Genomic DNA, 57,405 nt, shown 5'->3' with positions numbered 1-57,405 from the left:
ATGCTCCACACTTCACTGTTTCCAGTCTCTGTTCTAGGGGCTGGGGCTCCATGGGGATCTCACAGTGTGGTGTGCTGCCCAATAGTGCAGGCAAGCACAGGAGAAAACCATTCAGACAAGGACAAGACAAAGAGGACTGGGAAGGTCAAGGCCAAAGAGGTTCAGGAAGGAAATGGGAACTGAGTGAGATCTGGTCACAAACTTAGACCTCAAACAAGTAGAAAGAGCAGAAGGTCCTGGAAAAGAATCAGCAGAGGCAGGTGAGGCAGAAGCACATCTGTATTACAGAGAGGCTGGGCTTCCTCTTATGGTCTTCCAGAAGCCAGAGTAGGAAAAGTAACCAGGTTTCAAAGTGTTTGGACACAAGACCGGGGAGGGGAGTGTGCCTGTTGTGCTGAAGTCCAACATCACACTCACAGATGCAGTGCCTGCAGAACAAGGGTGAGGAAAATCAGCGAAGAGAAGAGATATGCAAAGAAGAAGAAGATAGTCGGGAGCAGGTGTCCAGCCTAGTAATTAAGACACATCATTCCATATCAGAATGCCCAGCTTCAATCCCCAGCTCTTCTGACTCCAGCTTTCTGCCAATGCAGACTAAAGTTGGCAATAGCAATGACTCAAGGAATTGGGTTCCTGTCTCCCACATGGGAGACCTAGATTGAGTTCCTGTCTCTCAAATAAAGGAAGCAGAGGCTCCAGTTGTATCAAGATGTGGTGAGAAATCAACAATCTAAAACGTTTCCATTCAGCACTGCAAAGTCTTTTTAAAACCAACAGAAAGATTTTTATAACTTTATGATTAAAATTATTTATTGCATAATCATTATATTTTTATAATTGTAATAAAGTGTAGTCAAAAGCTATGACAACTCCTCAACTAAATGATTTTAATCACAGGTTAAAAAATTTCATTTCCGGGCCCGGCGGCGTGGCCTAGCGGCTAAAGTCCTCGCCCTGAACGCGCCGGGATCCCATATGGGCGCCGGTTCTAATCCCGGCAGCTCCACTTCCCATCCAGCTCCCTGCTTGTGGCCTGGGAAAGCAGTTGAGGACGGCCCAATGCATTGGGACCCTGCACCCGCGTGGGAGACCTGAAAGAGGTTCCAGGTTCCCGGCATCGGATCGGCGCGCATCGGCCCGTTGCGGCTCACTTGGGGAGTGAAACATCGGAGGGAAGATCTTCCTCTCTGTCTCTCCTCCGCTGTGTATATCTGGCTGTAATAAAAATGAATAAATCTTTAAAAAAAAAAAATTTCATTTCCAATTCTTTTTTTAAGTATCTAGTTATGACTGATGAAAGGAATTGTAAACAGACCTTTAGGAAAAACGATGTAATGATAGCAACATCCAATCATGTGTTTTCCAATGTTCTTTTTTTAACATGGATTTGATTGCTCAAAGATGATTTTTTAGAAATTTTTTATTTATTGGGCCCAGCAAGGAGGCCTAGTGGCCAAAGTCCTCGCCTTGAACGCACAGGGATCCCATATGGGCACCGGTTCTAATCCCAGCGGCCCCGCTTCCCATCCAGCTCCCTGCCTGTGGCCTGGGAAAACAATCGAGGACGGCCCAAAGCCTTGGGACCCTGCACCCACGTGGGAGACCTGGAAGAAGTTTCTGGACCCTGGCTTTGGATTGACATAGCACTGACCATTGCAGTCACTTGGGGAGTGAATCATCGGACGGAAGACCTTTCTGTCTCTTCTATATATATGACTTTGCAGTAAAAATAAATAAATCTTAAAAAAAATTTTTTTCACTTATTTATTTGAGACGTTAGAGACAGACCGAGTTCCCATACTCTGGCCCATTTCTCTGATGTCTGAAAAAATTGGGACTGGACTGCAGCTGGGAGCTCAATCCAGGTTTCTCTTGAATGGATAGCAGAAACCCAGTTCTTTTATTGCTTTTATCTTGAAGGGGCAGATTTTAAGAGCATATTAAGAAGTTGGACAGTTATTAAGCATCATGAAGAAGGGTAATCAAAATGAGAAAAAAAGTTTAGTAATGGTCTTAAGTGCTTATCATAGACATCCCATAAACCTCTGTGTGAATTAAAAGCTCTTCCTCATTAATCCATCTGCCACTGTGAAGTATTATAAAGACCCAATGACATTTTAATCACTCTTTTATAGTTAAATTACTTACATCATAGCATTTTTGTGCATGTCTCGCTGTAACATCTTTGCCACCCAACAATTGAAGATCAAGTGTGATTTTGTAACCACACCAGATCATACCTTTATTTTTATTTGTTTGTTTGTTTAAAAGGGAGAGCAATAGAGAGAGTGAGTGAGAGAAAGAATCATCCAACCACTGGCTCACTTCCCAAATAGCCACAACAGCCTGGCCAAAGCTAGGACCCAGGAACTCCATTTGGGTCTCCCATGTAGGTGGCAGGGGCCCAAACACATGAGTCATCTTCTGCTTCCTTCCCAAGCATATTAGCAGGGAGCTGGATTGGGAGACAAGTAGCAAGGACTCAAATTGAGTGGTCTTCACCTCTCCATCTACAGCACTGGTACCCCATATGTGTGTCAACTTGAGTCCCGGCTGCTCTTCTTCCCATCCAGCTTCCTGTTTAAGGACCAGGAAAGCAGCAGAAAATGGTACAAGTTCTTGGGCTCCTCTACCCATGTAGCAGGCCCAAAAGAACCTCCTTGCTTCGGACCAGCTCAGCTCAGGCTGTTGTGCCATTTGGGGAGTGAACCCACAGATGGAAGTCCTCTCTCTCTGTCTCTAATTCTCTAGGTAAATGCCTTTCAAATAGAGATAAAAAGAATGCTTTAAAAAAGAGTGTGACATGGAATACATTGTGTCCCTTTGCCACAATGCCAACCTCCAGATCCCTCTTTTTATTCCAGTCAATGTGTTTCCCCTAAAGCATTTTTATTGAGAACATTATTTATTCTTTCCACACACACCTTTCTTTCAGTGTTTCAAAAATTGCCCTTTCCTAGAGATCTCTACTGTTTCAACAAAATCTAGCAAATGTTTGAAATACCTACATTTTTAATCAAATAAAGGGGGTAACAAAGGGGGTACTACAAATAGTTCACAGAAAATGGAATTTAAAGATAAGCTTATTTTGGTGTGAAAAAGTATGGAATCCATATGTCTGAAGGGTTTCCAGAAAGTTATAAAGAAACTCTGCATGGATTCTAAATTTTTTGTACCAAAATAAACTTATCTTTTAATTTCATTTTCCATGAAATTCCTGATGTAGCCTTATACATTTTTCCTAATATTTTTATGTTTCCTAATGTTCATTCTTTAAGCTTTCATTTTATTTTTCCTAATGTTCATTAGGAAGTGTGTATGGAAGTGTTTGTTATGCATCTTTCAATAATGCCTCCTGATGAAAGACTGTAGCTTTGAATTGTCATTTTGCTTTTCATGTATTATTGCAGCCATTTTTCATGACAGAAAAAAGTAAATGTTTCCCTGAGGGTATGTTGTTCTTTGTGTTTTGCAATTATCAAGAAACACCAAAAGGTTTTCGTATATGGTTATTGTTACATTCAATGAAATATTGTGAAATACTGGATTAAGCATGATAATGACCTTAAACATGAATGAAAAAATTGAGAAAGTTTATTTTTGTGGTCTGGATGCTTAATTTTTAAAATATCTTACTAATTGGGAAACTTTCTGCGATCACTAGTTGATGTCACAAGGCAAAAATTCTTAGGACAACCTTTATTAACAACAAGTACAATCATAGTTGAGGAAATTATTTTGAGGATACTGAGTTTTAGGGTGAGGGGGTAAGCTTCCTTTACATCCAATAAGATTGTTATGGCTTTTGCCTTATATATAAGGTGGGTAATAAAGAGTTTATAAAGCTAATAATGGGGGCCAACATTGTGGCAAAGCAAACAAAGTCACTGCCTGTGACAACAGCATTCCATATGGGCACTGGTTCCAGTCCTGGCTGCTCCACTTCTGATCCAGCTCCTTATTAATGGCCTGGGAAAGCAGAAGAAAACAGCCCAAATATCTGACCCCTTCTCACCCACATGGGTGACCTGGAAGAAGCTCCTGGGTCCTGGCCTTGGCCTCACCCATCCCCGGTCATTGTGCCCATCTAGGGAGTGAACCAGCAGACAGAACATCTTTCTCTGTCTCTCCCCCGTCTCTCTAATTCTGACTTTCAAATAAAGGATTAAATAGATCTTTTGTGAAAAGCTTGTAATGCTTGCATTATTATCCCAATTCAGATTTCTTTGCAGGAATCTTTTAAAGGCATTTGTTATTCTGTAACTTTTAATAGAAGTTTTATTTATTTTTTATTTGAAAAGCTGAGTGACAGAGAGAGAGGGATAGACAGAGAAAGATCTTCCAGCAGCTGTTTAATTCCCCAAATGGCCATAACAGCAAAGACTGGGTCAGGGCAAAACCAAAAGCTTAGAACTCCATCTGGATCTCCCACTTGGGTGACATAATCCATCTTCTGTTGCTTTCCCAAGCACATAGCTGGGATGTGGATCAGAAGCAGAGGAGCTGGGACTCGAACCATTATTCCCATATGGGATGTTGGCATAACAGGTGCCTGTTTAATCTTGTGCAGTGGTCTTTTATGAGATACTAAGAATGAAGTCAGTTGAATCTGTTAGAGGTTACCATCACCACCTCCTCCCTACAAGGCCTTAAGATCTTAGAGATCCCAAAGGCCCAAGAACACAACCTACAGAGCCTTTCATGAAGAGCACCTTTAAGCTCTCAATGGATTGAAACTGGAAACCCTGTTTCTGGGTGTGGAAAAAGTCAAGTTCTTAATTCCTAGGGCCTTCTCAGCCAAGAAGCATTTTCATGACAGCCAAGTTCTGTCTTGGGAGGAATTAAAACAATCCCTGGGACTTTACTCTTCACTTCTCCAAGAGTGATAAATGCAGATGAAGCAGCAAGGGAGAGCTTGGCCTTGTCTGAGCTCTGTGCCCAGGCCTGCAGCGAGCGAGCTCTACTATCCAGAGTCATACTGCAGCTCCCTTCCTTGCTAAATGCGGGTCTGACCCAAAGCCTGGCCAGCTTCTGACATCAGAGTGCCTGAGCCCTGAGTGAGGCCAGGACAGGCCAGGCCAGACGGGGCTGAGGCTATAGTCAGAGCAAGGGACACTGTTGAGAATTGCTAAGATGTGTTGTGGTGGAGATGCAACCACCCTGGTTCACCCAAATCAGGCTATGTCTTTTCACCTAATGAGAAGCCTAGAGGAATGTGGTCCAGGGATGTTGTCAGGATGGTCACAAAGGACTTCAGAGCCGTCTAGTTTCTGCCACCCCAAAAGGATGGACATCCAGTCAGGGTGGGAGCCTGTTTCCTTGCCAGGCCCTTCTCCCTCCATGTAGGATGAAGGACAGGATGGAGCAAGTACAACCTCCCATTGGGCCTTCACCTTCTTATTTGGGATCCTTCCAGGAGGCTACTGGTACCCAGTGGCCAGAGCTGTGTACATCTGCAGCAAGCTGGACCAGTCAGAAATTTCAGTGGATCACAGGATGACCCCAGAGAAAGACGGTGTCCATTTAATAGGGCCCTAAGAAAGGATTCTGGGATAAATGAGGAATGCCAAACTTATCTTAGGAATGAGCCACCTGTGGTTTCACAGAATAAACTGACCCTGATTTCTTTGCTGTTCTCACATCAAAATCCTTTTCACCATGCTTTGGACCATCATGCAAAAGCCCAGCACTGGCAGAAAGTCTGGTGTCCCAGTCATGACCCTGGGCTGGCTCACAATTTGCTCCAGCCTAGTTTTGATGCAGGTGGCCAGGGTAGGAATTCCAGGGGGATTGTGGGGAACAGGAGAAGAGATGCATCTATGTCCTTGACCTACCTTTTGGGTACTTGGGAGGATAGCTGGGATCCATTAATAACCAGAACTGTGAGTGAGAGGCCATGCAGAGGCTGAGCTGCACAGCAATCCCACAGTCCCCACCACACCTCTTCAGCTGATTTCAGGCAGCCTGTGGCCCAGCAGCACAGAGGTCTCAGTTTATAGTCTGTGAAGTGTGAAGGTTTGAGCAAATGCTCTTCTAAAGAGTTTTCTCAGCTTAGGGACTTGACAGAGCTGTCTGCTCTTCTGGTTCTCCCTCTTTCTAGTTATGTAACTGCAGGTGCATCCCTCAGCCTCTTGGAGCCTTGAATTTTCCAGCCTAGCTGGTCAAGCACACAGGAAATGTGTGTTGAATGAATGAGGAAAGAGGGGATCACACCACCTGTCCTGGCGCCCTCCGCAGATAATGTCAGACGAACTAAGATGATCCTGTACACTGGCTGACTGTGGTTCTAATGCTTCCACGACTGGAGTGAGCTAGCCTCCCAGCCTCATGCCAGGTTATCTGCCAGGGCTGGTCTCTCTGCTACAAAATGATCCTAACACCCTTCTCCCTGAGCAGCTTTCAGATTCCATCTTCACTGGCCAAAACCCTCCAGGACAGGAAGAGACAGGGGAATTGCTAAACAAGTCCTTCCCTGAACGGAGTTTCAGGCAGTGTCCTCCACCCTCAGCTGACTCCTTGCAAGGGTACCAGGGACTTCAGCCATCATTTTACCTTCAGGAGAGAGGAAGCTGAGGCCATTTGAGGAGTTCCTCGATTCCCATTGGCCCAGAGCTCTACCTGTGCTGGTAAGTTCAGCTGTCCCGGCACTCAATCTCCATGGCAACCCTTGCTTCTGAGACACTGAATGGAAACTGCTGGTGTGGAGAGGCCAGTAGCAGAATACTGATTTGCTCGGGTGTCTGTAACAACGGCTGCATCTCAATACCTTTCCAGATAGCCAAAGAGCTAAAAATACACCCAGCTCTGTCTAGGGCTCCCCAGCCAGGCTAAGCATCTTCAAGTACATCTGTGCTGACTCGGACCTGGCTAATATTAGTATCTTGGGTGCCTTGGGCTGGCAGACATAGAATGGGGTATTACATGCAACAGAGCAAAACCCATATCTGAGGGGAGGTGGAAAGGCAAGGAAGACCTCCTGAGAGGAAATGGAGGGTTCCTGGGGGACAGCCATCAGAAACCATGGTCAATGCTAACTCTCTGCACAGCTCCAACGAACTTGTTAGAACAACTTAGATCATTCGGGAATTGGCTTGTTAGATGTGTGTATATTTATTAAGCACCTACCTTGTTCCAGGCTCAGTGCCAGATAATGGAATTCCAGGTATGAATGAGGAAGCACTACATGAATGAATGCGTTTCCTGCTTCTGCCAAAGCATTCAGAATGCTGGAGGTTTGGCTTATCCCTGACAATTCAGAAATTAATTCGCTTCTTCACATGGAAGATTATTTTACTTGTAACTATGGTATTTTCTCCAGCTTGGGAAAAACAGCATTGGGATGGGTTGGAATGGCATTTCTGCTGCAGCTGTAATCTGTGCTGTCCTAGCACTGTGGGCCTCTGTGGGCCTCTGTGGGCCTCCTGGTGATTCTGGCAGGCTCTGTTAAGTACATATTCAGGCTATGAGGTTCTGTAGTCAGGCTAGACGAGGTGGCCGCTCTGCTGACACCTGTTAAGGGAGCTCAGGAAAAAGTGACAGGTTGATTTAATTCCCAGTCTCCTTGGCAGGATCTAGAGACGGTCCTCCCTGTACCGATCTCCTCCTTCCCGTAATTGCTGCACATGTCATTCAATTAATTCTGCATTTCCCAGAGCAGCAAGCTATACAGAGTTTAGAGCTAGAAACCCATGCCAGGGCTGCTCTCAAAAAGCAGGTGTCACATACGCAGCCCCATCTCTGCGCCAGCTCTAGCCTCCTCCACAGGCAGATAAGCCACAGATGGGGAAGTGGAACACGAGACCATGACTATTTGGGAATGTTCTGGGGGCATGCCGTAGGTGCTAGGCAGGTGCAAATAGTGTACCACATCATATGAGGATGCCACAATAAGTTTTAAGAGGTCAGATTCTGCGGCTGGCTGGCTGGTTGGTTTGGAGCTGAGGGAAGGGGCTGGGTTCCTGGATGCACCCCAAAGCAGTCTTGGTATGGCTGAGCATGGGGATGGTTCCATGCAGCCTAATCCTCCTTTCTGGCAGGACGGCTCCTGAGATGCCTGCGGGGGATGTCTCCAGCAGAGCTGCTGCCGAGTGCCTCCTGGAACTCTGTGGACAAAACAGCAACAGCCCTTTCCCTTCTCTTCTGCTCTATTTCCTCCTTCATGTGAGCTAGTCACAGGTTTTTGGTGCATTGCCTTGCCCTTCCTGCTGGAGGAAGGGGTCTGGGGCTACTGGGATTGGTCACTGACCAATTCTTTCCTGGTGACTTCCTGCATGGCCATGGGGTGGCTCAGGGACCCTGTAGACCCCCAGACTCTCAGATGAGGCCTTCTCTTGATCAGGACCTCAGCCTGGCCAGGTGTTAGATTCCTCCAGGGGCTGCCATTGAGATGATTATATTGTGCCCACTCTCAGACATAAGCTGCTCTCAGAGCCAGGCTGATGACTGCAGGACCCTGGTCATAGCTCTGTAGAGGAAATCAGTGGAGACAATCCACTGACTGAGATGGATTTAGGCAATAGTTGATTATATGTCTGTGGTTGGCACACAGAAAGAGCTTTAGACTCAGGATCATAAGGTCTGCTCTCCCTCTAACCAGCTGGTTACCTTAACCCTAGTCCTGAGAACCCATATCTCCACCTCCCAAGAGTCCTGGGAGGACTCATCAAAACAGTGGGCACTCAAAGGCTTTGAACAGCAGCATGAAGATGTGCAGAATTTACCCACTACTTCCTGCCACTGCCAGTGTAGGCCTAAGTAAACTCACTCCAGCTACCAGCCTTGTGGGGCTCCAGGTTCCCTGACTGTGAGTGGAGTGGGAGAAGTGGGCTGCATAGGAGCAGGGTAACTCAGCTTGTGTATACCTTAGTTTCTTCTTGCCAGTCTGCAGAAGAGATACCAGGAGTAGTTAAGTAAATTACCACCATGAGCTTACTACTTTCAAAGTCCTTCCATGCAGAACCCAGGGCAGTCAGGGCAAGCAGCCAGATGAGCAAGGACCCTGGAGCAAGGCTGGAAACATTGGGATCAAATCCCATCTCCTTTATTGATGAACTGAGTGGCCAACAAGGGCCATAACCTTTTGGTTGCTGCTCTGCTTCTCGCGCAGGATTCATGAGGGAATGATTTGAGTTAATGTTTTCAGCCTAACACTTTACAAATAATCCTGAATGACCAAATCATTTAAGTGCCTCCTTCTGTCTCTCTCAGGCAAATAATCCCAAATCCTCACCTAAGCAAATTCTAATTCTATCTCTTCTTCCTATGTATTTTGTGTTCCTGCCTATTTAAGCTCTCTAAATGGACTCTAGGCCAAGTTGGAGTAGTGTATATTGGCAGGGAATGACTTCTTGGTCAGGGACCTCTTTGCCTGCAGGCATTCCCCTGCTGTGCTCTGGGTATGAGTAGCTGCCACAGGGGATGCCTGGCTGTTGCCATCTGGGTGCCTACTGCCCCACTACCCCTCCCTGTCTGCTCCATGGCCCTCTCTCTGTCCCTGTCCTGTATCAGAGGCCGCAGCATTGGCTGAGCTAGTAGAAGGTAAAGTCAGGGTTTGTCCAGGTCCATAGCTTCAGAAGCAGCTAGTACCTGCATCCCTGTCCAAGGTGCTGGGTTAAGCCTCCCCTGTGCTGCTCTTCTGATCTCCCAGAGAAGCCCTCTTGTTGACAGACATTCCAAGTAGAATGACCCTGCCCAGAGGGAGTCTGTTTTCCCCCTGCTGGTTGTCTCACTTTTAGCAAAAGCCCCTTGTATGGGGGAGAGGGCTCAAAAACCAGCAAGCCCCTTAGGATTTGGTTTTCTTGAGGACTGGAGCCTCTGCCCAACTTCAAGGGCATATGTCTCCAAGAGGATAATTCCATCACTTCTCCCAGAAGTTTCCAATCAATGCAGGGATGCCAGATGTGCTAGGTATGTGATTCTAAGCAGGTCAACAGACTGACCTTTCATAAACAGGAGAGGAAGCTCATTCTGGTTTTCTTTCTTTATGCTGGTCCTCCTTGCTGTCATCGATTCATTGATTCGAACTGTGGCAATGCATCAGACATGGTTGGGTGCCAATCTTACCAGCAGAGTGATGTGAACTGCACTCTCAGGAAGCTTGCCAACAGGAGACAGTATGTAATGCAAGGCAACAAGATGCAGGTGGGCCACCAGCTGGAGGCCCAGAAGTCCCAGGGAGCACAGGATAGGAGGTATTCCTGGAGGTACAGCTAGGTTTCTGGGTGGAGATGAAGTTGAGCTGCGTAGGCATCAGCCAGATGAGGGAGGACCTGGTGATGTGGGAGAAGTGGTGGGGAAAGGCTGGAGACCATCTGGTGGACAGCATTTCATTTGCATGAGAAAAGGGGGCATGCAGACTCATCCCAGTTGTTAGCAAGGAACTCCTGCTAAGGTGTTAATTGTTAATTCTCTCTCCCCCTCCCTTTTAACATTTACTTATTTATTCAAAAGGCAGAGAGAGAGAGAGAGAGAGAGAGAGAGAGAAAGAGAATGCGAGAGATTGAAAGAGAGAGGAGAGAGGAGAGAGAGAGAGAAAAAAAGAGAGAGACATCTTCTAACTACAATATCCAGGTCCTGATTTCTTACAGAGTTGGCAGGTACCCAATACTTTGGTCATCTTCTGCTGCTTTTCCAGGTGCAGGAGCAGGGAGCTGGATAAGTAGTACAGTAGCTAGGACTGAAACCAGCACTCCCTATATAGGATACCAGTGTAGAGAGCAGAAGCTTAATCCATTGTGCCACGCCACCAGCCCCCCAGGTGTTATTAAGGCAGGAAAAGTGTTGGATGCTAAAAGCTTCAGGGAGGGCATGGCTTTGGAATCAAGCAGAGCTGAGTTCTAAACCTGACTGCTAATCACGACCTACAACCTTGAGCCAGGCACTTAGTTTTTGAACCCTCTATTCGTTACAAAGAGGAGAACAATTATCTCCATCACATAGGGCGGTTGTGTGGATTATGTGGGTGTAGCATATGGAAAGGGCTTGTCTCAGAACGGCACCAAGAGGTGCTCAAACCTGCTGCTTTTCCATTACAAAATCACACAGATAATCAGTGTGGGTCCAACAAACTCCCCCTATGGGTATGTACTCAGAGAAGCATGCACCCATGTCTGTTTAAAGCTTTATTTTTCATCAGAAAAGCATTTTTACAGAGAGAAGGAGAGACAGAGCAAGATCTTCCATCTGTTGATTTACTCCAAAAATGGCCTGAACAACTGGAGCTGATGCGATTTGAAGCCAGGATCCATGAGCTTCATCCAGGTCTCTCGCATGAGTGTAGAGTTCCAAGACTTTGGGCCATCCTCTGCTGCTTTCTCAGGCCATAAGCAGATTAGCCAGTTGTGCTATTGCACGCATGTTTGTGGCAACATTATTCACAAGAGCCCAAAGGAAGAAATAATCCAAGTCCATCAACAGGTGAATTGGAAAACATCATAGATAGATGCAGGTGTGTGAGGCATGATACATACATACAACATAGAGATATAGGACCAGATGGAATATTCTAATATGACAAAAAATAATTCAGTCTGCAAAAGAAAGCAAATTCTGACACAGAACCTTGAGGATGCTAAGTGAAGTAAGCCAATCACAAAAGGGGCAAATCCTGGATGACTATAGTCACTTGAGGTACCTGGAATGTGGGTTGCCCAAGGCTTGGGGAGAGGTGGATGAAGTTATTTAGTAGAGACAGATTCAGTGGTAGTGACTGCCTGCCACCATGTGAATGCAATGTCACTGCGTTGTATACTGGGAAATGGTTGCAGAGCAAATAAGATGCCATATATATAACTACAAATTTTAAAAGATTTACTCACTTATTTGAATGGTGTTGCAGGGTGTGAGCAAGATCTCTCCAGACAAGTCTAGGGTTTAAGGAGTCTTTATTAGCCAAGCTTGGTGATAACAGGACCCACTGGTTCTGTCTTGGCCACACCCTGGACATTGTAGCCATTTGAGGACTGAGCTAGCAGAAGAAAGATCTTTCTGGTTTGTCTCTGTCTCAGTTACTTTGTCTTTCAAGTAAATTAAAAAGAAGGAAGGAAGGAAAGAAAGAAAGAAAGAAAGAAAGAAAGAAAGAAAGAAAGAAAGAAAGAAAGAAAGAAAGAAAGAAAGAAAGAAAGAAAGAAAGAGAAAGAAGCAGAAAAAATATAGCAGGAAGTTAAACTTAGACACTCTGAGGTGGGATTCAGGTATCTTAAGCCCCCGCCAAATGCCCATTCTCTTTGCTTGTCATACTTTCTTTTTTTAACTTTTTCAATTTTTTTTATTGTATTTTTGACAATCTACATAGTTAACTAGGGTAAAAGGTTCAAGGGCTACAGGAAAGTGGGTAAGACTATTATTTCCACATTGTTTGCTTCATGAATCTGAGGTAAAGGGGGATTTTAAGGGAGAAACCCCACCCAATCTCCCACCCACCCCAGGTCCCTGATGTGGGGCATGCTCCAAGGGTCTTGCTCAAGTGATTTTGATAGTTCAACAGTTATAAATTGCTGCCAATCTCACCACTCTAAGCACGGTGAGGTCGTTGAAGAATCCACTGATTGACATGGTCCATCTTAGAGTCTCTGCCCAGTTTTTCACTGCCAATATATGGCTCAGGTGTTGATTGACTTGTTGTGTCCTCTGTCTTTTCAGGGTTAGGGCATTTCAATTGCGGAGATCCCCAAAGAAACTTTGTCTGAGGTGTTCCCAGACCAGATTCTTGTATGTACTAGCAAGTACAGGGCCCAGCACAGTCCATTGCCCTAATCAGCTGGTGGTTGCAATTGCTGGGTCGGTTCTGTTTTCAACCCCGACTTCCATTGGAACCAATGGGTGTTGCAGTCCAGCCTGATTCTGCCCAGCATACACTCGGCCCTCACATAAATCAGTGGGAGCTGCAACCTAGTCTGGGCGACCTACAATAACCCCTACCAGGCCCGCCCCCTAACCTGGTTTGCCAGTATGTGCAGCAGACTAGTTCAGTCTGTCCCACATCCCATTCAGCTCTCATATATGTCAATGGGTATTAAAGCTTTGTTCCATCTAACCAGCTCCACTTTCCAGCCCACACAGATGTTGTTGGGTGCCTTTCTGTCTAGCCACCCCAACCCCTGTCCTGGTTTTTGTGCCCTCCAGTGGGAGTGGTAACCCAAGAGGGAGGAGCCCACTATATCCCTTCTAGGCTACTCCCACTCCAGGATTATGCACTCTGGTTCTGTGGTTTGGCTTGACAGAATTAGCCCCCAGTGCCAGCTTCTGCCAGCTGATGCTGCGGATAAACCCAACCAACCCTCACCCACTCTAATTTTTGTTTGCACCAGTAGAAACAATCAGCCCAGCCTGGCTTTTCCCTGATCTAGTCCACATGAGGCCCACAGGTGTTGTAGCCCTGCCTAGTCTGGTCTGCATCCATCCCAGCTCACGCTTTCCAGTGGGATAGCTGTACAGCGGGGGGGCACCCCCATATTCCCCTTGCCAGCTCCGCCCCCTCCCTTCCTGGTTCTCACATGTGCTAGTTGGGCCCTGTGGTCACATCCGGTACAGGTAACTTCACCTTGGCATTCCGTATTGTGCACTGGTTTTTTGTCACGACCAAACCTGGCTCGACCCACACTCTGTCCTGGTGCTCGGATTTGCCAGTGGATGACATGAACTGATTCAGCCTGGTCTGCCCCCGACCCATGCTAAATGTATGCCAGTGGGAAACTTCTCATGGCCTGTTCTGGGCTGTTTCCTATCATGCTGCTTGTGCTTACCTGCAGGGACTGTGTCCTGCCAGAGGAGTTGCCCAGGCTCCTCCATCAGAGCCTCTCCCAATGCCAGATTTCGCACATACCAGCGGGTCCATGAGACAGCCCTATTCAGTTCACCTCCTGTCCTAGCAGGAACAGTGGCTTTTCCTGACTGGCCTTCAACCCAATCTGGTTCTTGCTGTTGGATGTTTCAGCCCATCCTCGGCTCATCCATACCCAAATACAGCTCACACATGGCTCAGTAGGGGCTGAGACCTAGCCTAGTCAGTCCCACATCTACCCTGGTCCTCCAGAGCACCAGATGGTGTTGGAGTCTGGCCCGACTTGGTGCATCCAGTTCCTGTCCACACTAGTGCCACGTGAGGCTACAACCGTATCCTGATCAGAACGCAGTCCCCATTCCAGCCCCATGCTCCTTAGTGGGAACCTCAACTCAGCTAGGCTATCCTCTTAGCTCCCCAGCTGGGCCTGTTCCAGCCATAGATCTCGTGCATGCCAGTGGTTGCTCTGACTCAGCTTGGCACGGCCTCTCACCTGTCCCAACCTCCGCCTGAGACACTGTGGGTTAGCGTTCCTGGCTCACACAGACCAGTAGGTGCAAGAGCCTAGCTCGGACCTGTGTTCCGTCCTGATTTATAATTTTGCTTGTGGGCTAAGGTTTGGCCAGTCCTGCCTGGTCCAGCCCGTTCCATTGCCAATCCACACATTAGCCAGCCATTGGAGCTACTTTGCCCAGCTTATCCAACCCCCAGGTCTGGACCATATGTTCACCAGTGGGAGCTATGACCCACCAGGGGAGTTTCCCAAGTTCCTCCACTTGATCCCCTCCCAGACCCAGTTCTCATACATGCCATTGGGTTTTAGGCCAGTGTACGGCATAGTCTGGCCTTCCATTTGTATGAGCTGGTGAACGTTGCAGCCCGGCCCACCCCATACCCTATGCAGGATGCACATTTGGGTACTGCTGGCTTGACCAGTTCAGGCTGTAGTGGGTTCCTTTACCCGTGAGTGATGGCAGGCTCCTTGGTCACACCTAGCTTAGTCCATCACCACCGTGACTCTTGAACTAACCAGTGGAGCTAGCATTTCCATGGGGTTTGGCCCAAACATTCCTCACAGAATCTACCCCCGGATATGGTTCTCTCGTGTGCTAGTTAATGTCATGGCCCTGCTTAATGTGACCAGTCTCCTGATCCATCATCATATCAGGTAATAGGATATGATTCTGCTGGACAAGCCCCGAGCCTTAGCTTTTGCATGGACTGGTGTTTGGTGCTCAGCATTGTTCAGTGATTACAAGTACTACACAGGATTTAAAAGAGTTTGGTATATCAGTCTTATCCATAAATATCATCTGGTCCCTCTCCTCCAACATACTAGGTCTCATTACCCTCCCTTACCTTCAAAGGAAAGGTTATCTGTCGTAGGGAGTCTTTAGGAATGACTGACATCCCAGAAGTACAGTGGGCTTAACATGGAGATACCTAAGCAGCAATTCAAAGCACCCAAACCCCAGAGCTGGCTGCCGGGTGGCCGACAGGCAGAACCTGGCACCGAGTGGTGCAGGGACGGGTCACCTCGTGGACACAGTGGCTGGAATCAGGGCTCCAAGCATGGAGACGATCCCGGCCTGGCACCCACCAGCAGCTAACAGGCTGCTGGAAGTTTAAATTCCCAGGTCCCAAGTTCGCCTTGCTTGTCATAGTTTCAAAGACAAGTTGCTCTTATTCTCCTTCCCTAGAAGCAAAGCTTCTACCAATCTCTCTCTCCTGTCTCTCTTTAAATATATGAATGGTGGCTCTGAAGCTGGGCAATCCAAGACCAAGGCGCTGACAGGGCAGATGTCTAGTCGGGACTTCTCTCTGTTGCTGCATCTTCTGGAGAAGAGAACTGGGCTTTCTTCCTTTTTTTCTTCCTTTCTTTCTTTCTTTTTAAGAATTTTTGGAGATATTTATGTATTTATTTCTAAGTCAAAGTTACAGAGAAGGAGAGACAGAGGTCTGACAACCACTGGTTCACTCTCCAGATGGTTGCCAACAGTAAGACCTGTATTAAGATGAAGCCAGGATCCAGGAGCATCTTCCATGGCTCCCAAGTGACTGCAGAGATCCAAGGACTTGGGCTATCTTTTGATGCTTTCCCAGATGCATTAGCAAGGAGCTGGATCAGCAGTGGAGCAGCTAGGACATGAATAGATGCCTATAGGAGATGCCAGCATTGCAAGGGGCAGCTTTACCCATACACCACAACACCAGGCCCAGAGTTTCAGAAATTTTAATTAATATGTAGTGGCTGTACATGTTTAAGGAATACAGGGCAGTAATACATGTATACAGTTGTGTGATGATCAAATCAACATACTTGGTATTTCCATCTCCTTATCATTGCTTTACATGTGGAGCCTTCAAGCTCCTCTCTTCCAGTTCTTCTCAAATCTATAATAGGCTAACTGCAATTACCCACTGTGTTACAGAACACTAGAAGGGACCCCTCCCATCTAACTGTCTTACTCAGATCTTCTAGCCTCTCCTTCTTTTTTTTCAAAGAAAGTGGACAAAGACTCTTGCTGTGACACTTCTAATAGGTCGCCAACCCTGAGCTTGATGCCTAACTAGCAGCTGATCCTGCCCACACTCCCTGCGGGGAGAATTGATTAATCAATGTGCTATCCAGGCCAAGGAGTCTATACATCACACTCTGGTGCTAGAGGTGGGCAGCAGGAAGGACAGGCAGATTAACATTCACTGAATATCCACAGGAAGTCAGGCAGTATGCTAGCCAACTGCCAAACATATAAATGAGAAGCTTCTGCCCTCAAGGAATTTGCAATCATCTTCTACCCTCAACTGCCCCTTGGGAAACAGCCAGCAGGGTAAAGGGGGAGACACCTAATTTTGTAGTTATGTACAGGCTTCCAAGATCCAGAGAGATTTTTTTCCCCTCTCCTCCCACCCAAGATCCCCAGAAGACCCAGTCTGTGAGGCCAGCGTTACTACTGAGCTCTCACAACAGAGGTGCCCTGCAAGTCCAACTTTGAAAAGCATTGGGGTTATCTGTCAGAATCCACACAGTACTCAAGTTAGCAAGAGTACAGGCTGTGGGACCAGAGTGACAGGAAACCTATCTGGGACTCCTGCTTCCAAAAGGATTTTCTCGGGCCAGCATCTCCTTGGGACCACAGGTTCCAAGAAATCAAGAACCACTTAGGAGATTTTTTTAAAAAGGTTTATTTATTTATATTTGAAAGGCAAAGTTACAGAGAGGGAAATAGAGAAGACAGAGAAATGTTCCATTTGCTTGTCACTCCCCAAGTGGTTACAACAGCCAAAGATGGGCCAGCCCAAATCCAGGAGCCAGGCACTGCTTCCAGGTCTACCATGTGAGTTCAGGGTACCAAGGATTTGGGCTATTCTCCATTGCATTAGCAGGGAGCTGGATGGAAAGTGGAGCAGCTGGGACACAATTCGGTGCTCATTTGGGATGCTGGTGCTGCTGGGAAAGGCTTAACTTGCTCCATCACTGCACCAACCCCAGGAACCACTTCAATAGTTCAGGATCCTAAAAAGAGAACCTCATCTTTCCCATGTCTGCCACCCTCCAGACATGTGACTGATAGGGATCCCAATATACAACACTCAGCTCTCAGTTCAAGCAAGTGCATTTTATTCATTCAATAAACATTTATGGAGCCCCTACCTATAATAGGCATGCTAATAATTCAGTCTTGGCTCTCAAACTGGACGGGAGACAGATCTGTCAAAATATCATTTCCAAGACATTAAAAACATTCTTGAACAGATACAGGATGTGCATGTGTCCAAGATTTTCTTAGGCTCATTAATTAACAAGAGAACCAATAAGATGAGAAAGCTGGTTCAAGAGTACTTCAGGAGCTGGAATTTAAGGGGCAATGCCAAAATAGAATTTTAAAGTTAAAGACAAATATGGTTAATGTCCTTCAGAGCAATAAAAACAGGGTTAATGTCCCCATTGGACAAAAATCATTGAATTCCTGCCAGATTCTCACCACCAAAATCTACAACATTTGACTTCTAGTTGAGCCCACAAGTCATAGAATACCGTTCGCTAGAAAGCTCCTTCCAATAGAGCTATGCACACAAAAGCTACACTTGGGTGATTTACATGCTTCTAAAGCCATATTAAAACATAAAAACAAATAACAGAAATTGACATTAAGAATATTTTTTGTTGAACCCAACATGTCCAAAATATTATCATTCTGACACCTGGCACTTGGTCACACTTCAAGTGCTCAGTAGCCATCTGTAGATGGCACAGGCCCAGAGAATCAAGTAGTTTCCGTGTGGATATGTTCAGCAAAGCATGGAGAATGGTTCCAGCCCCTCCCTCGGTCTTCAACGCATTGTGGGTCATTTTTTCTAATGCGTATGCATGGATTTCTGTGACCTAGTTGACCAACCCCCAGGGAGTTGACCTAGCACTGTGGCCCTTAGGGACTCTGAGCAAGGCAGTTGTGTCAGTGTCTCATACTACACATGCTGTATCAGGGCTGCAGGACACACCTGCTACTGATGGGGGAGTGAGTGTGTCAGAAAAGACTTCACCAGGGGCAAATAGGCTCCCAAATGGAAAAGTTTTAGGAGGAGGGGCTCTCCAAGTGAAGAGAAGAATGGGACCCAAAGCAGGTTCAGACTCCAGCTGTGTGTCTGTGGCTGGAGAGCAGGGCACTGGGAAGGAGAAGTGACAGACTGGGACCACGTAGTCAAAGCTCAGGGGAGGTCCCATTTCACCTGTATCCACAAGAGGACAGTCTTTATTTTTTTTAATTTATTTTTTTTAATTATTATCATTTTATGATACAGTTCCATAGGCTCCTGGTATTTCCCTTATCCCAGAGCCAATTCCCCCCCCCCCCCCCCGCCACCTAGTTCCTCTATATCATTACTAAAATATAGTTCTTCATACACAGTCAAATGTCTATCATTGCGGGCATCGACAATGACAGAGAGTCCAGCATCCTATTGGCAAGATATAGTAAACAGTTTCATTGTAAGTCCATCTTTGTCTGGAAGTAGAAATGCATACTACATTGTATCCTCACATCTGGATATGTTAGTTTCCATTTCACAGCTACTGTACATCCCCTCAAATGAAGTCATAATACAAAATCAACACTAAAAAGAAAAATAGAAATTTACAATGCTATGAAGTTAAATAACATTTTACTAGATATGACAGTCTCCATTACAGAGCTACTAAACATCCCCTTAAATGAAAAGTCACAAAACAAAATCAATATCAGGGATAAAAAAGAAATTAACAACACCATGAAGTTAAATAACATGCTACTGAATGACTAACATGTAGCTGAAGAAATGAAAATCAAGAACCTTCTTGAAGAAAATGATGCTACTCTATGATCTATGAGTCATTGAAGAATTTAATCAGAAGAAAGTGTTTTGAAGAGATAAAACTAACAGAAAACATCGAAACCCATGCGATATAGTTTCTGCCGATTTTTGTTAGTGAAATATGTCTCTTCTAGACAACAAATAGATGGGTTTTGTTTTTTAATACAGTCTACTAATGTATGATGTTTAATTGAGCTTAAGCCATTTACATTAAGGGTTAATATGTATGGGTGGTGCTTCGGTCCTGTCATTTTAGGAATGGGTTGTTCATTGATTTAGTCTTTTATTGTCATTTAATTGGAATGTTGTTCCCATTTGCCTTTGGTTTTGTTGGGTGCTATTCGTCTTCTCTGTCAAGAGAACATCTGGAAGTATCATTTGTAGGGCAGGTTTGGAAGAGACATTCTTTAACTTTTCTTTACTGTGGAAGAATTTTATTTCATTTTCAAAGACAAAAGAAAGCTTTGCTGGATATGTTATCCTAGGCCGACAATTTTTTTCTTTTAGAATCTGGAATATGTCGCTCCAGTCTCTTCTTGCCTGTAGAGTTTCCTGTGAGAGATCTCCTGTGAGTTTAATTGGCATTCCTTTATATGCCAATTGATTTTTTTCATGTGTACATTTAAGGATCTTTTCTTTATGTTCAATTGAAGAGAGCTTGATGATCATGTGTCTTGGTGAAGATCGCTTTTGATCAGGCCTGTTGGGAGTTCTGTGCCCCTCCTGGATCTTGTTTCACAATTCTTTCTCCAGATTAGGGAAATTTTCCTTTATTATTTCATTAAATACATTTGCAAACTCAGCTTCTCTTTCTGCACCTTCTGGGACTCCCATAACTCTTATATTGGGCCTCTTAATAGTGTCTTTCAATTCTTAAATACTTTTTTGGCCTGATCCAGCTCTACTTCCTGCTTTTTGTTTGCCTCCCCTAATGACAGGAAATATCTTCCAATTCTGAGATTCTTTCTTTTGCTTGCTTCATTCTATTTTGGAGACTCTCCACTGTACTTTTAATTTGCTCTACTGTGTTCTTAATTTCTGATATATCAGCCTTGATTTGCTTTATTGCTGCTCTTTCCTGTTTAATGTATTCCTTAAATTCTTTGAACTCTTGTATGTGGTTCTCATTGTTGATCAGAAGCTTTAAAATGAGTTTTCTGAATTCTGTGTCCCCCATTTTCTCGATGTCTTCCTCAGTTAACTCTGAGGTTGGCATAGGGTTTTGCTCCTTTGCAGGGGAGTTTTCAGTAATATTCTTTGTGCCTTTATCTCTTGTTTTGCTCTTGGTCATTGTACTTGTGGTTAGCAGAGTCTTCTCATTGGGGCAGGTTTCTAAGCTGTGTCTACAGTTTGATTTCACTTATTGCAGTTGGTACACAATTCTTTGCTTGCAGCCAATTGTGCCACTCCCTCCAGCGAGTTCCAGGTCTGGGTTCTCATGCTAGATTTCCACAAAGAACTCCGTAGCCCCAACTCCTGGCTCACCAATATCCACCTCCTGTGATACCGTGCTGAGGCTGGGCTGTTGTTTGTACAACCTTTCTCTCACTTTCAGTTGTAGCAGGTTCCAGGATTAGAGAGACACCAGGTGTCCTATATAGCTAGGCTATTGGTGGTGCTGATCTTGCTGGAACCTGTTGGATGTTAGGTCTGGGTACCACATGGGCTTCTTTTGACCCATACGAAGCCACAGTCGGTATTATTTTCCTGTGGGACCAGTGCAATCCACGGAACTCAGTGAGTTCTCACGAGCTCAGCACATGCGCAGTTCACTGTTGTCCCCTGCAGTCCTAAAGCTTTTGCCACAGTGTACAAAATGGTGCCTGATATACCACTACTAGAGTTCTTGATCTGCTGGCTGTCAGGTCTGAGGGCTACCCAGACCTGTCTTGGGTGGAACCTGTAGAATGCCACGTTGATGCAGTTCACTGAGTCAGAAATGAGTTCACTCCCAGCTCAGGGTATGTTCAGTCCTTTCCCTTGCCTTTGCTTCCTTAGGCAAAATGGCGCCCAATTTGGATCTAGGAGGCTGACTGGGCTGTGAAATCCACGCTATTCTTGCATTGCCTGTCTGTGATCTGCTGCTCTGTCTCTGCTCCTGGTCAAATCAAATGGACCAGCAGGATGAACAACAGTTCTTTGTCTGGGTTCACCTCCCAAGCTCCCAGTGAAAGTCCCTTCCCACCTGGTTGCTGGTGGAGTTCCGACTGCTAGTGGAATTCAGATCGCCGTTAGCTGAATGCTGCAGGAGTATCAGTCACTGCAACACCACACCATTGTGTCCACTGCTTTCATGTGTCTGCCAGTGTCCAGGTAGCCCTCTGCTGTTGTCCTGTCCTCCCCTATTTCCTGGAATGTGTCCTCTCTGCTTCATCCTGATTAAATGTTTATCCATCCTTTTAAAGGTGTCCTTACCCTATTCTGCCATCTTTATTCTTCAACAGTTTTTATTTTTTTTTAACTTGGGTTTTTCAGTGTTTGTTTATTTTATTTATCTTGTTTGGAAGACTTAGAGATGGGACAAAAAAAGATCCTCCATCCACTGGTCACTGTACTGCCAAGGCAGGGCTAGATTAAAGCCAGGAGCCCAGAACTCAACCCAGGTCTCCCACATGGATGGCAGGGACCAAGTGCTTGAACCATCACTCAGTGCCTCGTAGGGTGCACATCAGTGAGAAGTTGGAGATGGAAGTGTAGCCAGGCACTCAGCAACGGGATATGGGGACCCCAGGTGGTGTCTTTACTTCCTTACTCTCCTTTCAGCAAATTCCCTCTTAGTTCAGTGGCTGGTAAAATCTTCTCCCATTTGCTACTTCTCATCACCCCTTTGTGAATGGGAGAGAAGTGTGTGTCATGGTTGCTGCCTATAAATACCTTGTGGGCATCAGGTGACAGATGTGATACCCAATCTATGATGAGGCCAGCATTGGTAAAGGGACCAGCATGGCTTCTGAGGCCAGGATCCAGTTACAGCTCTTTCTGAAGTCCAAGGAAGGTTACAGGCTGGTTTTCATGGACTGATGATTTGGTGTATGATCGCCTGGTAGCCTTTGGGGCCAAGTTGCTGTGAAGTAAGAGAAGATCCAGCCTGGTATGAACTCAGCCACTGGGTACAGCAAGGCATCAGCTCAGGCTGTTTTTATTGCCATTACTTGGACAGAGATGAGAGCTAACTTTGATTTCTCTTGCCCTTTATAAAGTCCAAGAAGCCTGGAACACTTTATAAGCATTCCTTGAGATGTTGATCTCTAACTCCTGCAAGAAGCGGGTCACACAAGGGCAGGAAAAGCTGGTTGAGGCCCAGAAGAGTACAAAGAACCAAGAACTCAGTTCTCTGAATCATCCTCCTTGGTTCCCAGCCCATCCATCCATCACTGTCAGTAAGAAGAAACTCACTCGTTTTACTTCTACTTCTAGCTGAAGACAGACCACATTCATAGAATGAGCTTCTTTAGGATGAGAGCCTGTGGCTGGCAGGAAGGAAAGAAGTAGAGGAAAGCCTTCAAGATGCACTTCAGTGTAGCGTGCTTGGGAATAGACCAAGGGGCCATGAATCATGGATCCAGGCTTGTCCAGCTCCCATTCCCAGATTTGGAATGAACCCCGCAAAATGTCAAACATTTAATTCAAGCCAAAATGCAGTCTGATACTCAGCTATTCTAGCTGCCAGAGAAGGGTCCAATGCTTCTCCATGCTAGCCACTAGTCCTTATCCTGAGACCCTTCAATCATAAGGATCCCCAAATCTTCCATTCAAATCTTGTGTGGGCCAAGCCTCTGATCCCAGTCCTCGGGGAGGCTGTGGGGTGACCTCTGTCTTTTCCCTAATTTAGGATTCCTCAAAGGTCCTGCAGTGAAGCAAAGCTCTGGAAAGGGCCTTGGAGCTCATTAGAGGAAGGAAAGAGGAAGGAAGGAAGGAAGGAAGGAAGGAAGGAAGGAAGGAAGGAAGGAAGGAAGGAAGGGACATTAAGTCTGGTTGAAGTGTTGGTTTCTGGGCTCAGTAGCAGGAGAAAGAGCAAGAGCCCTCTGACCTGATACATAGAGCCCTGTTCTGACCACGTTGGAGGCAAGACAGCCATTTCTTCCTGAGATCATTGCCCCTGTTTTGTTGGTTCACATACCTGTTCAACAGATGCTCAAATGGCACTGAGCTCATCTCAGGCTGGGGAGGGACCACTAGGAGGGAGCAACCCTGTCCCCAGGCTCACAGTCAAGCAAGCTGCCAGCAACCGCACAGCCAACAAAGCAGCAGGACAACACCTCGTGCACCCCCACACACAGCAGCTCTCAACTGATGGCAAGAAAGCCCAGAGCAAGGAGGTCTGAGGTTAGGCCTAGGGGAAGCCTGGAGTTAGCGACCTAGGGCCACCTGGTTCGTGCTGTCTTCCCAAGGCCCAACTTCCAGACACCTAAATGCTTTGATCTTCATGGTCTCGGAAGGTGGGAGCACAAGCTCCTCAGAGAACCTGAGACTCCAATGAAGCCCCCCACGGCTTCAGAATTGCCCACCCAGGCTGAGATCTGAGGGGCTCGGGGACAGATTTTACTGGGAGCCCAGGAGTCCTAGGTAGGGGGAGTGAGAAAGCAGTAAGTAGAGATACAAAGGCTTCTGGGAAGGCAAGAGAAGACAACCTTTCTCCTGGGGCTGCTGGGGACCAGGGCAGGAGCTGACAGTGGCCTGGGTCCTCCCAGAGTGAAGCTTGTGTCATGTGAGGGCATAGAGTGGCTGGGAGGGGCAGGGGTGGGGAGGGCAGAAGGAGGCCTTCCTGAACTGGGGTTTGTTCTAACCAGGGAAGTGCTTTCCCTTACATAGCTCACATTCCTAAATCTCCTTTGGAAAGTAGATTGCAGCCTCTCTCTTGCAGCCAGTGGCATCCACAGCACAAATTTAAAAACAAACAAAAAACAAACCCAGAGTGGTCTTGGGCTCCTAGCAGCCCAAACCTTCCAACTGCCAAGGACAGGGACAGGGTGGTGGCAGGCTTGCCCCGCCCCTGAGTCCGCCAGTTAAAAATAAGGATTACGTAAAGAAAACAGCCCCAGAAAAAGAGCTTGGGCTAACGTGTGCAGCCTGAAACACACACCTCCTGTTCCGTGCCCTTCGGAGGCCGACTGGCCCCTGTTCCTCACACATGGTCCCATCTGTCCATCCAGCGCTTGCTGGCATCCACCCAGACAGCATGCCTGGCCTTACCTAGCCCTCTGCTGCAGCCTGCCCCTTCTCTTGGGCCCCTCCCCCTGCCTACACCTGCCTGTTTCTCCCCCACCTTCTTCTGCTCCTCTCTTCTCTCCTCTTCCCTGCTCCTGTTCCGTTTTCTACCCGCCTTCCCCTCCTCCTTCCTCTCTTTCACTTCTTCCTCTGGGATTCTCCCCGGTCCCCCATCCCTGCTGCTTCCTGTCTGTCCTGAGCTTCCTTTCACCCCCTTGTCTCTCAGTGGTTTATAGATGTTGGGTGGGAGGAGGGGGGAAGGCAACTCCTGACCTGGGGAAGTTAGGGAAGAGAGGAGGAACAGCAGATGAACCAAGGGGTCCCCAGGCACCAGGTTAGCCTGGGAGCAGCAGCTTCATGGGTTTCCCCTGCCCTGAATCCTATTTCCAGAAGCAGACAAAGTGGTTACCAGGAGGAAATGGCCAGTCCAGTGAGTGGTCCCAGGAATACTCCTGTCCTCAAGCCAGGCTCATCTGCATCCCTCATCCCACTGTAAAGATTCTAGTAAGGAATGTGTGGAAGGGGGTTTCTGGTGTCTTCCACTGGGGAAGTCATGCCTGCCAGCCGCTATCCCCATGACTGGTTCTCTGAGTGCAAATGAGGAGGGACAGATCCTGAGCATGGCTCGCCTGCTCAGCCCTGGCTCACTTCTCCCCATCTGCCACCTCTGTTGACAGAAGAGCATATAAGGGTGTGTGATGATCACCCCTCCACCGAGGTGGGCCTCAGACTCAGAGAGGTTAAGTGATGGACCCAAGCACACAGATCCTACAGGCAGCAAAGCCAGCAGCAGCAGCCAGCAGCACCCAGAATGAATGGTGCTGGTACCCAGGCTAGTCACCACCTCTGGCTAAACCTGGCTGCAAAGATTCAAAGCCCAGATGTCAGAGCCAGCCTAAATGGGCCAAGATCAAGGTCAGCCATGAGCTCTACCACTAAAGACATCTCAGTCAAATTACTCTTGAGTTTTCCTTATCTTGAAAATACAGGTGATAAAAAGGGCCCTCAGCCTCTGAGGTTGCTCCAGGGACTCATCATCATGGTTATCTTGTCTTGGGCATGCAATAGGTGTTAGCCATGAGCTCATGCTGCCTGAGACTAGAGCAATAGCACAATCCATGAGAAAAGGACAAGAATGATAATTTGTCATCTCACAGGTGCCTCAGGGCTCCCTGGTTGGAATGCATTTGTCTGCTCCAAAAAGCTGTTGAAATTTGGTTATCATTGAGATTATGGGGGTGGGGAGAGTGATTATGTTGCTAAGGAGAGGTAATGCCTATCTTGTAGTACTGAGCAACTTCCATGACTGTCTTAGCTCTCAGGAAGCTGGGCTGGAATGAAGTGAAACTGACCCTCCTGCTGCATGAGCCTGCTTGCCCTCTGTTCTACCACTGTGGAGGTGCAGTACAAAGCTGTGGCCAGATGCAACCACCCAATCTTGAAGTTGGAGCCTGCAGACCCCCAAACAATTCTGTTACAGCAAGGGGAAACAGATTAGGAAAAAGTTGTCCAGAGGACCCATCCATCCACTTTCTTGTTTAATCTTCGTGACATCCTTGCATGAAGGCAGGGGAAGTTTCATTCCTGTCTCACAGATGTAGCCCCTGAAGCTGTCAACATCATGGGACTGACTTGGACTCCTTGGGAAGTGACCCAAGTCTGGTCTCTGTCTGTGGCCCATGTATGCAGCAGGAATTGTGACCCCGAGGATAACTCTGAGCACCAGGCGAACAGTCCGAGCTGAGGCAGGCTCACAGAGGAATATACTGAATGCAGATTGACAAGGGAAAGGATCAGGAAGGGAATGGCCTGGGACACACATCCCTGACCCTTCCACAGGGATTCTCGGGCCCATTTGTAACCACTAGCACCGGAAGAAAAGGTGCCTGGAGCCTGGGCAGCTGCAGGAATTTGGGCAGGAGACATGGATGGGAGAACTGGTGATGGGGTGGCGAGTGGGAGCCCTGCTAGCACAGAGGAATGCAATAGTTGAGTGAGAGGCCCAGCAACCCATGGAATCAATTTTGGACAAATACTAAGACCCAGAGAGGGGCTGGAATGACAGTGATGACCAGCAGAAGATGCCAGAAGTCAGCAGTGAAAAGCTAACTCCTTCATTTCCTCTGCATTTCCTTCACGCAGCAGGGCAACTGAAAGGCAGTGCACAAACAGAAGGCCTTTTGTGAGCAAGCAAGCCTTCAGGTTGTCACTGTGGGAAGGGCACGCATGGTGTTGGGAGATGGATTCCGCCCAGAGGAACCAGGGAGGATGCAAAAAACAATGACGGGTGGGTGGACCTAGACTGATGAGGCAGGCAGGGGATCAATACCAGAACGTGATGGGGGAGGCAAAAAGAAGAGACAGGAAGAAGCAAATCCAGTTGCTGATCACTTCTGGATTCCTGTTTGGGCTGTTTTATTAATCACAGCCAGGCCAGAATTTCTTGCAGAGCCTTGTCCCCTAAAGTTGACACACACGAGAAAAATCCTGCTTTATTTTCCCCTGCATTAAAACTAATTATCTACCCTGCTTGTGACTCTCAGGTGGTAGAGCAGAGATGTGGCAACTCTGTGTCCTGAGAAGTTAAACACCCATGGGCCCTACTTCAGATTGGAATGTAGATGACTGATATGGGATATTTTCTTGGAGTAGGCATTTAGTGCTGAAGTTAAAACACCACTTGAGAAACTTGCAGCCTATATTGGAGTGTCTGGTTTGAGGTTTAGTTTCAGTATTGTATTGTATTGTATTGTATTTCATTTCATTTCATTTTATTCCACCCTCTGGCTCTCTCTCCAAGTGGCCACATGACTAGGGGTGAGCCAGACCAAAGCTAGGAGCCAGAAACTCCATCCAAGTCTCCCACGTGGATTCTGGGTCTCAAGCACTTGGGCCATCTTCTGTTGCTTTCTCAGGTGCATTAGCAGGAAACTGGATTAGAATTAGAGAAGCCAGGACTCAAATCGGCACGCATATGGAATGCCAGCTCTGCAGGCGGTGGTTTAACTCACTACACCACAATGCCAAACTCAGTTCCAGCTGTTTTTTGCTTCTTGCTGATGTTTGTCTTAGGAGGCAGCAGGCTATGGCTTAAGTATTTGAATCCCTGTCACCCAGTGGATTGAATTCCAGCCCCCTGGCTTTGGTCTGGCTTAACCTGGGCTGTTATGGGCAGTTGAAAATAAACCAGAGGATGGAAGATCTCTCTCTCTCACTCTCTCTTCCTTTCAAACAAAATGGGAAAAAAAGCATTTTTGTGAAAGATTTTATCATGTATAAAGAGCGAGTTTAGAGAGCAGAAGAGCCCTAGAAGCACACGTGTGTGTGTGTGTGTATGTGTGTGTGTGTGTTTGGGGTGGGGAGGGAAGAGTCAGTGGTAATAAGAAAGCCAACACCTGGGTGGAAAAGAACCCAGGAAGAGAGGTGAGGAGTACCAGAGACCGACTCTCCAGGGAGCAGGAGCCTGCCACCACACAGCAGGAGGCCCACGGGAAAAATGGCAACACCAAGGCCTCCTGCCCTCTCCTGCCCTCATCCTCCTGCCCCAGGCTCCCTGGGAACCGGTTGCCACCTCTAGTATGATCCTGGGAGAAATGAGGTCCCTAGTTGATTTGCCAGGAATATAAACAGTGTTGTCCCCTCGAGGGAGGAGCAGGTCCCGGCCCACATGGCTGTATGCAGCTGGAGTGTTAGTAAGAGGCTCTTTCAGGCTTGTCCCAGCATACTGAGCATTGCCAGCTAGAGGCTCAACAAAGATGAAGGGTCCCTGGGCAGCTTTGTCATGGGAGCAGCCACCGTATGGTGGTGGTGGTGGCAACAGTGACACAACTTTTCTCCATGGTGACTAGGAGCTGGCACCCCAGGAAGTGCCACCATGGCAACAGCTCCTGGGGGAACAGCTCTTCTGCGCCTCCCCCTGCCTCCTGGGCTCACCCCTGGCCTTTCCAAGGGGCAGGTGGCCCAGCCTGGGCTGTGCGGAGGGAGTGGGGCATCTTCCTCTTGGAATCCAATCTCTGGGGCCTGGAAGTTGAAGGCATGGAGGGAGTTCTGTGTGTTTTGCTCTTTGCTTGCTCTGATATGAAGTTGATAGGCCCATGGGCCTGAACACGACTAACTGAGGGTGGAGGTGCTGCAGAATCTTGAGGAATGTTGGAGCTAGAGCTAGGCTAAGGAATCAGGCTTTGGTCCCTGCAGAAATTTCCTCTGAAAGTCACATGCTGTGGCTGAGGATGGTGAGCTGAGGGTTCAGGATGCTTCTGGAGCTGCCATCCTGTTCTGAGTGCTGGGCAGGCCCAGGGGACTCCAAAATCAGGAATGCACAGAAGACACCATGAGGGTGCTGGTTTGGAATGGGACTGGGCCAGGGGACTGCTGGCTCAGGGTTCCCTTTCCACCTCCCACTCTGAGCCACCTTCTCTGTTTCTCTTCCATCTCCATCATTTTCTCCTTCCCCCTTTCTTCCCTTTGCTTCCTTCTCTTTTTTTTTCACCCTTCCTTCTTATCCATCCATTTCTCACCATTTTTTCATTCACTGAACTATTTCTTTCATTGAGCACTTACTGTGTAGGAAGCACAGGACTAGGCCCTGAAGGGGAGCCAGAATGAAGCAACACACCTGAGCAGCTGGGTTGACAAGTAGCAATAAGTTTCAGGTAGGGGCTGGAGCTGTGGCATAGAAAGTCAAGTCCATATGAGCAACAGTTCAAGTCCTGGCTGTTCCACTTCTAGTCTAGCTCCCTGCTAGTGTGCCTGGGCCAGCATAAGATGTTCAAATGCTGGGCCCAGCGGCGTGGCCTAGCGGCTAAAGTCCTTGCCTTGAACGCACAGGGATCCCATGTGGGTGCCAGTTCTAATCCCAGCAGCTCCACTTCCCATCCAGCTCCCTGCTTGTGGCCTGGGAAAGCAGTCGAGGACGGCCCAAAGCTTTGGGACCCTGCACCCATGTGGGAGGCCCGGAAGAGGTTCCAGGTTCCTGGCTTCGGATCAGCACAGCACCGGCTGTTGCACTCACTTGGGGAGTGAATCATCAGATGGAAGATCTTCCTCTCTGTCTCTCCTCCTCTCTGTATATCTGACTTTGTAATAAAATAAATAAATCGTTAAAAACAAATGTTCAAATGCTGGCACCCCTAGACCCACAGGGGAGATCTGGAGGAGGCTCCTAGCTTTGAATTAGACCCACCTCTGGCCATTTGGGACATGAACCTGTAGGTGGAGTATATTTCTCCCTCTGACTCTCCCCTTCTCTCTGTAACTCTGCCTTTCAAATAAACAAATCCCCCCCCCCCTTTTTTTTAAGTGTCAGGTAGGAAGTGCGAAGTTCTAAAAAAAGCGAGGAAGAGCTCTGGGAACTCTGTTAGCTCTCTCTGTGTGTCTCTCTCAGCCCTCCTCATTATTCTGACAGCTTCCCAGGCAGGAAACACATCATGTAAAGGGAAGAGCTTTCATACTATTCCCCAAGGACTTGCAGCATTGCCCTAGAAGTGAGGTGCCAAAGCCAGCCAAAGTCAGAGCTCAGGAGGGATGACAGGGCATGGAATTTAGCAGCTACTTGGGCCAGGCCCCACTCCTGCCCATTCGTTCATTCATTCATTCATTCATTCATTCATAAAATACTTATCAAATCTCTAGCTCTGGGCTCAGGCCCTAGTAACTTATAGGGAGGCTGGTAATAAACAGGTAAATAGTGCCAAGGAGCCATAGCGCCATGAAGAAGACAATGTGGAGTAATGTAGCTGCTTCCCCTCCCAGGGTCATGTAGTGGGAGGGAGGGCGAGCCTCCAGGTTGGAGAAGTTGGGGTTCAGCAGAATGCCCCCCACCCATGTGTACAGCACTCAGGGTTAGAGACTGCGGATGAAAGCTAGCTGCTGGTTCCTGGGGCTGAGTGCGCAGCAGGTCAGGAGGGGGTTGAGCAGCAGCCGGCCCTCACGGTCTCCCACAGGAGTTTGGATTTTATTGGAAAAGCCACAGGAGCGGATCCTCCCAGGGCTTGCTGCAGGAGGGTAACACGATCGCTTTCCATTTTCAGAAATGCTCTCTGGCAGCCAGGGAAGACTGCGGCTGCAAGGGCCACGGGGAGCCAGGGAGGTGCTTCTTGCAGGAGTCTAGGGCTTACTGGCTGCCTGGCCAGCAGGCCAAGTGCGGAAAACTGGAAATGGGGAACACCCAAAGATGTCAGAGCCAAAAGGGAAACACAGAGCTTGTGAATGGGCTGGCAGATGGGAATTCTTTTGTCTACCAGTCTTCAGACCTCTCTCCCCCATCAGACTGTGTGGATTCCCCAAAGGCAGGGATCCTGTGAGTCTTGTTCTGTCGCCTCCTGCAGACTAGGTACCAGGAGTTTCACAAAAGATTTCCTGCAGGATAATTGAATTTTCTGCGTGGCAAATGAGTGAGCGCATCAAGGAATAAGAGGGTGGGATCAAATACCACCCCAGCTTGGCCTCAGGGTGGATGGTGGAGGAGAGGACCCTGCAGGTTGCAGGTGGAAGCCAAGCCCCATGTGGGAGCTGGTGATGCTGAAGGGACCATGCAGGACCAGGCCAGTGAGCCTGGAGAGCCGAGGAAGGAGCCTGTCTGGGTCCCTGTGGTACACTCAGCATTAGAGCAGAGCCTGGAATAGACTGGGGGCTCAGTATGTGCTTGCTGAATGAATGAATGATTGCATGCATGCACGTGTGCAGTTGAGAAGGAATTTTTGGATTGACACTAGAAATGCGAATGTCATCAGCACCTCATCTGATAGATGTTTAAGGCCCTGGATGCAGATGAGGTCACCTAGGAAGGGTGAGGTGATAGGAAGGAAGGGGTCATTCCTTGCGCCTCCAGCAGTCAGGGATTGATGACGCTTCCTCAGCCACAGCAGAAACTTGTACTTCCAGAAGACTTGTACGAAGCAGCCCTAGCATACATCATCATCCACCCAGGAATGCTCATTATCACCCATCTAGGAATCCCTGGGGAAGATGGCAAATGTCCAGGCTGGGGCAGAGGTGATGCAGTTGAGGTTGCTACGATACAGCCTGGTTACTGGAGTCCTGGCAGCCCTCTGAAGTGAAGAAAGCTGTCCTGGGCCCAAGTATTGCTCTCACAGCCATGCGAGATGCAGCCAGCTTCTACACTGTTGTGTAGGTACCAGGCCCTGGGTCTGGGGCCTGGAGGAGCATGCTCGACACAACAATGTCAGCGGTGCCCCACGAGTGTGGCCACTCCCCTGGGTCACTCCAGACTTGTGATGCCACAGACAGCACTTTGCTCTGCCCTGATACGTGGTGGAATGGAAAGAGGCACAGGGAGTAGTCTAGCAGGGAATTCCACTCCACAGTTATGGCACTAGGAGAATGAGGGTGCTGGGAAAGCGGCTCATCTGAGCCCTAAGCTCGCTGAATTCATCATGTAGCCCCAGTGATAACATCTTAGGTCTCCGGCAAACCTTGTCCTGAACATGTCCATTGCTGTTTCTCCACCAAAGACAGGAACCGCCCCACCTCACAGGACAGCCCACCCTGCATGGCAGTTTGGCTGTCAACTTTCTCTTTCTCAAAAGGTAGGGAAGGACACCCCAGCAGACAGTCACAGCACCATCTTCAGGGATGGAAATGGGGTTAAGGGAGGATGTCATGGACTTCTGTATTGATCTGCTAACAGATGCTTCCCAAAGACTGTCTTAACTTGGCATTGCACAGGGCTCTTCACCAGAAACCCAGCCTGCCTTCTACCATTTCCTCTCCAGTATCCCCCAGCACTGTGGGGATGAGGCTGAAACCAGTCCCCAAGGAAGGCAGGGACCACGCTGAGCTGTGGTCCTGTGATTTGGTTTCCAGGCCAGTCTCACCCCAGGTTTTCCCTTCTGGAAGTCAAAGAATGAAGTCCAGGGAGCACCTGCAGGGGGAACCCTGGTTGCACCTGTGAGGGTCACCTCCTGCTGATTACTGAAGCCTACATCTGGGTTGGGGGAGGGACACACACACACAGAGGGGAGATGAGTTAAACCACTTACTTCCTGAAACCAGGGTTCTTAAGAGGAGTCAGTATCTTTGCTGTAAGATTCACTTGAAATTAAGCGACTAGAAATACTGGAAAAAAAAAAAAAACCCACAAATCTAAATACAAGAGGTCAGGACTCACAAGCCCAAGCAATTTTAATTTTTTTTTTGTTTTAAAAAGCTTATTTTCATCCTTTAGTTATATTCTAATATTATTTAATTGCTTGAAAGGTGGAGCAACAGGGAGAAGGAAGGGATCTTCCACGTGCTGATTCATTTCACAAATGCCCAATATTAGCTGAGGCTAGGTCAGGGAAAAGTAAGAAGTGAGCCAGAAACTCCATCCGGGTCCCCTACATGGGTGACAGGTACCCAGGTAATTGAGCCATCACCTGCTACTCTCCCCCACCCACCCTACATGGGAAGCAGTAACAGGAAGCTAGAAACTAGAACAGGGCAGGGACTTCAACCAGGCGCTCCAATAGAAAATGTGGATTTCCCAAACAGCAGTTTAACCTGCTTTCCAGAATAGCTGTCCCCTACCCAGCTCAGACAGTGGTGAGGTCCCCGGGGTTCCAGAGAGCTACACAGCTGGGGTGTGAATCCCAGCTTCGGCACTGCGTGACTTCAGAGAAACAGCCTGACATCGTGTTTCAATTTCCTCCTCTGTGAGATGCAGAGAACACCAACCTTCAAATGTTATTTGTGAGCTTGAAATATACTGCATACACAGTATACACTCAAGTGAGTGTCAACCCCCCAACTCTTACAAGGAGCTCAGGGCGTCACAGCACCCGTCTGGAAGAGGAAGGGCAGCAAAGTGAGCTGTCACGTGACAGGAAGGACCTACCTCTGGCATCTGTAAGCCCTGGTCACATGCCAAGCTCCATGGAACAACTTCGCAGGCACCTGCTCACTGAACACTCCCGATAGCTCGATGATGCTGACACCCATTATAATTCCCATTTCACAGTCATGCTAGAAAGTCATGGAACCAGGGCTTCAAGCCCAAGTCCCAAAGCCTTTCCCTCCATCACTAATGTCCCTTTCTTTGAAATGGTTCCTTGGGGGTCCAGCGGCGTGGCCTAGCGGCTAAAGTCCTCACCTTGAACGTCCCAGAATCCCATATGGGTGCTGGTTCTAATGCCGGGAGCTCCACTTCCCATCCAGCTCCCTGCATGTGGCCTGGGAAAGCAGTCGAGGACGGCCCAAAGCTTTGGGACCCTGCACCCACGTGGGAGACCCAGAAGAGGTTCCTGGTTCCCGGCTTCAGATCGGCGCAGCACCGGCTGTTGCGGTCACTTGGGGAGTGAATCATCTGATGGATGATCTTCCCCTCTGTCTCTCCTTTCTGTATATCTGACTTTGTAATAAAAATAAATAAATCTTAACTCGATAGCACAGCTTGCTACTTTTGCAGGTGGGCAACACGGAGCAAGGCCATATGGAAGGTTTCTAGCTTGTGCCACTGTCCTTCCTTCCCATGGGTCTTTTCCATCTTGTGAGGACCCCCTGGCACCTGACACCAGGTACCTCTGAGTTGCTTCTGGGTTCTGAAGCTCTGAGCACAAAATGGTTTCTGCATTGATCTAAAACCAGTCCTGGTGTGTAATAGCATTATGGAGCCAGCAGTGCATTCCCACCCCATTATCGCCTGGCTGAGCTGCTCCTAAGGAGCTTGGCAGCAAATGGCTTTCTCTGGTGCTGGCTGGAGAGGGGGAACTGGGCGGGGCAGGGTGGGGTGGGGGAAGCACAGCCCTTGCTTGCCCTCCGCGGCTGGAGGAAAGATTTTTGTCTTGAATCGACAATTGGCTGCCTGCCATTGCCTTGCTGCTGCTGGCCCAGGCTCTGAGCCCAGTGATGCTTCAGGAACAGGCGTCCCCTGACCCCAGCCCTCACTCAGCTTCCCCTGGTATGCTTGGTCCTAGACAGCTCAGTGTGCCCTTGTCGCTTCTTGGTGCGTCTGGACATGGAAATGTCAGAAACCAATGAGAAAGGGTGGAGAGCTCAAGGCCAAAGGTCAGGAGGGAATTAGCATTCACTGTGCACTTACCCTGATCACAAAGACACAGGACATTGAGTTGGGCTCTCGATGCAGTATCTGTGTTAGGTACTGTTGTGAATTTCATTTTACACATGAGGGAACTGAGCTTTGAGGGGAGGCCTTCAGCTAGCAAATCTTGGAAGAGAGGCCCTTATGACTCAGTTTATGCCTGAAGATAGTCAAGTGGGCCAGGTTGGGGGATAGTGTAGGACAGAAATGAGGGGTAGACATGCACCAGGACTGGTGACATAATGAAGATGCAAGGCTGCTCATCAGAGTTACTGATTTCACAGTGCTAACAGCTGCACAGGCACTCTGCCTCTGTGTGGTGGGGGCGGGCTTCTTCTCACTGCACAAGTTGCAGGTGACAGTGTTGGCACGGAGCTTCTGGTCTTCATGCACCCCAGGCGAGTGTGAGAGAGGAACATCAGGGAAGGCCACAGACTACATGGGACCATCGCTTCCCATGTCCCCATCCCATGTGCCCCTGCCTCATCCCCAAGGAGACCCCAGGTCAGATCGTGCTACCCATGCCTTGTTAGCCTCCACCTGACAGCCCTCCAGTCATGATCATGACTCTGACCTCCTGGGGGACTTGGTCCTCTTAGAACTGAGCAATTGCTGGGAAGAGGGGAGTCTCCTCCTATCCCCCGACTTTTACAGTGGAATCCCTGGACCAAGAACATTTTTTCTTCCGTGTAATGTGAGGGCTCAGGTGGCAGCCACAGAAACTGCCTGGGAACCAGGGGTCCTGCTTAGTCCTCCACAGCCTTGGGCCATGCCCGGTGTCCTCTGGGAGCATCAGCCTCCAGCTGTGAAACGTGCGGGGCCTTGGGCTGTGCACAGGCTGATCCTGGGGGTGGCCTGGTTATGCTACAATGGACAGGCATGCTTCAGGAGCTGGGTGTGGGCACTCAGAAGGAGTCCCTCTAGATACGGAGCCAGGAGGGAGAGGCGGACGCCGGCGCTCACACAGCACAGCAACATGTTGCTCCAGATGTCTTTATTGGGGGCTCGAGCACAGCATGACAGTTGAAGGCATGCAGACAGGGCAGCAGGCCCGGCCTGGGCATGCCTCAGACACAAGGGAGGGGTAGCATTAGAAAAGAACTGATGGACACCAGGGAGGCCCGAGGGAGGGGCAGAGGCCGTGGCTGAAGGGGTCGCCTGGCCTCTGCTATTGCACGCGTCCTCTGGCCACTGGCCAGGAAGTACAGTATTGCAACTGGTCTCCACTTGCCCGAAGCATCCCCTTCTTATACCCCTGAGCCAGATGGGCAGACAGACCCCTTCTCTGCCCGCCTGCCCAGCAGCATCTTTGGAGACAAACAAGGAGACAGAAGAACAACAACAAGGACAAAACACAACAAAAAAGACAAAATGCCCTTCCCCCTCAGTCAAGGACACAAACTGGGGTGGAAGAGGCTGCAGGGGAGCCCCTGGAAGTCCCCCCACAACTGGGGCTTGGGGCAGAGGTAGAACCCCAATCTGGGGTGGGGTGGGGCTAGTGGAACAGGGACCCTGCTGGGCAGTTTGGGCCTTTACAGACTTTTATGTGCCACCGGCTGATGGGAGAAACACCCCCAAGAGAAAATGGCCCAGGACCGCCCAGCTAGATGGGCAGCTCCCATGTAGACTTTTTCTGGGACTTTCCACACACCTAGCCACCCAACCACACACACACACACACACACACACACACACACACACACACACACAGAGTCAGCAGGAAACAAAAAGGAGTTGGACAGGAAAGGGCATAAGGATCTTGGAGTGGGGGAAGGGCTCAAGTAGACAGGCTTACAAGGAAGACAGACCACCACTAATACATGCACTACACACAGGAGTATAGTATGTATGAATATAGATACTATATGTGCATATATATCTCTTCAATGTACACAACAGCAGACCCAGATGGCTCCGGGCCCTGAGGGTAGCATGGGAGGGTTTCCAGCAGTCCTGTGCCAACAAGGATGCTTGTCCCAGCAAAAAGATTCTTGTCTGGGTTCCAGAGTTCTGCTAAGCCTCTGGCTTGTTTTCTGTCTGTCTGTCTGTCTCTCACGCTGGTGCCGCTTTAGGAGAGAGTGAGGACTTCAGCTTGGGCATAGTTGGACGAGAGGGCGTCTTGGCAGGTCTCTGTGTTTAAAGAGCACAGGTGTGAGACACTGGGACGCACGCTTTCGGTTCAACATTGCCTTCTGGGGTGGGCAAGGAGGTCAGCAAAAGAAAAGGGAGAAACAGAAAAAGGACAGGTTAGAGGGAGCCAGCTGCTCACCTACAGGCAGGCTGGGACTTAAAGCAGGAACAGAGCTAGGAGGTGTGGGGGCTACCCAGGGTTGGGAGGCCAGGAAGAGCAAGGGCGAGCCAGGGATGGGATGAGCCCCTAATCACCCCTCTGTCTACTCAGCTCTGGGCCAAGCTGCCTCAGCTGACGCTCACTTAGCTTCACACATGCTAGCTCCACTGGGGGTGGGGGTGAGGGGGACCACAGCTCTGCCTCCTGCCAGAAGCCCAGTAGGAAAGCTCTTGCCATGTCTATGGCCCATGTGTGGGCCAAGAGTTCGGTTACTACCAGTCCAACCTGAACTCCCCTCTCCCCCAGAAACAGCTCCAGCTGCTAGCCTCCCCCCTCCTTCGCCCTGGGGCTAGCCCGGTGTCCCAGGAGTTAGCGAGGAAGCACCCAAGGTGTGGGTGCCATCTCCACCTAGCCTTTTCTCAGTGTGACAGGAATATTCCCAGGAGCTGGAAAGTGAGTAGCATCAGGCACATGCCAAGCTCAGGGAGACCTGACTAGGGAGAGAGGGCCAACAATAGCACCTGACTCAGAACATCCCTCGGAGAGCCCTCAGCAGTAACCCAGCCTTGGCCTGGACTTCCCCTTGTGCTGCGTCCTGGGATGCCACACAGGTAGGGCAGGCAGTGTGGCTGCTGGGTCCCAGCTGCACAGCTGGGACAACAGCCCAGTTGGGTTTCAGCTTCCCTCCGAGTCAGCACTGAGACAAACCCTGAGGTGATCAGATTTGGAATCCCGGGCACAGCTTCTTGTTAATCAGATCTGGCATCTGGGCCACACAGCAGCTTCTCTTCACACTTAGGTGCTCCCACCTTGCAGTAGAGCAGTGTCTACCTCCTTGAAGACCCCAGCCACCTCCTTAAGCACTGCCCTTCACCCCAGGAGCCTTCTGGGCATTTGAGCAAATGGGAGACTCCTGTGCCCTCTCTCTCTGAGAGTTACCTTTCTTAGGTCCTCCCTCACAGCTCTTCCCCTCTGAAACCTTGGAGGCTGGGAAATAGCCTCCAGTGTGGGCAGGAACCCTCAGACAGGCAGACAGGCGAGGCTAGAAGGCAAGTGTCAAACCTCCCCACTGATTGCTTGCCTGCTCTTGAGGAAAGTGGCTGAGGCCCAGCTGCAGGGAAAGCATCTCGAAACCAAAGCAGAGGAGGCAGATACAAGGACCAAGGTAAGGGAAAGTAAGATGTGCCCTCAGACTGAAGGGAGGAGAGAGAGGCCTAAGATACAGTGCAGGGCCTAGGGCCCGGGCAGGCAGCAACCACTCCCCCAGGGCCGAGCACGGTGTGCATGCCAGGCCTCATGCTGCCCTTCCTCAGAGCTCTGAGAAGGGTCTGAGAGGAAGCTGGCGGATGGGAAGACCTCCTCAATCTTCTCATCAGTTGGGTCCTGTTTGCCTTCCAGAGCCAGGAGGGGAACGTAGGGGGCTCAGCTCCCCTCCAGGCACGAGGGCCTCCAGCCTGGCACTGCTGCATTGTGTCGCCCAGGGACATCTGTGCCCACCACAGGGGTGCCGTGAGCATGCCCATCCCCGTGGGAGGCAAGAGCGGGAAGGAGGCGGTGGGTGCCGTGGAAACTTGGGCTCCTGACAACTCGAGGGCTGCCACAGAAATAGCCAGCTTGGTTCCCTGAACCAGAGTGGCAAGTCAGAGGCAAGTCAGAGGAGAAACACTACGGCACCCACGCCCAGCTACACACCTGGTACCTCATGTCCCCATCAGACCCCAGCCCTGGGTGCCAGGAAGCCCTGCTCACATGCTTGCTCAGCTGTGGGAGGAGCGGCTGCCTGGCACCTGCAACGTAACACCCAACGAGGTTTGTGCCCTGCGGAGCGGCTGTCGCAAGAATGCTCCAGAATGGATTTCTCTTCTCAGCTCTCAGGAGTCATGTCCTCCTTGGGGCAAGCCCTAGGCAGGCAGCATCAATTATGGCTGGATTGGGGCATCCTGGTGCCCAGTGTAAACAGTTTTCCAGATGGGACACTACCATGTCTGCCAAAGATGAGGATGCTCCTGGCCTCTTACTGCCTGGCCTCTGGTTGAGTACCTGCAGGCTGCCTGGCCATGCCTATCTGTGCCCACCCTGGAAGCAGCATGCAGGTACCTCACTCAATCAGTCCCTCGACCAAGTTGCATAATCTGACTCTAAAAATGGCCAGGCGCATGGCCCTGATGTCAGGTCTAATTCCCATCAGGTGAAACAGGAAATGTCTTGGCCAAAGTGTTCTCAGTTGCTTCCTGGTCCCAGAGCCCAGCCAGCTACTGGACCGATGAAGACCTGCTGGGGGAGGGGCCGGCTGGCAGGTGGGGCCTCCTTGCGAGTGGTGGCAAGAACAGGTGCAGCAGCACTTCCCCTCAGCTGCCCCTGCTCAAGGTGCACCCCTCTCGCCCATGACTCACCAACATGTTGTGCTCCTGGGCTCGTTAGGTAAATGAATACACTTAATTATAGAAATTAGATGAGTCTCCGGTTCTGGCAGGAAAACACAGCACAGAGGCTGGGTGGGAGCGGCAGGTGACTCAGAAGCAAGGCTGGGAGTTGGAGGGAAGCTGGAGAGGGAGGAAAAATTGTCGCGGAAGCAGAGGAAGCAGTGCGAGAGAAACCGCAGCTCCCGCAGCTCAGAGTGCAGATGGGATGCTGGGTACCGCCGTGGGCAGTCACCCGCTGAATCCAGGCAGGGATAGGCCTCCCAAGAGATGAGGGTCACCCTGTGCCTAGGCAGCCAGCTCCAAGCTGTGCCAAGCCTGAGACTCCTCCACCTTCTAGGAAGCCCCACATGCGCCCCAGGCGCAAGCTGGAAAACCTCAGGCCTCTTCTGCAGCGCCACTGCCCATGGGCGCATTGCCTGCTAGAAGTCTAGCCTCCTTTGTGCCAGCAGCCACGCCCTACACCACAGCCTGCTCACCACCTGAATGGGATGGACAGACAGACAGACAGATGGGCTGTCTGGTTTCTGTATTATAAGGCCACAGAGCAGGATGATATAGTTGCCGTGATGACAAATATGAACACAGGCATGACTCTCCAGTGAGACTAAGCAGTCCGGGTGCATCGTGGGCCTTCTCCAGTCAGGCCTGGCTGTGGAGGCTGGCTCATGGGACCAAGAGGGAGGTAGGGCTCCAGATGTGCTGGCTCCTGTGGCTCAGAAGAGCTCATCGAGGGTGCAGCATAGGGGAACAGCCCTGGAAAAATCTGTCCCCCTGAATGCTCATTCTAGAGAGCTGGGTGATGTGGACAAGACACTTGGGCCAAATCTTTCTGTCCTGGCAGGAAGCCTCCCGTGCTTCCCTGAGGACCCCAGGAGGGTCAAGGGCAGAGGGAATGTGAATGTGTCTTTCAGGTGCATGCAGGTGCCAACAGAGTCCAGGTGTCACTAAGGGGCAGAGTGCCTAGGTGATGGGTTGGTGATGGGGGGAAAGGGATGGGAGAGCAAGTGCTTTCTCGGAGAGTAGGGCGAGCTGTACCGCGATGCCAGTGGAGACAGCCCCAGACTGCTTCCAGCCGTTCCGGCTATGTTGTTTAGACTCCGGGACTTGGCACATCCTTGGTGGAGAAAAGGTACAAGGGTCAGGGGGATGCAGCTCCCCATCTGATAGCTCCTCGGAACCCTGCAGAGCAGGTGGCCTTGGGCTGGAGTGGAGGAATCAGGCTCCTGGAAGAGGCTCCCTGACACTAGCCTCTGAGTCACCTGAGCTCCTAAGAAGACTCCAGAGCCCATAGCTGACACACCTGTGTCCTGTGCCATTCCTCCTTCTCCATAGCCCAGCCACACACACACACACACACACCCCTCCCAGCCTTCAGCACCAAATTAGCACCTGCCACCTTCCTCCCAGGTAGCTGGTGCTAGGCCACATGAGCAGCCCCAGGGTTCTGTGCTGGTGGCAGGTGGCAGGAAGAAGTCCAGGTCCACTGCCTCCCTGCTCCCACAGGTAACCTGGCTGCAAAGAAGTGCAGCCTGGGATAACATAGGGAAAGTTATCGAATGTGCACTGGGAGTTTGGCACTGTTCATGGCCGTGCTTGCTCAGCAGGGCCTGTTTCCCAGCAACCCACCTGTTCCCTTTCGAAGGTCACTCTAATTGGCTGAGCTGCATGCTTGTTGCCAAGAGGCAGTGTGGAGGCATCTTGAAAATAGAGCAGCCAGGTCCCACAGGCACCCCAGAGAGCCAGGGATGAGACACAGGCCCCTGGCCCAGGACAAGCACGTGCCATTCTTGCCCAGGTGCAGCCTGCTCCCAGCAGCCCAGGGTCCCCCTGACTTGTGCCTCTAATTGTACCAAGTCCTTCACATCACAGTGCAGGAAATAGGGGCATGCATCTATTTACTTGAGTCCTACACAGAGATGGGGTCTCCAACACTCCACATTTGGGGCTGTCTGCTGAGCAGGCCAGATGTGATGGAGCTGCTGCATGTTTGGGGTGGGAGGAAGAGAGAAGGACACATCCAAGGCTTGAGAACTAGAGCACGGGGGTGGTGGGGGTGTGTGCTATGATCTGTGTACCCACCCTCTGCAACCACTTGGCTGGGAATCTCTGGGTCTTCTTCCTCCAGGTGCCATTCAATAGGACACACATACAGCAAAATTGGACAAACACTTCTCAGGGTGTGCTGAGGGCCAGGAATGGTCTGGGTAGGCCCTGGGGGCCTGGCTGGCCTAGGCAGCCAGAGTGCTGTTTATGAGAACAGAGGTACCACAGGCTATCCCTGTGTTAGCCACTACCCCTGTCTCACTCAACCCAGTCTGGGTCTGGGGTCTAAGGACTATGGCTATAGACCCCTAGACAAAGCTTTGTTGTGGAGGTTTGTTCTAATAATGGGCAAGCAATTTAGGGTGGGTAGGTCACAGGGCAAGAAAGACAACAGGTGATCTGCACCGGACAGAAGGAGAAGCCAGTCTTGAGATCCCAGTTTCTCACCACCAGCTCTTCCATTTCACATCATTTCTCGTCCCCTCTTCCAGGCCAGGAATCTCTAGCACCAAGTTCCACCCCTGCCACGTACTGAGGCAGGCCTGGGGCATGGTGGTAGAAGCTCAACCTCCTGATCAGCCACCACCCAGCTGCTCCCTTTAACTATGCTGAATCCTGCCCAACACTGCTCAGAGAGGACCCACTCCCGCTGCCCTCCTGGCCCCCCTCTACTTCCAGCTCTATCCCGGGGGTCAGTCACATGCAGGCTGTTTACAGATCCAGGTCAGCCCACCCTCAGCCCCAGGACCTGCACAGGATGGGAGGGACAAAAGGGTCTGTGTGGGCTCTCCAAGGCCCTTACACCTGACTCCTCAAGCTGGTGGGTATCTCCTGGAGATTTCTTACCTGAGCAAGTCCTAGCTGTGTTTACAGGAGGGTTGAAAGAAATAGCAGGAACCAGAAACAAAGGAGGTAATCAAATCAGATGGGGTGGCAGTGGGGACCCAGGGTCACATGCCCCCTCAAACCTTGTAGTTCAGCTCTTGCCTGCAGGTACCTAGGGGAGGGCTCAATGTACCCTTGTAGGGCTGCACAAGGCCTTTCTCATCTGAACACTGGGAGATGAAGGTACCCATTCTAAAAGTGGGGGCACATCCACGGTAGAGGAAAAGGAGGCCACAGGTTGTTGGGAGGTGGGGAGCTGAAGCTACATGGGGAGGGCTGGGGAGACTCTGCTTTTGGGGGGCTCCCTACCTGTCCGGCCTGGGGAGCCCTACCTTTGCGGACACTGCCATCGGCACAGGCATAGTCCCCGGCGCTGAGCAGGAAGCAAGCCGCTGCCTTCTTGTTCCTGTCTCTGGTGCCTGAGCGGCGCAGGGCTCGGCGTTCCTCGGGGGTTGGGGCAGAGGCCAGGGGCTGAGTGAGGCCAGCTCCCTCCTCATCTGACAGCACCGCACTGGCATCGCCATTCTGCTTCGAGTCTGAGGGGCACACAGAGAGGAAGCTGCTGAGCCATGGCCTGCATCTTCCTTGTGGAACTCCCTGGCTCTCTCAGGTCCCAGAGACCCCAGGGGCCACTTGTCCAACCTGATGCTGAAGGGTGTCACCAGAGGATGCTGCGCTGGCTTTGAAGGTAGCCTCCTGGAGCAGGTGTTGTGGTATAGGTTGCTCCACTTTGTATTCAGCTCCCTGTTAATGCTCTTGGGAAAGCAGCACAGGATGGTCCATGTGCTTGGGTCCCTGTACTCATGTGGGAGACTCAGATGAAGCTTCTGGTTTCATCCAGCCTGGCTGTTGCAACCACCTGAGGAGTGAACCAGCAGATGGAAATCTCCCCCCCCCCACCCTCTCTCTACGTTACTCTGCCTTTCAAATAAATAAATAAATCTTAAAAGAAGAATTTAAAAAAAAATAGTTTTTTCAGCTTACAGTATCCTCAGAAGAGTGTAGCAATGGTTGACACCCCCCCTGCAGCTGGGACCCGCCCCCCACCCCCGGTCTGCCTGCCCGTGAGATCAGCCTCAAACAGGTGACAGACACAGCCTCCTCCTAGGGTGTGGCTCAGGTTCATACTGGATGAGTCTGCAATTGCCACAGAGAATGGCTGGCTTACCGGGCTGAGTGGGCCCCACAGGGTCTCTGCTGTCAATGGGGTCCTCAGCTCCCAAGGTTCCCTGTCTGGACTTGGGGACACAGTGTGGCACAAACTCCAATTCAGTTTGCCATCATGAGTGGCAGCAGGTGGGGAAGCTGGGCTCTTGGGTTCAGAGGGACAGGAACTGCTTAGATTAAAGACAGAGGCTCTGGCATCAGCCAAGCCCATGCTTAGCATGGCTGAGCTATCAGCCAAGGGTTTGCCTGTGAGGGTCAAGGTCAAGCATACAGTGAGGAACCCATCAAATTTCACACTCACATGTTAGGATCCTCTCTAACCCTGGGCACCAGGCCTTGGAGAACAGCTGGACCTCACTGGAATATTTATATTCAAGGTGCGGAAGAGGGTGCTACTTTGATGGGGGGGCGAATGGAGAGCCCCATAGATACACACTCCCAGAATGACCCCAGCATGCATGATGAGCACATGTCAAGAGGCCACAGGTATGTCCCGGGTCAGGCACCTCCCCTGGAGAACTAGGCTACCTTGCCTCAGAGCTTGGTCAGGAGCTGTAGCGTCGGTCTGCCAGTCTCCAGCCCAGTCTCCTGAAGGTCTGGCATCCAACGCGTGCCCACACCAGGGACTTCCATACACCTTCCTCAGGAGCCCAGCTCCCAGCTCACAGTCTGAGTGCCTTTTCCGATCCCTAACCCAACTCCACATTGCTGCTTTTCTCCTGACTCAGGTGCAGGCAAGCTTCCATGGACTAGTCTGTCTCATCCTTGAAGGACAGGATTTGGATGGGTAGGATACAGACACAAGCTCCCCTGCCTCTCCCATTCCCAGAACCCTCCCCGACCCTGCCAGTTCCCACCATCGTCTGGGCCACTCCCTCCTAGGTTCCCTTCCACGCCATCTAACCCTGAGCCCTGGACTCTATGGAACCAGAGCTGAACAGAAGGCAGCCTCCCACTGCTGTTACGTTTTCATATGTATTAGGCCAAGAGACTCTAGACTCGAACGTTTAGAGAGAAGTGGTTCATGCATTGATGCACCTTGGAGGAACAGCTGTCCTGCTCTCTGGCTAATGGAGGTAGCGCCTGACATCCTTAACGCACTTTCAGCTGCTCACAGCACTGTCACAGCTGACATCCATTTAGGTCTCATCAAAGTCTTATGGGCAGTGTTCTGACATCTTGCTCCTATTTTACAGGGAGAGGAATCCATGCCCAGAGAGGGCGAGTGACTGGCCTCAGCACACAGGGCCCAATGCCCAGTGGCCCAGACAAGCCTGGAGAGCAGGGCTTCTAACACACAGCCCCACGCCCACTCGGGGCACGGCCTGAGGTGGAACCTTCATGCCACAGACCCTGAAGTTGTTAGAAAACCAGAAGGTGGAGAAATGTGGCCTTGTGCTATGCAACCAGGAAGGCACATCTACTTGTGGGGAGACTCAGCACCATACAGCCTGCTCTCCCAGCCGCAGATCCCAAGGGACCGGGGATCGCTAAGAATCCCCCTTCCTATCCTCCATCTCCCATCTCCCACCCCACTACAGCGAGGGGGGTGAAGGGGTCTCACCTGCCCGCTTCCTCTCCACCATGCCCTCTTCCCGGGCAGGGGGGCTGGCATCACTGTAGGTGCTGTCCCGTGGTGAGGTCTCCTCCGACTTGCAGTAGACAGGTGACTCGAGCTGGGCTGGCCGGGGCACATGCTTCTTCCGTTTCTTAGGCAGCTTCTGCTTGGCCATGGCCAGGGAGTAGTACATGCCGAAGTTGTTGACAATGACAGGTACGGGCATGGCAATGGTAAGCACACCAGCCAGCGCACACAGCGCCCCCACCAGCATGCCCGACCATGTCTTGGGGTACATGTCCCCATAGCCCAGCGTTGTCATGGTGACCACAGCCCACCAGAAGCCGATGGGGATGTTTTTGAAGTCGGTGTGGTCGTTGCCCCGTGGGTCGGAGGGCCTAGCGCCGATGCGCTCGGCGTAGTAGATCATGGTGGCGAAGATGAGCACGCCCAGAGCCAGGAATATGATGAGCAGCAGAAACTCATTGGTGCTGGCACGCAGCGTGTGACCCAGCACGCGCAGGCCCACAAAGTGGCGGGTGAGCTTAAAGATGCGTAAAATGCGCACGAAGCGTACGACGCGTAGGAAGCCCAGCACGTCACGAGCAGCCTTGGACGAGAGGCCGCTCAGCCCCACTTCCAGGTAGAAGGGCAGGATGGCCACGAAGTCAATGATGTTGAGCAGGTTCTTGACAAAGTCCAGTGTGTCAGGGCAACACACGATGCGCACCAGGAACTCTAGCGTGAACCACAGCACACACACCCCTTCTATGTAGGTCAGGATGGGCTCGGTCTCCACCTCGCGGCGGAACCGCACACTGGTGATATTGCCCACCCGGTGGATCTCAGTCACGTTGCGGTCTATGTTGAAGGCCTCGTGAGTCTCCAAGCAGAAGGTGGTGATGGACACCAGGATGAAGAAGAGGGAGGCGAAGGCCACCACCTGCGGGGGTGGGGCAGGAGGAAAGTTAAGGGGGCAGCTTTCCTGACAGGAGTGCCGGGGCACAGTCAAGGACATGGTGAGATGAAGGGGAGTGGAAGAGAGGAGGGCAGGCAGTTTCTTAGGGGGTGAGGCATGGGATGGAGAGAGAATGAGGGGCGGAACCCCCTCCTCAGCCTTTCTCCAGCTTCCAGTCAACATTCCCCAGCCTTTGTCACGCTGCCCTGTGAAAGGCAACTGGTCAGAGGACACCTGCTGCTTGCTTGACCTTGCTCAGCCCATCTCTTCCCCACAGGTCATTCTTCGGGCCCTGAGCAGACAAACCACCTGGGAACCTTGCTCCCAGGTGACTCCAATGGGATGGTCCATCCAGGACTCTCACAAGCTCTCAGGTGATGCTATCTGACCCCAACTGGAGAAATGAGGTCTGGGGGAGGTGGTCCTGGACCACAAGCCTCCGCTCCCTTGGCAACTGGCTAGAAATGCATGTCTCAGCCCCTTCCCCCACCTTGTTTGAACAGAGCCTCCAGGTCTGGGATCTGCTTTTTTAAGAGGTGCTCTGAGTTGGGGGCTACAAGGAAGGCACCCAGGCCTCTTGGTGCCTGATGAACTTCTTAGACACAGCTCTGACCATGACCTCCTCAGGCTAAGGGTCTCCTGCCTTTGCCAGCAGGATGTCCCCACTGACTGCCAAGACAGCAGTAAGGAATAACTCCAAAAAGGAAGGTGCTAAGCATCAACAGAGAAAGACAGGGTGGGCCTCCCAGAAGAGCCAGCACCACTCCTCCCACTCACCAGTGTTGCCTGGGACACTGGGCTCCAGAGAGCCAGCCCCACACCTATGAGCACCCGAGGGCGGCAGGGAACAGTAGATCCCAACAGCTGCCGGGCTCTCTGCTAGAACGATGACAGCAGCATGTGCCAAGGAACGCTGGGCTGAAGTGTCCAAGCATTATGAATGGAGATGAAGTGCGTGTGTAATAACACCAATTAAGGAGCCTTCATCTGCTATTCATGCCATGCCAGTCACCACCAGCACCATGCTGTCCCTGGGGTCCTGTTTCCCACCCCCTGCTGTCGCTTGCCCTGCCTTGGTGGGTAGGGCTGGGCTCTCTCCCTGAGCAGAAGATTGAACCTCAACCAGGGGCGAGAACCATCTGTGGCCCCATGGTCATTTGACAATTCTCCCATCTGCCCCATCCCAACTGCTACCTGCCATGGTCTTTGCCCTGGGAGGGGAGGGCACACCTTGCTCTCAGTGCTGCCAAAGGCCAGTGGAGAGCAAGGGCACTGGGGACCAGGGCAGGCAGCAGTCCTTCTGGGGCTCCTGGGGCAGGATCAGGTCTGATGAGCGAACTTGGGGCATGAACAATTGTCAGGGATTACCCTGGCTGGCACTGTGAGGCTCCGTGACTTTCAAGTGGGTCCATTCACAGGTCAAGGGAGGGAAGCTGTCCCCACCCAAACACTGGATCCTCTTTCCGATCAACCCCAGATTGCCTGCTGTTTTACTCTTGGAAATGTGTACCTGGGACTTAGGACAGATTCCCCATTATTTGCTGTGATGGACTTGAACTTCGACAGATTGGTCAGAAAAGCAGCAGGAAGAAGGCTGGGGTGGAGGCTGGACCACACCCACAGGTTCCCTGTTCTACAACTTTGCCTGCTTCTTCTCCCACCTGCTTCTTCCCATGCAGGTACATTTCCAGTTCCTTGTCAGGCCTCAACTTTCCTCCCCTGGAAAATGGGCTGCTACAACAACTCAGGCCATGTGGGCATCTTGAGGCAAATGGCTGCAGCTGGTGGGCTCACAGTCCATGGCCATCCCCAGAGATTAACTGGTAAAAGCACCTCTTGGGGGGATCCCAGCAGCAGAGTGGTAGTTGGGGCTGAGGGGTGAGAACAGCACATCCCAGTTCTGCCAGGAAGCATGTCAAGCCAAACAGTTGGTTGCTCGCTCACTCTCCAAGGAAAAGCTAGCCAGGAGAGCTGGCTCACCTGGGAGCCCAAGCACGAGGTTAATTAGTGACTCGGAAAAACAAGTCCAGGCAGAGTTGCCAAGCGGCTGAGCACAGGGCGCAGAGGGGGAGGAGATAATGTGGTGCCAGCTACCCTCTGACTGTGGACCGAAGGAGCCTGCCTCCTGCCTCACTGTCACAGAACCTTCCCCTCCCCCAACCACAAAACACTGAATCATCCCAGGCACCAACTTGCATCCCGCACATGCACCCTCACAGAGGATGAGGGTAGCTAAAGGGTGGCTTCCTGGACTTGTTTTTCTGGGGAACAGAAACCCAGGTGAGGGCATCTACATCCTCAGGATCCAACCTGGGCCAGCTCAGCTCAGTGCTTGTCCCCATAGGAACAAGTAAGTAAGTCCTACCGGCCAACCGATGACAACTCAGGCCTCTCCATGGCTGGGCAACAGGTGCCACGTAGGCCCAGGAACCCCTCAGTCCCTGCAGGGACAGAGTGGGTGCCCAACCAGGGCAGAATCAAAGGATCCCAAGGTTCTAGATCCCTTTCCAGGGTCCAAGTACTCCTCCCCACTCCCCCAGAAGTTAATCCCCAGACGGAACTGTTGCTTGATGCTTACCCTGCATTATGGGCAGGGACACTGACTGCTGGTTTTCTCACAGCTCCCTTGACTGGGAGTCTCCTAGGACACACCAGAGCCCAGAGAAGAGGGGCCTGCAGGATTGCACCCTGTCTAGCCCCGCCCCCTGACCCAGCTGTGCTGCAGAGCAAGTGGCCATGTGCATCATGGCCTCTCAGGGCAGAAGAGAAGAGGAGCCTGGGCAAGACACCTCAGCCCTGTCTGACTGCCTGTGTCTTCCTCCTGGCCATGTCACTCAAACCAGGCTGCAAGAGAGGGGCCCTTCCAGGCTATTTTCTCAATCCACCAAGTGGTCAGCGCTGGCACCTCCCACCAGCACACAGGAGCACTTCAGTCATGGATGAGCTTCTGTGTGGTGCCCAGGAAGTGTTTGGTGGGGAGGCTCTGCATGCAACTGCATCAGAGCCAACATCTCAATCTCCTCTCTGTGTCCTGCTCTCCAGGCACCAACACATGTCAGAGGGTTGTGTCCTATTGAGGACTCACTCCCCTCCAAAAGTGCAGGTGTCTTCATGACCAGCCCTGTCCTAGGGCGTCACATACACCTCTGCTACAAACTACCCTGGGGAGTTGTTTAAGCCTCTCTGGGCCTTAGGGTCTCCATCTATGAAGCAGAAAACTGAGTGCCTACTATGTGCCAGACATAGTGCTGGGTAAGAGGAACGAACACCACAGATAACAGCTCTGCACCTTGCACCTTAAATTCTAGTGCACACAGAATGGCATGTCAAACAGTGTGAGGGTTGGGAAATAAGGACTTTAAGAGTCATGGAACTGGGCAGAGCATGGTAGCCTAGTGACTAAAGTCCTCGCCTTGCATGTGCTGGGATACCATATGGGTGCCGGTTCATATCCCAGCTGTTCCACTTTCCATCCAGCTCCCTGCTTGTGACCTGGGAAAGCAGTAGCAGATGGCCCAAAGTCTTAGGATCCCAAACCCATGTCAGAGACCTGGAGGAAGCTCCTGGCTCCTGGCTCCAGATCAGCTCATCTCTGGCTGTTGCAGACACTTGGGGAGTGAACCAGTGGATGGAAGATCTTTCTCTCTGGCTCTCCTTCTCTCTGTAAATCTGACTTTCCATTTTAAAAAGTCATGGAGCTATTTATTCCAGAGTGGTTAGGTGAGATCACAATGACAAGGGGACATTTGAGCGGTGCCCTAAAGGAGTAAGTCACAGAAGACTCAAAAGAGTCCGGGGGTGGGGTAAGAATAGGTCAAGCAAAGGCCCTGAGACATGGTGTTAGGTGAGTGAACTGGGAATATTGGACTGAATGGCCAAGCAGTTCAATGCTCCTTGGGTGCCTTGGGTTCAAATCCTGGCTCCATGTCTATTTTTAAAAGATTTATTTATTTTTATTTGAAAGGCCTATTTGACAGAGAAAGAATGAGAGATCCTTTATCTGCTGGTTCACTCTCCAAACAGCTACAATGGCCCTAGCTGAGCTGATCCGAAGGAAGCAGGAGGTCTCAAAAGCAGTGCAGTGCAGGGTCCCAAGGCTTTGGGCCATCCTCAACTGCTTTCCCAGGCCACAAGCAGGGAGCTGGAAGGGAAGCGGAGCTGCCGGGACACAAACCATATCGAATGTTGGTGCCATAGGGTAGAGGATTCACCTCTTGCCCCACCCCTGATTCCAGCTGCCTGCTAATATGCACCCTGGGAGGCACCAGGTGATGGCTCAACTAGCTGGGTCCCTGCCCCCAAGTGGCAGACTCAGATTAAATTCTGGGCTGCTGGTTTCAGCATGGCCCAGCTCCAGCTGTGATAGATTGCAGTGAGCCAGCAGAATTGAGATCTCTCTCCAAGAGGAGTGTCTCCTTCTCAGGGTTGCTCAGAGGATGGGAAAACATGCTGCTGGTACAACTGAGCACACAGCTGAGCACATTCTGGGCATGTGGCACAGGCTGAGTCCAGGGGATCGGTGACAGACACCAATCACAGGGAACTGACTACAATCAGCGGGGGCAGGGGAGGGGAGCCCAAGGAAGGCAGGCCAGGGAGACAGATGGACGATAAACAGAAGGAGACTCATTCCCCAAAACCTATATTAAGGATGGAGTGTAGGAGAAGGGAGAATCGAGAACATAGCTAGCCAGAGACACTTGCACAGGAAGATCTGTGGGGGTGGGGTGAGGGGTTGAGGATTGGTGGGAGGGGGAGGAAGAAGACTCCAGCTCCTCAAAGGGGCTGCATAGGCAGTGGGGTAGCCCCTGCCTTGGGGAGGGGCGGCAAGAACAACAGGCAGGAGAGGAGGCAGCAAGCCAAGGAAGGCAACCCAGAGCAAGGAGCTCCACCAAAACCCAGATGCTCTCTTCCAGGTGCAACAGCACCTGGCCCTCACACCCTGAGCCAGAACTCTCCGGCCCCAGGGCCAAGGGCCAGCCCCTTCATCTGTTCACCCTCTGGCCAGCTGGCCCTTGGGGCCTTCTCAGGGCTGCTGGGCTGCCCAAAGCTGTAGCAGCTTATCCATGAGAGGGATGCACCCAGCCCAAATCAATGCCCAAGGACCCGCTATCCCAGCAAATGGAATCCCTCAGCAACCCATGCTGTTCTTTTCAGCCTGGCCTCCTGACCAGGAATTTCTCCTTTTCCCCTCATTCTACAGGGCTTAAAACTACTCACATGGAAATTGTATTCATTCATATATCAATTGTTAGCCTAACTCCTCCTAAAAATCAGCCACCAGAGCTAAGTCACTATCCCACCTAGCTCAAGTTCTAAGCCTCACTGGGGCTGCCTTGTGCATACTGGTGAAGGTCATGGCCCTCTCCTCTTCACCTCCCATTAGACTGTACTTTTTCTGTCTATCATGGTACCTCTCGGGATCCACCCTGTATTATCACTATTGCCTCTTGTCATCTAATTTCCTTTATCTGCCAAGCACAATGCCCTAACCTGGCTCTCTTCAGGAGCAGGGGCCACTTCTGACTCCAGCATGCAGGATGTGCTCAATGTTTGTTGAATGTCTGCTCCCTCTCCCAGTCCTGGGAGCTGAGGGAGGGCACAGTGATGAAGGATCATCAGGCCCACAGACTGAGGCTGCAGGCCACAAGGGTGTGCTTCTGTGGGCTCCAGGGGCTGGGGGACCACTCCACACCTGTAGACAACCTGGGGCCTGGCCAGGAGCCTTGCAGCCTGCTGGTACTGCCTGAACATGGTCCTGCTCCCAGCATATACAAGACTGTCCATGGGTGGAGGTGCAGGCTCTTGACTGCTGCTGCTTTCTCTTTTCCCCCAGTCTCCAAAATAGACCAAGTGTCTTTCCCCCACCACCACACACCCCTCCCCACATGGTGATAAACACAAACACCTCATCATCCAGAGACAAGATGCTCATAACACAAATGCTGATCTGCTCATAACAGGAGAGGGAAAAAAAGAAATGCAGAAAAAAACTGGGAGGTTAAAAAGAAAAACAAACAAACTGGGAGGTTGCCTGAGGGCAGGGTCTTTCCGGGGTGCCCAAGAAGGAGATTCCCTGAGAAGGACATGCCCTAATGCCACTCTGGATCAGGCTGACACTGCCCTCCTGAGAGGCTGACAGAGGCTGGGCATAGCTCAGGTTCCTGGCTAACTCTAGTTCAGAAGCCCTCGGTCAGCAAGTCCCTACCCTGACTCCAGAGCCAATGGGGACCACCACCTGGCTAGTCCCTAGATGATGCCTGGACCAAAGAGGCCAGGGGCCTTGAGCAGGCAGGACTGGAGCGCTGTATTTCTTTCCCAAAAGGCTGTGATTCCATCTCTACCAACTGTGAGAAACCTGCTCGCATCTCTCTTCTTCCTTCCTAGGAAGGTTAGTGGGAAAGGTCAGACTCCAGGTATTCTACAGTGAGGAGAGGCAAGGGAAGGGTTAAGAGGCGGGCACAGTAGGAAGCTGTCCATCAAGGGGCCACATATAAGCCCCCACCCCCCAGAAGCCAGAGGCAGCAGTGGGAGCCAGTCTCAGGCTAATGAGAGGTGAGCCTGGACGTTGGCTCTACCCCCAGCCCTATAAGCCTCAGTTTCCTTATCTGTGAATTGAGCAGCTGGTGGAAGAAGGCAGAGGCTGAACCTCCAACACATGGCAGATGCCAAATCAAGGTGAAAACCCAGCTCCGGTTGCACTCTCAATGGATGTGGGGGGGTGGGGAGTGGAAGGAGAGATCTGGAGGTCACCTTGGGAACAAAACTGTGGGAAAACCCAGCCACGAAGCATTTCTGCCGGTGGAAAGGGGACCCAATTCTCATTAGGGTGCCAGGGAGGCCGGGGTGGAGGAGTGGGGCTATGTCCTGGCAGGCATTCATCAGGCTTCCCATTATCTGATCTCAGGAAAGGAGCATCCTAGAGCTGCAGGTGCTGCCAACTCCTGCTGTCCCTCAGCCTGTCCCATGCAGCAGGCAGTGGGTAGGTGGAAAGAGGCCTTAGACCAAGAACCACAGAGGCACCTGCCCAAGGCCGGGCCATAGCAGAGGGAGCAGGGGTGCACGGCCAGTCAGTCTGGGAGGCTGCCTGATGCGGGAGCAGTGCTCGGCCGGGCCCGTAGCTAGGCAACAGGCCCTCTGAATGAGCTAAGTGCACCTTGTGTGAGTCTGTTGGGCTCCTGGCACAACACCCTGCTCAAGTGACAGGGCTGCTACATGTGTAGACACCTCAGGGTTGCTCCCCTGCCCTTCTTTACCTGCCTCGTTTGATATCACAGACAGGCTCAGTACCCTGCACTGCTGTGGGCCCCTCCATGGAGGCAACAGCTGGAAGGGAGGGAAGAGGTACACTCATGCCCAGGTCAGCAGGGCTACAAGGGGAAGGACAGTACAAAGGACAGGGAGCCTGGCTCCCCTGCAGGGCACCGTGCCCTCAAGGCCTTGAAGAGTCACTGAGCTCAGTGTCACTTCTGATGTCCGCATCTGCTCCTGGGGCTTCTGATGTTATGCCCAAGAGGTACAGAACCTCAGGATACATCCTAGAGCACAATAAGACACCCACCTCCTTCCCAGCCATAAACAGCCACGTTCAGCAGGAAGAGCAGACGGTGGTCACTCCATGAGCAAAGGGCTGAGAGTCAGGCAGCCCAGCTAGGAGTCAGAGCCTCGCCACTCCATAGCCACGGGCGCTTAGGCAAGCCTCACTGCTCAGTAGCAGTACTGCCCTGTTGGAAATGTCCTGGGAGGATCAGAAGGTCAAGTGTCCCCAGCCAAGCACACTGCATGGGACTGGCTCAATAAACAGCAAGGAACCATTCATTTTCATTAACATGAATTCTCACTTGCATGTCCCAAGAGCAGCTGGGGCCTGCCCTTGCTTGTGTGCCTTAGCAATAGGCAAGTCCTGTTTGGGCGCCCGTGCTAGCCAGAGCTCCATGTAGCTGTTCCCATCTATACTAACAACCAGGAGGTGGGGAGTTGGGGTGTTTGGCTGCCTTTGCTACTGGGTGTCTCTGGCAGGAAACCCGATGTGTCCGAATCCCGGCTTGTGCCCTGGCAAATGGAAGAATGAACTCTGCTCTGTCCCACACTTCAGACTTCAATAGGAATGCTCGGGCTAATGAAATTCCATGTCAAAAGGGCATTTTGGACAGCAGTGGGCAGACCCAGGCTCACTCAGACGGGTCCTGCTTGGCAGCAAGCTGAACAGAAAACAAACTCGCTGAAGAGGACAGCCCCTGGGATTCTCCAAGGGGAAGAACAGAGCAGGTGACAAGGCCCCAGGGATGCTAGAATGCTCAGAAAGAGGGCCCCACTCCCCTCATCACCTCCTCTTCTTCCTGTCTCCCTTATCTCTTCCCCTTCCCTATCTCTGTCCAGCCAAATCAGCCTCCCCGTACACCCTGCAACTTGGAAAGTGGTTGGATATCTCCCCTACTGCACACAGCTGAGAACTCAGTCTAGCAGGACTAGTTTAGCTATATGAGGGACCCCCCTGAAACCTGGGGTGGGGGCAGGCCCATTCTGAGCTGGCCTCAGGGCTGCAAAGCTCAGACAGGTGGCCTTAGCTTGCTTTCAATCCAGAGAAAGATCCTTGCTTTCCAGCCGTCACCTGCAGCCCTGCCTGGCTCCCTATGGCCCCCAAGACCTCTGCTCCTCCCTCCTCTTCCAGGCAGGAGCTGCGTCTGCCCTGCTCTGGCATTTGTACCTGTGGAGCCTCTCTTTGCAGCCTCACTTGCCTACCCCTTCCCTCTCCTGGGTGGGCAAGTGGAATTTGTCCTCCCAGGACCAGGGGAGCTGGCACAGAGGGTCCTGAGGAGGAAAGGGGATGAGGCAGACTCTGAGATTATTGTTATGAAAACCTTGGATGCCACAGGGACCATGGATGTTGTGGCGGGTCCCCAGACCAAACCAATCACAAAACTCTATTTGCTTCTCAGGCAGACTCAGGCGGTAAGATCAAACACCAGCCCCAGGGTTTTCATTTCCAACCATTCTCCAGCCATCCTGACCCTACCCAAACAAAAAAGGGTGCAGCATCGCCCCTAAGTCCCTAGAGGGGTTAAGGGAAAGTGGATGAGCATGAAGAGGGGGGAAGGGCAACGTGCCTAATCAACCAATGCTCCCCTACCTCTTCCCTATACTGGCATTCCAAGCAGTAACCTGAACCAGGGCTTTCTGGAAAGCCAGTGTGGGCTGTAGCAGGAAGCAAAGCAGCAGCACAAAGCTGGTACCACCACCGGGAAGCCTGCGGCTGGCCACCAGCCGTGGAAGCTGGAAGGGCAGAGGATGTATGGCTCTTCCTGACTCTACCCTTTACGTTGCTGTGGCCAGGACATTGCAGGTCGCCATCAGGAGGCAGGGACGGGGTGGGGAGGGCGGTGGAGGTGGTGGTGTCATGCACACTCTTTAGAAGAAGGAAGGCCTCTCAGGGTCCCGGACACAGGCCTGGGTTCTGATCTGCACTCAGCCCCCTGCGTGCTGCTGAAGGCTGAAACCTACAGCCCCTGCCCCCTTCGCTAAAAACAAACAGGAAGCATGGTGTGAATGCAGACAACACAAGGCACCCTAGCGGGGTGGGGTGGGGGGCTCTGTCTCCCCAGCAGAAGGCCAACTTCTAGCTCTCCTGGATTGACACCCAGCTGAAGGTGGGGCTGGGTGGATCAACGAAGGGTGTGATGGAGGAGCTGGACCGAGGGCACCCCCCTCCCAACTTGATTGGAGGGGATGCAGCAAAGCAGACAGCTGGGATGGGGCCAAGTAGTAAGTCAGGTACGTTCACCCTCCCTATGGCGCGTGCAGAGACAGGGAACTGCAGGGTGCTGTGGCCCCTGATGCCTCTCACCCACACTAGGGCATGTGCCCCCTGGACTCCGTCACTCACCCTGGCTGCCCGGGAAGAGTAGGGGTCCTCGAAGAGCGCCCACATACGGGGTTGCCAGCCACGGCAGCCCCCGGACCCGGAGCCAGGGCCCACACCTCCCTCATGAGGACCCAGGCGCTGGAGGGCCAACTCGCGCTCCTCGTCGCCGGCCTCGTCTCCGGGCCCGGCGCCGCCACCGCCACCGCCGCCTCCTCCGTCCGGGCTTTCGAAGATGTCGAGCGCCTCCTCGGCGTCGCGATGCTGCCTGTAGGTCATCCAGCAGCAGGGCTCCACGTCGGTCTCATCGATGCCCCAGAAGGTGAGCTCCTCCTCGAAGAGCGGCCCGCACACGTCGGCGGGGCAGTGCAGCTTGCCGGTGCGATAGTAGTTGAGCACGTAGGCGAAGACGCCGGGGTGCCGGTCGAAGAAGAACTCGCAGCCTCCGCCCCCGCTGCCGCCCGCGCCTCCACAGCCGCCGCCATCCGACTCAGGCCGGCCCCCGCCGTCGGGATCGGCCAGCCAGGCGAGGCGGGTGCCGGGCAGGGTGCGCAGGGTGCTGCGGTAGGTCTCATGTCGCGTGCCGCCCACGTTGATGATGATCTTCTCCGACGCCTCGCCCTTGGCCATCTCCTCCTTCAGACATGTTTTGGACGGAGGCTTGTTCCCCGACTTGCGCCCGCGGTAGGAGGAGACACACACCGAGCTGATCATAAGAAGCGCTGCGGGGCTCCGGCTTGGGGCGGCCGCTACCCTCCAAACACCCTTCCCGAGGAGGCAGCGTCAGGCAGGGGAGTGGGAGGAGACCAGGAGGAGGAGGAGGAGGCAGGAGGCGGCAGGAGGCGGCGGTCCCTCAACGGAGTGGCTTTGCCCCTGCCTCTCTCCCCCCGGGGCGCTGAGCTGGAGGAGTTGGGTTTCTCGGATGCACAGGTGGTTGGGGTTTGGGCAGGCAGACCGGGGAGGGAGGCAGGAGAGGACACGCTCCCGGGCTAGGACGGTACACACAGACACTGGGACCCGAGGACACGCCCCCCTGTTCCCCCCCTCCCCCAGGAGACTGGAAAGCGCACAGGCCCGGTGCCCTGCTAGGGTCGGGGCACACGCGCGCTCACACTCACGCGGGCCACCGTCCAGCTCCTAGACCGCGCCAAGCCCGGTAGCGGCCGATTTCCCCGCGGCGGCGGCAGTGCAGCAACAAGTCCTCAGGGCGGCTGCCGGGGTCAGCCAACGTTCTCACGGCAGCCGGAGCTCCTCTGGCCCAGGCTGTGTATGGTCAACACGAGGTGGCGGCGGCGGCATGTGGCCTCTTCCCCCCATTCATAAATCCAGCGGAGGGCACGGATGCCGGGCGGGGCTGCGCCGAGCGCGGCGGACCGGCGGGCGGGGACTGCGCAGGGCGAGGCGGCAGCAGGAAAACAGGCGCGGCAGCAGGAAAACAGGCGCGCCCGCAGGAGCGAGTCTCGGGTCCTGCGTCCGCGGCTGGGAGCTGCGCCGGGCTGGGCGCAGAGCTGCGGGGGCCGCGCTGGGGCGGGGGGGCCTCAGACGGGGCGTCCTGCGCGGCGCCGAGCCTAGGGGGCGGGGCCGCTCCCGGGAGCGGGGCCCCCAACACTGGCCAAGAAGCGCCCCGGGCAGCGGCCGAGCGGCCGAGCGGCCAAGGACACCTGCCGGCTTCCGGGGCCGCGCCGAACCGGAGGCTCAGCGCAGCGCCCCGGCGCCTGGTTCCTGCGATCTGGCTGCGCTGGGAGCCACGCCATCTACGCGTCTGCCCATCTCCGGGTGCGGCGCCGGCCTTGGCTCGCAGCAGGGGGGCTGGCGCGAGGTGGCCTTCGGGAGGGGACGCCTC

The 57,405-nt window shown here is 51.7% G+C and overlaps 1 protein-coding gene across 3 annotated transcripts; it reads right to left on the bottom strand.

Moving 5' to 3' along the window:
* Positions 1 to 35,369: 35,369 nt before the first annotated feature.
* Positions 35,370 to 56,925, bottom strand: KCNC4 (potassium voltage-gated channel subfamily C member 4). Of its 3 annotated transcripts, none has more exons than XM_004581948.3 (4): positions 55,587 to 56,925; positions 44,752 to 45,688; positions 42,353 to 42,556; positions 35,370 to 36,571 (listed from the first exon to the last, which is right to left on the bottom strand). In XM_004581948.3, exons 1-4 carry the CDS (start codon positions 56,274 to 56,276, stop codon positions 36,516 to 36,518), a joined length of 1,887 nt encoding a protein of 628 aa, XP_004582005.2. In that variant the 5' UTR covers positions 56,277 to 56,925; the 3' UTR covers positions 35,370 to 36,515. The 3 variants fall into 3 exon arrangements, with proteins under 3 accessions (XP_004582005.2, XP_004582004.2, XP_058516004.1); XM_004581947.3 differs by having other exon boundaries at positions 35,370 to 36,509; XM_058660021.1 differs by lacking the exon at positions 35,370 to 36,571 and adding an exon at positions 38,025 to 40,206.
* Positions 56,926 to 57,405: the final 480 nt, after the last annotated feature.

This window comes from Ochotona princeps, chromosome 2 (genome assembly GCF_030435755.1).
Source record: "Ochotona princeps isolate mOchPri1 chromosome 2, mOchPri1.hap1, whole genome shotgun sequence".
Taxonomy (NCBI): domain Eukaryota; kingdom Metazoa; phylum Chordata; class Mammalia; order Lagomorpha; family Ochotonidae; genus Ochotona; species Ochotona princeps.
Note: the sequence above shows the minus strand (reverse complement) of the source record. Positions and strands in the feature narration are given on the sequence as shown.

Coding starts and splice junctions, on each gene's coding strand:
- KCNC4 (XM_058660021.1), bottom strand. CDS start 56,276: ATGATCAGCTCGGTGTGTGTCTCCTCCTACCGCGGGCGCAAGTCGGGG. Junction 45,689..55,586: donor ACTCTTCCCGGGCAGCCAGG/GTGAGTGACGGA, acceptor CCACCCCCGCAG/GTGGTGGCCTTCGCCTCCCT. Junction 40,207..42,352: donor CGATGGCAGTGTCCGCAAAG/GTAGGGCTCCCC, acceptor TTCTCCACCAAG/GATGTGCCAAGTCCCGGAGT.